At 43.6% G+C, this 72,089-nt stretch overlaps 2 protein-coding genes across 2 annotated transcripts in view; one reads left to right on the top strand and one right to left on the bottom strand.

The window, feature by feature from the left end:
* LOC132818165 (pleckstrin homology domain-containing family G member 3-like) overlaps positions 1 to 18,326 on the top strand; it is a 192,761-nt gene extending 174,435 nt beyond the window's left edge. Inside the window, exons 18-21 of the mRNA XM_060828944.1 lie at positions 3,523 to 3,858; positions 8,470 to 8,586; positions 13,433 to 15,221; positions 16,972 to 18,326. Of these exons, the coding sequence (XP_060684927.1) occupies positions 3,523 to 3,858; positions 8,470 to 8,586; positions 13,433 to 15,221; positions 16,972 to 18,113 (3,384 nt within the window). The 3' untranslated portion in view covers positions 18,114 to 18,326. The remainder of the gene's footprint in view (positions 1 to 3,522; positions 3,859 to 8,469; positions 8,587 to 13,432; positions 15,222 to 16,971) is intronic.
* A 7,235-nt stretch (positions 18,327 to 25,561) lies between these two features.
* On the bottom strand, positions 25,562 to 36,854 carry srp14 (signal recognition particle 14). The gene is made up of 5 exons (XM_060828331.1): positions 36,777 to 36,854; positions 35,803 to 35,875; positions 31,466 to 31,578; positions 30,062 to 30,094; positions 25,562 to 26,563 (listed from the first exon to the last, which is right to left on the bottom strand). The coding sequence occupies exons 1-5, from the start codon at positions 36,798 to 36,800 to the stop codon at positions 26,474 to 26,476; spliced, it is 333 nt and encodes a 110-aa protein (XP_060684314.1). The 5' UTR covers positions 36,801 to 36,854; the 3' UTR covers positions 25,562 to 26,473.
* Positions 36,855 to 72,089: the final 35,235 nt, after the last annotated feature.

Here is a 72,089-nt window from a genome sequence, read left to right as displayed (position 1 = left end):
CCCTTTAGGAAGTCTAGTTATCAGGCCAAAGGCTGACCTGCCGCTGAACAAAATTCAGCTGTTGTATGGACTCTGTGGGGTTGATCTGTACTCTCCTCAACAGGAGTGAACATGGCGTTAAGGATTTTACTGCTTAATTTTGAGACAGGGCTCTGGTCCAGGCGATTAAAACATTTGCCAGTTACAAAGTGTATTAACTGTTGCTTCTGTGTTAATGGACCCACAAGAGAACTGAATAACGAGCCAAGCTGCTCACTTTATGTTTTGGATAGTCTCCCAGCAGGGACTGCCATCCCAAAGTAATGCATTGAGCTGAGCATCACAGCTCCAGTCTCTTCAGAGATCTGATATAATAACGAGGGAAATAAGATGGCATGAATGCTCAGTGGTTAGCACTGCTGCCTCGCAGCACCAGGAGGCTGGGTTTAATACCACCCTCAGGCAACTGTGTGGAGCTGGCACGTTCTCCCTGTGTCTGTATGGGTTTCCTCCCACAGTCCAAAAATGTGCAAGTTAGATGGATTGGCCATACTAAATTGCCCATAAGGATTTGTAGGTTTGGGGGATTAGCCATTAGGAATATAGGGTTACAGGGATAAAGTAGGGGGTTGGGGCTGGGTGGGGTGCTCTTCAGAGGGTTGGCATGGACTCAATGGGCCGAATGGTCTGCTTCCAAACTGCAGGGATTCCACGAAGTAAAGATGTAAAGCACGGAATGTGGGAAGATCCCAGAATAATGATGCTTATTAATTGCTTATGTCATCCTTGGGGCTGTGATATCTTGTATTTCTTCTTGCACATGTTCTCAGGATGTGAATGCTAGCAATGAGTGGATACAACTGAACAATTTGTTGAGCTGTTTCAAAGGGCAGTTGGCAATCAATAGCATTGGTATGGGACTGGAGTCACATTTAGATGAGACTGGGTAAGAGCAACATTGCGTTGCCCATTTCTGGTTACCCATGAAGTGGTGGTCGGTAGTTATTTTTAAAAGGCCTTGCACAATGTCAGGACACAAAGTTCATCAGCACCAGTGAATTATTTTGGAGGTATAAACATGGGTTTGAGATGGGAAATGACCGTTTGGGCACAGCAAGACTTCACAAATGCGATGATGAGAAGACAGAATGTGAGGTTGGTCAGGCATAAGATAGTGCACTTGAATGCATGATCTTCAGGCTCAAGGCAATAATGCTGTCATTAAGCTGTGCCCTTCACACAGGGTGACAGGACTTCAGTTGTCCAGCTTTGATTCTCAGTCTGGCGTACTTCCTAAAATGGAATTAAAGGTGATAGAAAAAAATCAGGAAGCCCAAGTCAAACCGCAGGAGGACGCCAACAGACTGAGCAGACCAGGAATTCAACTTGGAAATGTGTGAGATAATGCATAGATCATGGAGCGTAGAACATTAGAACGTAGTACAAGCCCTTCAGCCCTCGATGATGTGCTGACCTGTGGAACCAATCTGAAACCCATCTAACCAACACAATTCCATTCTTGTCCATTTAAATGCCCTTAAAGTTGGCGAGGCTACTATTGTTGCAGGCAGTTTGTACCATGCCCCAACTACTGAGTAGAGAAACTACCTCTGACATCTGTGCTATATTAATCAACCCTCAATTTAAAGTAATATCCCCTTGTGCTAGCCATTGCCATCCAAGGAAAAAGGCTCTCACTGTCCACCCTATCTAACCCTCGAATTATCTTATGTCTCAATTAAGTCACCTCTCAACCTCCTCTCTAACAAAAACAGCCTCAAGTCTCTCAGCCTTTCCTCATAAGACCTCCCCTCCATACCAGGCAACATATTAGTAAATCTCCTCTGAACCCTTTCCAAAGCTTCCACATCCTTCCTATAATCCCAGAATTGTATGCAATACTCCAAATGTGGCCACACCAGAGTTTAGTACAGCTGCAGCATGATCTCATGGTTCCGAAACTCAATCCCTCTATTAAACAAAAGCTAACACGCCGAATGCCTCCTTAACAACCCTGTCAACCTGGGTGGCAACTTTCAGGAATCTATGTACCTGGACACCAAGATATCTCTGCTCATCTACACTACCAAGAATCTTACCATTAGCCCAGTACTCTGCATTCCTGTTACTCCTTCCAAAGTGAATCACCTCACTTTTCTGCATTAAACCCCATTTGCCACCTCTCAGCCCAGCTCTGCAGCTTATCTATACCTCTCTCTAACCTACTACATCCTTCGTCACTATCCACAACTCTACTGACCTTAGTGTCATCCGCAAATTTAATAACCTATCCTTCCTGCCTTCATCCAGGATATTTATAAAAATGACAAACAACAGTGGGCCCAAAGCAGATCCTTGCAGTATCCCACTAGTAACTGAACTCCAGGATGAATATTTCCCATCAACCACCACCCTCTGTCTTCTTTCCGCTAGCCAGTTTCTGATCCAAACTGCTACATCACCCTCAATCCCATGCCTCAGTATTTTGTACCATAGCCCACAGTGGGGAACCTTATCAAATGCCTTATTGAAATCTGTATACACCACATCAACCACTTTATCCTCATCCACCTGTTTGGTCACCTTCTCAAAGAAGGCAGCTAGGGAGGGCTAATAAGGCAAGGAACTAGACCGGGAATGGCAGGACCCTGGAAAGCACCAGCTTGGAGGGATCTTGGTGTACATATTCACAAATCCCTGAAGGGAGCTGGGCAGGTAGATAAGGTTGTTAAGAAGGTATATAGAATCCTCACCTTTATTACCCAAGGCAAAGATGTCAAGAGAAGCCAATTATGCTGGAACTGTTTACAATGGTGGAGTATTGAGCGCGGCTCTGGTCACCACTTTATTGGAAAGGATGTCATTTGATCTGAGTTTTGAGGAAAAATCAGATGGGCTAGCCTTGTTTCACCTGGTTGCCAAGGTTGAGATGGGGACCTGGTAGAGGTATATAAGATTATGAGAGACATCAGTTGGATAGGGAGGCACTTTTTGCATTAAAGGAGGTGTCAATAACCAGAGGGCCTAGACTTAAGGCAAGAGGTGGAAGGCTAATCGAGGAGTTGAGAAAAAAAAAAGTTCACTTAGAGGGTAGTGGGAGTTGGATCTTATTGCCTGAAATGATGGTTGAGCCAGAAACTTTAGTAAAATTTACACTGTATTTAAGTATTCACCTGCATTGCTATAGCTTCCAAGGCTGTGGTCCAAGAGCTGGGAGCGGGGATGATGGAAGTCAGATCTTTGAGGTGGTCGTAACTCTGTACTGTAAATAACTGAGGTTACGCTGCTTTGAACGTTTGAGATCAAATCCATGCAACCTTCTGTCCAGTAAACCTGCTTTCAACTAATTTTAGGTAGCCACAATTGAACCCAACACAGGTAGGAATTCTTATGATATAACCAGAGCTGAGCTGCATGGGAGGAATTGCTATTAATCTGTGATAGATGGTCATTGTTGGAAGTGGTCAGTGACTGCTTGTAAGTTGTAGAATGCCTTGATGAACCTTTGGCCCAATGACTAAACCATTTGATCCCTTCAAACAGCACGCAGGCAGCGATGGAGAGCTTCTGGGCAATAAGGATTCCTTGAATTCATTGACGGGTGTCAGTTCTCTTGGATCTAGTACGAATGAGCCTGAGGGTGAGAGGGATGACATTGAGGACAACCTGGCTCACAGCAAAGATTCCTTGGAGCTCCAGAATGCAAGTGACTCTGAGGAAACGGCGAGAGGTACAGAGATTGTCCAAGAAGGCGTGGAGCCGGAAGAGGAATTAATGATAGAGGGCGACCAGGTAGCCGACTTTGCCAGTTCACTGCTGGCTGCCATCTCCTGTTGGCACTATAGAGCCAGGGCTTTGCTTTCTGCTAAGTTCTCCATGGTGAGCGCCTCTATTTCTGTCTCTCTTTTTTCTGTCCACCTTCCGCATGGAATGAGCTTGGCCGCTTGCTCTGCTGGTTTGAACCGGCTTGAAGTGGCTGCACCACTAACTGTTTTTTAACACCTGCCTGTTGTATCTGACGCTGCTATCCCAGCATGCTCTGCGGCTCCGATTGCCTTGATGAGGAACACGCTGGATCGTTGAGCAGAATTGCATGTCACTGCCTAGGTACCTTGATCAATACTCAACACTAACATGAAGTCAAGACACCATTAACCAATGAACTACTGATTCAGTTGACTTGGACGTGTGATGTTGCTTCTTTGGGGTTGCTGGCTTATTTTGAGAACGGATTTCTATCCAATCAATCATGTTCACCAGGAAAGGCAAGTCCTCTCACATTTGGCTTTCAACTCAATGTTTCATAAAGGGCTGAGGAGTTACAAAACAACTCTCTTACACCTAGCTTAGAGACCACCTAGACACTTCTCTCTGCTGGCACAAGTGGAATATCCATTTTGGCCAATATTTGGCTATAATTTGGCATTAATGTGAGTCAGAGTCTTAAGTCAGAGAGACCCACCGGGGTGTCCCTAGTGGAGAATAAAAATAGCACCCTATGTAATAAGTGCCCCCTTTGAAGGGTTAAGGAACATTGTTGGCTGTTTTTGCTTTGAATGTATCTTGTGTTGTACCTGACTTAGACAATGCTTGATGGAAGCTCTATCTGTCACTTAACACCTGTTGTGCCAAGGGGTGTTAATGGATCAGCGTAGAAGGAAGTCTACTTTATATTTAGCCTGCCACTGCCCTGAAAGCTTTTGTTAGAAAGTGTTAGAGGGAGCTTTTCTATCAATCTGGACTGGAAGTGAAACGATATGCCAGAGGTTAAAAGCAGGCTGAACTGCCTCTCCCTTAGCAAGAAATGCTGCTTGGAAATACATAGCCCATATAACCTGGACATTCTTAATGTTTACATTGGATATCATAAAACATAGCAGCGGTAGTAGGCCACTCAGCCCATCCCAGTCTGCTCTGCCATTCAATGAGGTCACGGCTGATCTCCTAAACCTCAACTTCACTTTCCTGCTTTTCCCCTAAACCTTTGATTCCCTGACTGATTAAAAGTCTGTCTATCTTATCACTGAATATACATAATTACCCAGCCTCTACAGCCCTCGGTAATAAAGAATTCCACAGATTCACTCCCTTCTGAGAGAAGAAATTCCTCCCTCATCTCTGTCTTAACTGGGCGACCCAAAGTATAACCTTCCATCCCACACAGTGGCATTCCTTAGATTAATAATTCCAGCATCTCATTCTACATTGTTGTGCTGGTTGGAAAATGAATCTTTTTAGATAAAACTGAGAGAAATTCCTTGATGTTGAAAGTTTTGGATTTCAAATCATAACTTTCTGGAACGATGTTCCAGTTATCTGATGGATTGATAAGAGTGTTAAATAACGAAGCTCGAAAGTTGTTTTCGTGTGCTTATCAGTGTGAGGGATGTTAGTGATGAAGAACAGAATATTTGTTTGACTCTGGAAACCTCACATTGGCATCAGGCATAGTCTAGTTGGACTAAAGGTAACAGGTTCCTTCTCATGTCTCAATAGTTTAAATGAACTCTCCCACCCAAAAAAAGCTTCCAATGTATCATTTCCAACTCACTTGACTGGCGTGTTACTGTTTTAGCCTCTAACCTGCAGCTTGACATTCCTAATGTATTGCCAAATTTGTGGATAGGAAGATGAGAGTGGAGTTATGCTGTAGCCCACACCAAGTAGGTTGGTGACTGCCTGATTAGTTTAGGATAGAGCTGGTTTTTCTATCAATCTGGACTGAAGGTGAAACGACATTTCAGAGGTTAGTGCAGACTGTACTGCCTCTCCCTTAGCAAGAAAAGCTATTTGGAAATATACAGAAGTACCATGACCAGAAGTAGGCCATCATTTCATATTAATCATCCTAACCATGTTTACCTACCCTCTTCACACATCATTCCGTCCATATTTGTCCAATCAAATCTTGAATATTAACATAGTTTCTGACTTGATCACAGACACTGAAAGAGAATTCCAGTCATGATTCTCTGCTGTAACAACATTTCTCTTTCCCTTTTTTAAAAACTCTGTTTTGTTTTAAATTCTTGACTACTGAAACTGGTCTATTTCTATCTGGCCTATCCCATTCTTTCATACTTTTAATTCTTTGATCATATCTTTCGTAATGGGATCGTGGCAAAATCCCTTCAAGTCTGTTTTCACTGTATTTCCTCATACCAGGTGGCATTCTAGTTAATGTACGTTGTACCCTCTTTCTGACTATTTAGTATGTTTCCTCTAATGTGGAGCCCAATATTGCAGATCGTATTCTGAGATTTACTATAGTTTCATCTTGCCTATTAAATTCTATACATTTTACGATTTAAAACACAAAACTCCATCAGCATTTTCTGTAGATTTATAAACCTCGTGAAAGGCATTAGTAAGCCAGATGGGTTTTACAACAATCCTGCAGTTTCATGAATGAGAGAGTAATTTATTCCACATTTAATTAATTTATTCTATGCTGATTTATTAGCTGCAGTGTTGAGTTTCTGGAGCAAGAGTTCTAGCCTCTCGATTACTAGTCCAGTAACACTGAGTATATGAAGTACAGGGGCAGGAGCAATATGTTACCCTGTTTGTTTCAAATGACTAATGCTCTAATGACTTCTCATGTGGAGTTTGCTTATTTACTGCCCTTTGCAATATCTACGTAAATGCATCCCACTCGATCCCGAGGTCAATTTCTTCACCTGCCTCACTTCAACTTGTTGATTCTTCACCTTTCTTGGTGTTCTAGTTTTTTCACTGGCCTTTTTACTGTTTTGTTAAATCATAAACCTTGTCATAGCAGGTTTAATTACTAGGTTTCTTTATTTATTGAAAAGTTTTACTTCTTAGGGCTGTTGATTGGTTAATTTTGCATTCTCTCATTTCACCACCACCCCCCCCACCCCAGTATGAAACTTCACCAATCACAGATTTGCTGCAGATCAAAGCAAGGCCATTCAGCCCGTCGATTCTCCAAATGCACATCTTGCCTCCTGCCATTCTCCCATCAGCTCTCCATAGCCTTTCACGTGTTTCCTTTTCAGATAACTGTCTGATTTCCTCTTAGATACTTCTATTGAACCCACCTCCTCCACACTGTCAGGCAGTGCATCCAGATCTTGACCACTCACTGTGTGAAGAGCTTTTCCTATCACCTTTTGCTACTTTCACCAATCGCTTTGAAAACAAGCAGGCATTGATTTAATTGTTTCCTCTGTCAAGACCCCTCTTGGGTTTTGAATATCTCTATTAGATCTCTTTCAGCCTTTCCTTCTCCAAAGAAAATACTCTGAACTGCTATCTTATTCTGAAAATGCAATCGCTGACATTATTCTCCTGAATCTGTTCTGCACGTTCTCTCCAATGCCTTCGTACCATTCCAAAAGGCAGTTCCAAAATTGAATGCAGTGCTCCAGTTGAGGCTGAACTAGTGTCCTGTACAAGTTCAACATAACCTCCTCTCTAATACTCTATGCCCCTATTAATAAAGCCTAAGATACTGTATGCTTCATTATCCATGCTCTCAACTTTTCCTGCTACCTTCAATGGCTAATGCACGTATGCTCCTCTGCTCCTAAAGCAGTCCCTGAGATTGCACCCTTGATATCATCTGTCCATGTTCTCCCTGCCAAACTAAATCCCAAATTCTGTGTTTATCCTATGGCTTTACTCGCTCTATAACCAACTCTCTCCCTCATCAAGGGTGGCACGGTGGCTCAGTGGTTAGCACTGAAGCCTCACAGCACCAGGGTCCCAGGTTCAATTCTAACCTTGGATGACTGTCTGTGTGGAGTTTGCACACTCTCTCCGTGTCTGCGTAGGTTTCCTCCGGGTGCTCCAGTTTCTTCCCACAGTCCAAAGATGTGCAGGTCAGGTGAATTGGCCAAGCTAAATTGTCCATAATGTTAGGTGCATTAGTCATGGGAAATGGGTGGGTTACTCTTCGGAGGGTCGGTGTGGACTGGTTGGGCCAAAGGGCCTGTTTCCACATTGTAGGGAATCTAATCTCTAATCTAAACAGATGTGCAAATCTGATGGCCATTAGAAGGCACTATAAGGGAAACAAAATATGCTTGCTCTCTGACTATGCTTCAGACAGGTGAAACCAGTCCAGGAGGTCATGAAGTCCAAGTGTTATTTATAAAGATGCTTGCCTTCTAAATGATGTTATCCCTAGCCCAGCCGACTTACTGGTAATTCTGCTGGAATCTCATTTAAACAGCATGTGCATGTTTCACGGTGCTAACCCAAAGCTGTCAATCTATAACCTGCTTTTAACAGGACAACCTAATTGTTGGATTTATTTTGGCAATATCAGTTGGGGAACACAACCAATATTACAGGAAGGGGCTCGGGCTAAGACTCACCAGCGATGCAGCTCACCCAGTCTTTGGGGTTCTGGGAGGGGGTGAAGGTGGGAAGGAGGAAAGGGAAGGGGCTAGGCATTTGTAACTGCCTTGGTTTATTACCCACAGTTTCTTGTTTGTCTCATGTGGTGTCCTTCTCCACTAGACTGAAGATCCTGTTGAACTACAGGATGTCAAAGGATGCAAGCGGCAGAACAGTCAGCCCTCTGGAAATCCAGAGAAACGCAGGGGCTGGGACAGTGATTCCAATGTCTCTGAAGAGGTACGTACATTAAAGTTGAGAAAAATCACCGGTGTCCACTGTTCAGAAAGAAAGAACTTGCTAATAGTTGTGTGTCAGTGAGGCATTCAGGTTATTAGATATTAACTGGGAACTAACCTTTGCTGTCACAGATATAAATGGATTGAAAGGAATGTTTTGATTTGATCTGATTTATTAATGTCACATGTAGCTAGGTAGAGTGAAAAGTTTTTCTGATCTGCAGTACTGGCAGATCATACCATACAAAATGCATTAGGTAATAGATCAGAGCGAGGAATACAGTGTTACTGCTGCAGAGAAGGTGCACAAAGATTGAGATAAGTATTAAATTTAAAATTTGAAAGGTCCATTCAGAAGTCTAATAACAGTGGGGAAGAAGCTGTCCTTGAATCTATTGGTATGTGTGTTTAAGCTTTTGCACCCTCTGTCCGATGGAAGAGATGATAACCGGGGTGGGAGGGGTCTTTGATTATGTTGGATGCCTTTGAGGCAATGAATGGAAGGCTGGCTTGTGTGATGGACTGGGCTGATGGAAGGGGTTACACTGTTTTCTCTATAAGTAAAGGCTTGGTGATGTATCAAGGCAAGGGATTCAGTGGTCTGTCCTTCACTACCTAGCTCTCTAGTTTCTAATAAATCCCTTTTCACAACCTCTGCATGCTGATCTCTACGAGACCAGTATTTCTTCCAAGAGTGACCAGCTGGGCAGGTCACTGCAGTGTTTGCTGCCCTTGGATGTAGTGCATGAGGTGACGCCCTCTAGCAAGGATTGGGCATGATTTTGATGAGGAGAACTGAGCACCTTGTCAAAACAAGCCTCTTTCTCACCCTTTTTTAGATTGCACCTTTTCAACAATTTCAGGACTTCTTTGCCAGTCTAACACAATGTAAGAAATGAGATGGCCAATTTGTGCACAGCAAGATTCCACAGTAACAATATGTTGATGAACAATTAATCTGTTTTAGCTATATTAGGGATGAACACCAGCAGGACACCCTTTCTTCAAACAGTGCCAAGGGATGTTTTCCATCTACCTGTGAGGGCTGATGGTTTAACATTTTGCCCAGAAGACAATGCAGCATTCCTTCAGCCTGGAAGAATCAGATGGACTTCTGTCGCAGAGTCATTTATGCTACAGAAGGAAGCCATTTGGCTTGCTGTGTTGATGCCAGTCAGTCCCAATCTCCATCCCCATTACTCTGCAAGTTTACTTCCTTTGAGTGTGGATCCCAGTTTGTTTAGAAATTATTGTTTCTACTTCCACCACCCTCTTCGGAAACAAGCTCCAGATCATTAACACTCACCGGGAGCAACGTTCCCCTGCATCTCTTGCCCAAAACACTAAATCTGCATCTTTCAGCCCTCGTACCATTAGCTGTAACTTTTGTTTTTGTCCACATCCTATAAACACTTCATAATTTTTTACTCTTCTGTCAAATTCCCCTCCACTTCCCTTGGTCCTATGAGAACAACCCTAGTTTTTTTAACCTAATCTTGTAATTAAAATCCCCTACTGAAAATGTGTTGCTGGAAAAGTGCAGCAGGTCAGGCAGCATCCAAGGAGCTCATGCCCGAAACGTCGCCTCTTCTGCTCCTTGGATGCTGCCTGACCTGCTGCGCTTTTCCAGCAACACATTTTCAGCTCTGATCTCCGGCATCTGCAGTCCTCACTTTCTCCATTAAAATCCCCTAACACTGGGATGATTCTGGTAAATCTCCTCTGTACCCTGTTAAGAACCCAGTGATCCTGCATAAAATGTGGTGTGGTGACAAGAGCTAGATGCAATATGCCAAGTGACCACAGCTTTATGTGGTTTTGGCGAAACCTCTCTCTGCTCCTGTACTCAATGCCTTCATTGATTAACTGAGAACATGGTGCTGGAAAAGCACAGCAGGTCAGGCAGCATCCCAGGAGCAGGAGAATCGATATTTCGGGCAAAAGCCCTTCATCAGGAATGAGGCTTGTGAGCCAAGTGGGAAGAGAGATAAATGAGGCGGGGCTGGGGTGGGGGAGGGGAGGTGGCTTCCACCTTCACTGATGAAGCTCACCATCCCAGAGGATTTGCTAACCCCTCTCCCAATGAGTCCTCCTACTTTCAAACAGTCGTGCATTCAAACAGACTCCTCCAGAGTCTTTGTTTTTGCAACTGTTTAGAAGCTGTGCCATTAATTGAATGTTGCCCCTCACTGGCCCTTTTGCCGAGATGCACCACCCACCTTTCCCAGCATTGGATTCCATCTCACTCCTGCCTGCTTACTCTGGTCTATCAATGGCATGTTGCAGGTAATTCATATTGTCCCCGCTGTTTGCCATTTCTGCAAGTTTGACATCATCGGCACACTTTGAAATTCTACCTTGTATTCGAAGTTCCCGATCATTCATGCACAGCAAAATAAGAATCAGTGATTGTTGCACTACTCCATGGGGAACACCTTTGCCTCCCATCCTCCAGCCTGGAAAATAACCATTTGCCATGATTTGCTGCTTTCCATCCTGAAACCAACTGTTTTAGCCAGTTGGATCCTGACTCTCCAATTCCGTGAGTCTTGATTTTAGTTAACTAGCCTTTCATGTGTTTTAGCAAATAATTTCCTAAAATCCATGTAGACTACATTCACTGCATTCCCATTATCCAACTTTTCTGTTACTTCGTGAAACAAAATGCATTCATTTAGTAAAACACAGTCTGTCTTTTACAAATCCTCTTTAATTATCCAAAATTCTCTAAGTGAGTTTGATTTTCACCTGATTATTGTTTCTAAACCTTTGGCTATTGTTGCCACTAAATGAACCAGCCAGTGGTTTCTCAGATTTAGCAGATGACTTATCTATTCTAGACACAACCAACCCATCCAATAATAACAATCTCCATCTTCACCCTGTCCAATGATTCTGCAATCTCCACTATCACTGATATTTTGTGAGATTTCTCTTGCTTATTAAACAGAAATACAAAGAATTATCACCATCTTGGTCCTGATAAATAGAACATTAGAACTGTACAGCATGGGAACAGGCCTTTTGGTCCACGACACTGTGCTGAGTATGACACCAAATTAGACTAATCCCTTTTGCCTGCCCTTGGTCCATATCCCTCCCTTCTTTGCATATTCATGTGCTTATCGGAAAGCCCCTTAAACACCTCCATCTTATCCACCACTCCTGGAAGCACATTCCAGGCTTCTAGCACATTCTGTGTAGAAAAAAAAATGCCCCTCACATCATCTTTGAACTTTCCCCCTCTCACCTTAAATACATGCCTCCTCGTATTGGACATTTCAACTCTGGAGGAAGAAGAATCTGACCGCCATTCTATCTTATTCAGTCAGTCCTGTTTCCCTGCTCTTTCCTCATAGTTCTGAAATGATCCCTCTCCAATTATATATCCAGTTCCCCACTTTGAATCTGTTTCCACCATGTTCAGGCAGGGCAATGTAGATCATTATAACTACCTGGGGTGGTAGACAACTACTTCTCATTTCACCTTTGGTGCTTTTGCCGATTTATCCTAAATCTGTTTCCTCTGGTTAGTGATCAGTATCGCCTCTAAATGTCCTTCATACCGAGTGGGCTACAAACCCCTTTGTGAGCTTCTCCTTTGCCCATGTGGGTCTTACATTTGAAAAATTCACCAGGTTGTGAGCGGCCTGATTATTTCAGCGTGTCGTACCTATGCACCAACTCAGGGAGAAAACTGGTCTTTTCCTATTGGTCCTATTTCACTGCCACCTCTGGTTTCAATCAACCACTGCTGAGCAGTTGATATTACATTTCTATTCGAACATATCCCAACCTACTTATCTTCCTGTTGGTCATATTATCTCGCTGTCACTCGCTCTCTCCACACATTCTAACCTATCACTTCTCAAGCCTCCATTTAGCCTCTCTGTTTGACTTCCACACTCCTATCCTACTCGATTCCTGCGATTACTACTTGCTTTCTATCTCTCCTCACGTTTGTCCCAGCCATTTCTCTTCACACATCCTACGTCTGCACTGTACACTCTCCTTTCCTGATCACTTACATGAGATTAGGTGAAATCCAAAAGCAGTATAGAGGAGGCAGTCAGTCTGATTTGGTGTCATACTCGGCACAGTGTCGTGGGCCAAAGGGCCTGTTCCCATGCTGTACTGTTCTATGTCCTATTTATCAGGACAAAGGTGGTGATAGTTCTTAGTATTTCTGCTTAATAATGAAGAGAAGTCAAAGAAAATATCGGTGCAAGTGGAGATTGTAGAAGCATTGGACAGGGTGAAGATTGTGAGAGTTAGTACAGGATGGATTGGTTGTGTTTAGCGTAGATAGCATCCGGGTTTGGGTCAGAAACAGCCGTAGGCACCTATTCATCTCGCCAAACAGTGAATTAAAACTCTTCCACTCTGCTCACTCTGGTTAATCTAGACAGCTATCAATTAATCTCAGGCTGGTGTATATTGGTTGTGTCCTATGCACCATGACCCTGCCTTCCAGAAGAGGTGCTTGTTGAGACTAACTCCATCTTCACTGCAGATGGTGTGTGTGTGTGTGTTTGTCCATGACAGCCTGTACCCACTGAATTTTGTGACCTTTAGTCAGTGTGTTCTTCCACAGAGTTGCAAAGGCAAAAATGGATGATGACGTAGTGTGCACATAGGGAGTGTGTGGGAGTAGGCGAATTAGTGCTAGTTTTATAGCCTCATCTCCAAGCCATAAACCTTCCTGAGTCCTGTACAGTGAAGGAGGGCTGGGTGAATCTATTTATATCTGCTGGTATCACTCCCTCTCTTAAGAGGGACATTCTCTAATTATTTGTGTGTAGTATTGACAACCTATTCAGCCTCTCCATATTCTATTAACTTCTCAGGTTGCTTCTGACGTGGAACCAATATCCCTCCAACAGATGGTGACCGAAGCGTGCCGTTCTGCCCTAGAGGAAATCCAGTCTGACTCTGAGACGGTGTGCAGTACAGAGGAACCCAAGGGGGCAGATGAATCCACAGAGGATGCTGAAGTGGAAGGCAGTGATTCAGGGAGGGGTGTTGCAGAGTCCACCATGGAATACTCATTCAGCGAGCCGGGCGAGGAGCCGAAGCACCTCAGCAGCGAAGACTCGACCGACGAGGATGAGCAGGAGCGCAGCTCACGCAGCATTCTCCCGCCGTCGGTGCTGGGCCAGGCCAGCCTCATTGCCGGTCATGTCACCAACAGCCGATCGCGCCGCAACAGCTTGGCGGCGGACGACAGCCGCTCCCAAGGTTGCCCGACACCGAAGACAACGAGCAGACAAAGCAGCCTTGAGTGCGGGGACAAACAACCGTGGAACAGCGGCACCTTCAGCCCTAGCGATGACTCCCAAGGGAGCGTCTGTCAAGCCGTTGGCCAGGAGAAGCACCTCGACGAACCTAAACCCAGCAGTCCGGAGGACGCGCCGGTAGAGGCAGACCGCAACATTCCACGGAGAAGGGACTCCACCTTGTCCCGCCAGGACCGCCTGCTCATTGAGAAGATTAAGAGTTACTACGACAACGCGGAGCACGAGGATGCCAACTTCAGCATTAGACGGCGAGAGAGCCTGTCCTACATCCCGGCAGGCTTGGTCAGGAGCTCTGTCTCCAAGTTGAATAGCCAAAACAAGGAAGAGGACTTGCGAGAGGCCACACTGAGGAGACGGTTGGCTGCTTCCAGTGGTGGGCCACTGCCCCACGGTTTGCTGAGCCTTCCAGATCCCAAACCCCAACGAGGTTCCCGCTCCCCTTCCCCGGAATCGGAAGCCCAGCAGCCAGCCCGCGACCATCCTGCAGAAGATGGTCTGCCTTTGGACTTCCTGAGGGAAACCGCCCCCATTTCCCAGGACCCAATCACCGATGGTGAATTCCAGTCATCTGTGGACATGATCAAAGTCTGGGAAGAGATGGAAAGAGTAGCGGACGCTGCAGCAGAGCCTCGCGAGAGGACGGAGCAGAGAGACGAGACAATGCTGAGGCCCGAGGTCTGTGACCGTACCTCTGAGATGAGAGAAGCTGCACACCCTGCACAATGCCAAATAAAACAGCTCAGCAACGGCAGAATTATTTTTGGCCTTGATTTCAGTGAGCCATTGGTTATTGTGGAAGACAGTGACCTAAGTGCCATAAAGGAAGAGTCACCCCTTTCTTCTCCGGGTAGGTTCACTCATGAAAGTGGGTTACAAAGAAGGCCGAGTGGGGAATCACAACGCAGTGACAGTAACCATGCAGGTGAAGTGCTGTCTGTCCAAACGTCTGCTCCATTGGCTCAAGGACCATTGTGCATCCAACCGGCCAAGTGCTCAGAGACTGAGAACAAAACCTCACCACCGCAACCATCTGACACCAGCTCCAACCTAACTGTTAAGAGGCAGGACCATCCAGCGCAAGGCACCAGAGCAACCATAGCCCAGGCAGGCTCGAGGGCTGAGAGTGAAGAGTTACTGAGAGAGGTGACGGAGAAGGTGAAGACCAAGGTCTACCAACTGGCCAGGATATACAGTCAGCGGATTAAGAATAACAAGCCAGTGGTCCGAAAGAGAGTCCAGTGCATAGAGGAGGAACAATTGAGCAACAAAGCAGAAAGGGGGAGTGAACTGACCAAGGTGCCTTATCTCCAGAAGGACAAAAAGGATAAAGTTGTTGGCGGTGGGTGCATTTTCATTATTTTCATGCTTACTGTCTGTAGACATCTCATGTCTATTCATTTGATTAACACTGACAATTACAATAGGATCTCTGCAGTAAATAGCAGTAAAATATGCATTTGCAAACAACAACTTATACAATAGACCGAGGGACCAAAACCTTGGCTAAAAAGAGATATTTTGTAGTTGAATGTTTGAGTGATGGAAATTGGAGGAGGCTTAGAGGATTGCATGGCTGGAATTGTTTAGAGATGGGGTGATTTGTTTTTTATTCATTTATGGGAGGTGGGCATAGCGTTTAGTGCCCAACCCTAATTGACTGGAGGGGAATTGAGAGTCGGCCACATTGCGGTGGGTCTGGAGTCAGATGTAGGCCAGACCATGTAAGGATGGTCCCGAAAGGACATTAGTGAACCCTGATAGGTTTTTCTGACAATTGATGATGGCTTCATGGTGATTACGAGACTCTTAAATCCAGATTTTTGTTTGTGAATTCAGATTTCACCATTTTCCCTGATAGGGTTTGACCCCTGAACGTTACCTGGATTAATGGTCCTGTGATAATACTATGAAGCCAACACCTCCCCATGAGGTTTGAGAACACGGAAGGGATTTGAACACCCTGATGAGGATTTTAAAATTAAGGCACTGCTGAGCCGAGCTGATGTAGACCAGTGAGCACTGGGTGAACAAGACTTGGGAAAGTAGAGTTGTGGCTGAGTAAACTTCAGTCCATCCATCAGTTGAATATGGAATGACCTTTTAAGATCTCTCACTCCATCAGTTCTAGCAGCTGTACCTTCACTAACTTCTCTGGATCACCTCCCTAAGCTATGCCACCTCACTACTACCATCTCCTTCTATTAGACACGCCTTAAAACCTGCCTCTACCAATTGTGTGTGAGCATGCATTGGAACCCATACAATTCAAGGATATCTAAAATCTCGCCAATCTAGCAAGGGTCAGTCATTTGCAGTAGAATAATTTTGTCCACATTATCAACTATACAAAAATGTCAGAAGGTGTGTAACAGTCAGCTGGCTAATCGATCCTACCTGGACTGCTGTTGCTGGACTTGTCAAGGGTGGCTCAGTGTTTAGCACCACTGCCTTATGGCGCCAGGGGCCTGGGTTCAATTCCACCCTGGGCGACTGTCTGTGCAGAGCTAGCACATTCTCTCTGTGTCTGTGTGGGTTTCCTCCAGGCGCTCCGGTTGCCCCTCACAGTCCAAAGGCGTGCCGGTTAGGTGGATTGGCCGTGCTAAATTGCATGTAGTGTGCAAGCTAGGTGGGTTAGCCATGGGAAATGCAGGCTTACAAGGATAAGGTAGGGGAGTGGGTCTGGGTGTGATGCTCTTCAGATGGTCAGTGTTAAGAGCCCAATGGCCTCCTTCCACACTAGAGGGATTCTATGTCCTCCTTTTCTCATCTCGCCTAGACCTTTTCAAGTGTTTGTGTTCAGATTATTAAACCCTTCCTCGAGGAGAAACCGCTTCTACTTATTAATCTATTAAAAACACTTTTATAATTTTGAAACATCTCTATTACAGTTCCCTTCCCCTCTCCCAGGTCCAATCCCATCATCTTGAGCATTTCCACTAATTGAAATCCCACATCATGGTAAATCCCTATTACGCCTTCTCTGAAAACCACTCAGAACATGGAAGCTTAGGATTTTGAAGGAGTCAGTGGTTTGTGAGCAAAAACGTATCCCTTTTACTAACTTGCTTCTCTTTTCACTCCCCCAACAGATCAATCAAAGATGGCAATGTCGCTGCCATTCTATGAACATGTCATTATTCAGGAGCAAGTGCCATTGGCACCGTTGATGGAGGAGCCCAGTGCCCTGCCTCTGAGCAAGGACTCGCAATCACCCCTTCCATCTTCCAGCAGGATCCCATCCCCTCGACGTTCTGTCATCAGCCCGAACTTAACATCCCCCGTGAGGTTCCATTCTAGGAGCCCCCTGAGCCCGACTGAAATGGAAACCTTCCTGTGGCCCGACGTTCGGGAACTCTGCTCCAAGTACACCGCCGTGGACGCTCCGTTTGCGAGAAATTCTATGCAGAGGCCAGCCGGAGCGAGCCCAGTGAGGATGGCTGAGAGTGGCCACCCCAAAATAAGCCGAGTTGCCAAGAGCATGTCCATGCCCAATGGGATGATGGAAGGCAGACTGTCCCACACCGGTTCTTTGGAACGAGAGGACAAGTCCAAAGCTGGCCACTGCCCAGCCGGTGCAAAATCTCAGCCGCTGAGAGCAACCTCCAGTGTGGGGGCCAGGAAACAGTTGCATTCTGACTCTTCCATCCAGTACCTTCTACAGGCGACCCCTGAAGGTTCTTTCAGGAACCACACGGCCCGCTCAAGGACTGCGTCTTCGGACTGCAGGTGCACTGAGCACAGTTCCAGTTCGGACTGCAAGCACTGTCACTTTATGAGAGACGCTGAAGGCTCTCATTACATTTCCTCAGAGTTTACCCTGCAAGACCAGCAGGTCGTCGTCATGGAGAAGTTGTCATGCGATGGGGACGATCTGAGCAGTCATAGGAACGAGCAGACCATGAAAGAGAGGAGAGGCAGCGGAGAGGGCTATGTCCAGATCAGGTCTCCAACGTCGCATGAGAAGATCTCCATCCGAGCAGTGGTGGAAAGATGCAGGGCCTACCAGGAGTCAGAGGAATATAAGATCAGGCAAGAGAGTGAAGCCAAGAGCTGGAGGCCAGGAACTACCAAGACTCGAGCTTCTGTGGGAGCTGAGAAGGAAGTCTCCTCGAACAAACAGACAGAACCCAGGAAGGAGATGAGCCAGCTCCACAGGAGGACAGACCTGGGCCAACATGGCCTGGTGAAGAACCTGAGAGACAAGTTTCAGAGCCTGAGTTCGGCCAGGTAAACTCGCACTGGCTTTGTTCTCAAATGCTTCTTAGATATCAAACCACTGTACCTGGTCAAATGGATGTAAAAAATTATTCAAGGTTGGTATTTTGTTTTTGGAGAAGGGGCCCAGAACCTTCACTGAAATGTCTAGAACCTGAAACTAGTAACTGGTGTCTCAGTGCTTAGCCAGTTTATTTATCAAACCTCAATAAATTTATAATTGAACTGACCTTCATTTTGTGCACACTGATGTTAATTTAAGGCCGTCTCTTTAAATTGCTACGTTCCCTTTCCTGGCAATTTCAGTCCACACAATGACCATCTATTCAAATTTGAGACCCCTTTATGAATATGTGACCCTCCATCTGTATGCTGATTAACTTCTGTTCTTCCAGAAAGGGGTTTTCTATTTTCCCACTTCTCTATGTTTTTAAGAATCCAGTTTCCTCCGTTACCTTATTGTTCCCTACTACTTTAAACTCTCTCGACCTGCAAGTCTCCGCGATGTCTGTTTTCCTTTGCCTGCCTCTTGCGCAACTCCGGAGTTAACCACTTCACAATTGGAAACTGTGCCTTCAACTCTGGAGTTCCTGTCCTAAGCCTTTTTGCCTTTTCCTCTTTTTAAGACACCCATTAAAACCCTAACTCTCTAACCAAGCTTTTGATCTCCTGTCCTAATATATCTTTGTGTACTGTGCCAAATTATGTTTGATAACCCCACTGAGAAAAGTTGAGAGTTGTGGAATGTTTTACAACGTTACAAGTGTTGCATAAATGTATGTTGTTGACTTGTAGTATTCAGTGCCCTGTGAACTCCATTGATTAGGCTGCTTGAGTAGCCCTCCCTGAGGTTGATGTACTGTGCAAAGTGTTCACCTTGGATGCCTCACTCTGTGTTGGCTTAGCTGATCTCAAGCGTGGATGTTTTAACTGGTTTCAGTACGGTCCAAGCTTTGGAGAATACAGGCTGGCTTAGGATTTCTGCCCAGCTTGGACAGCAAAGGCAGGTTATAAACCTGAGGGTAGGGATCACCCCAAATTGTGCTGGCCTCACTGTCAAAACAGCTAGACCTGACTACATTGCTACATCAGTTCAAGCCATCTCTTTCCCATGGTCCCAATATAGCCTTACGGTTGAGGAGAGAAACTGGGCTGGGTTAATAGTTAAGGGATATTGGTCCACGCAACTTAAAGTTGGCGGGGGGGAAAGAAAAGACAGGCCTTGCATTTAAATTGGTGTGTTGACACCTACTGGAGGAGAAAGTGAGGACTGCAGATGCTGGAGATCAGAGCTGAAAATATGTTGCTGGAAAAGCGCAGCAGGTCAGGCAGTATCCAAGGAGCAGGAGAATCGACATTTCGGGCATGAGTCCTGAAGAAGGGCTCATGCCCGAAATGTAGATTCTCCTGCTCCTTGGATGCTGCCTGACCTGCTGCGCTTTTCCAGCAACACATTTTCAGCGCTGACACCTACTAGAGGCTTACAGTCAACCAGTTTTTATTATCATTCCAGTCAGCTGTAATTGTGAGAAATAAAGCAGGATCCCACATCCAGCAACATGATAATGATCAGATAATCATGACGCTGTTTGATTTATATTCACCAAGACACCAGGGAGAGCCCACTTTCCTTGAATAATGCTGTTAGATCTTCCAAGGCCACAGAGGGTAGACTGGAGCACAATATTTCTTAAGGACAACATATCTGACAATGTGCCACTCTCTCAGGTTGCATTGGGAGAGACTGCATTTTGCATTCCAGCCTCTGGAGTGGGATTTGATGCAATGACTAGGGGTAAGAGTGCCACTGAGCCACAGCTGATATCTACAAAGTTTGGAAAGGCCAAGGTTTTTCAGTTCTACATCTGATGTGACTGTAAGCTGGTGGGGCCTGGTGGTCACCCGTTGAGGCTCTCAGGTGTGAGCACTGGAGGTTGCCTGGCACTATATTGTGGCAACATGTGTAGATTGTATGAGACTTCTAGCTTCAATCTCACTGTCAATACTGTGTGCTGGTCTACACTTGGCACTCACTGTCCTCTTACTGTCCTGGAGAACATGTACGAAAGATTCAAATGTTTGGTTGTCACTTGACTCTGCCATGCAGGGACCTCTTAAGATGGTTGTGTTGACCTCTTGCTTGCTCATTATCTAATGAGCCTTGACATAACCACTGTGCTTTTGGCAAAAACTATAACATCTCCACAATGGCCACAATATATATTGACATATTTTTAAATAGAAGTATCAATTCGTATTTAAGTATGACCATTTTGAACTGTGTTGCTTGTAAATAAGCAAAAGAGATTGCAAATGAATTGGTCGCATTGGTTGAATTTGAAAGGGGTGCAGGTAAATCAATTGACACTTAAAGTCCCTTTTTCCCCCCCGAGAGCTGCATAGATGCCACAGTAATCCTTGAGGTGACCAGAAAGTTGGGGAGGACAGAAATCGGACTTGATTGTCACTCCTGAGTAATGAGATGCTGGAAAAGTGAGAGTATTGTGTGCAATTTTGGTCTCCTTCCCATCGGAAAGATGTTGCGAAACTTGAAAGGGTTCAGAAAAGATTTACAAGGATGTTGCCAGGGTTGGAGGATTTGAGCTACGATACATGCCATTACCCTGCACTATCTCCATATCCTTTGGTATAATTAATCTCCTGCAATCTATCAACCTCGCTTGAACATGCCCAATAATTTAACTTCCTTGGCCAATGGGATAGGGAACCCCAAAGATTCACCACCTTTCCAATGAAGAAATTCCTCTTCAGTTTAAAAAGTCCTACCCCTTATTCTGAGACTGTGCCCCTGAATCTAGGTTCGCTATCCAGGGAAACGTTTACTCAGTCACACCCTGTTGAAGAATTTCCTAAGTTTCAATGAGGTCACGTCTCATTCTCTGAAACGCGAGAGAATACAGGCCCAATTTCTTCAGTCTCCCCTACATAAAGCAGTCCTGCCATTCCAGAGATTAGTTTGGTGAACCTTTTTCCCTATGGCAAATATATTCTTCCTTGGATAAGGAGATCAAAACCGGACACAGTACTCAGTCGACGGCTCACCCAGACTATATAGTTTCAACAAAACATCTTTAATTTTGTACTCAAAACCCCTTTGTTGAAGGCTAAAACCTTACTTCCCTTCCTATCTGCACCTGCCTGTTAGCTCTTGGTGATCCTTGAACAAGAACACCTGGATCCATTTGGGTGCATGCACTCTCACCCTCTTATCATTTAAGAAATAATCTGCCCTTTCTATTTCATTTCTACCAAAGTGGATAACTTAACACTTTTAAGATTAGATTAAGTTACCTACATTATGGAAACAGTCCCTTCTGCCCAACTAGTCCACACCGACCCTCCAAACAGTAACCCAGCCTGGCCCATTCCCCTACATTTACACCTAACCCATGCACCTAACACTAATTTTAGCATGGCCAATTCACCTGGCCCACATCTTTGGATTGTGGAAGGAAACCGGAGCACCCAGAGGAAACCCACGCAGACACTGGGAGAATGTGCAAATTCCACACACAGTCCTGTGATACTGGAATTGAACTCAGGTCCCTGGTGCTGTGAGACAGCAGTGCTAACCACTGAGAGGAATTTCACCATATGAAGCCATTCAGCCCATCAAATCCATTTCATGTGATGAAATTTCCAGAAATATGGTGTTCGAAATCCTTAATGGTTGATGGATAATTGGGAAAGAGTTGCAAGTTAATATTTGAAACGTATTAGAGACAAGACGGATATGGTTTGGAAACAGCAGTAGGACAGCAAAGGGGAATTATGAGCAATAAAGCAGTAAGTCAAACATTTCACACCCTTGACCATATGGACTATGTGTTTTCAGATAAGTGATTAAACCAGTGGTGTGCAGGTCCAAGAGTAATTTGCAGAAACAAGTCATGGTTGCTGATTCAGTGTGTTTTCAAACAGAACCTAGATTTGTGTTCTATACTGTACTATACTATATATCAATACCATAGAGACTCTCTGTGACCGTGAGAGTAGTAGATGAACTAATGACAGCATCAGAATTTTGATGGTGACATTGCACAGTCTGAGCAAGTCACAACCCAGTATCTGTCACTAGGGTTAAGTGGAAGTGTAGACCAAATCTGGAGAAGGACAATCTCAATGTAAATATTGGAAGATGATTCAGATTTATGCTGAAGCCTCGATGATTCCAACACTCTGCTTACAACGTCACACCCAATGGCCTGTACAAGCCGGAACTCAGCCAAAACATTACTACCCATGTCCTGAATCACACCAAGCTACATTCAATTTCACCCATGTGCTCACTTGGCTGTATCCTCACACTACAGCAACACCTTAATTTTCAAATTCTTTTGTTGCCTCACACCCATTATTGTAACCGTGGGCGGCACGGTGGCACAGTGGTTAGCACTGCTGCCTCACAGCGCCTGAGACCTGGGATCAATTCCTGACTCAGGCGACTGACTGTGTGGAGTTTGCACGTTCTCCCCGTGTCTGCGTGGGTTTCCTCCGGGTGCTCCGGTTTCCTCCCACAGTCCAAAGATGTGTGGGTCAGGTGAATTGGTCATGCTAAATTGCCCATAGTGTTAGGTAAGGGGTAAATGTAGGGGTATGGGTGGGTTACGCTTCGGTGGGTCGGTGTGGACTTGTTGGGCCGAAGGGCCTGTTTCCACACTGTAATGTAATCTAATCTAACAGTCTGTCCTACAGTCAAAATCTAAACATTCCTCCAATTCTCATCTTGTTGATTTTTTTTTAAATTTTGCTATTGTCAATTGACACCTTCAGCTGGCTAGTTCCTCACAACTCAACTTCCCTCCTTAAACCCTCTGTAGCTCTACACTCCCTCCAAGAAACTCCTCAAAAGCCATGTTTGTCAGCTGATTCATTTTATTGGCTAGCGTCAAATCACATATGTAAATCTTTGTCATGTGGGGCATTTTGCTAAATTTAAAGACCGGCTGTAAATGCAAAATTGTTGATTCACCATTCCCCACTTCAGTGCACCTGTGAGGACAACATTACCTATTCCATGAGATATTTTCGAGAAATGTCTTCATGCAGTGATCAACAGTTTTTAAAAAAAAACTGATTTATGGGATTATTTATAAACAATTAACTTTGGGCTGTGGGAACTTTTATTCACCTGGGAAAAAAATAGGTAATTGTGATGTTTGTAAGTAAGTAAATAATTTTGTTTTTGTAGCTACCTTTTTGTTGAATACGTGGTATTGTCCACAAGTATGACACAATTACTGTACTTTGTCAGGGAGGTGCACTGATACCTGGTTAACCATGAATATGATAAATTTGGATCACAGCAGCATGCTCCATGATAACGTGACAACCCAAAACTCTTTATAGCCTATGAGAGACCTTTTGAAGATCAGTAACTATGGTAAAGTAGGAACTGAAGCAGCTAATTTGCACACACCAAAATTCACTAAACACAATTGGTCAGATCTTTTATATTTTTATTGACATTTTTATTGGATACACACACACACAAGGCAGGACAGAGGGGAAAATTCTCTTGGTCCCTGTTTATTGTACAAGAAGGCACTCTGCCAATGTAGCAGCTCTTTGGATCTGCACCGGAGTGAAAGCCTGGATTTTGATGCACCAGTCTCTGGACTGGTGCTCAAACACACAACCCTTAGACTTGAGGGGTAAATAATTCCACTGAGCTCCTGCTGATGGATTTCAATCGCTCTGCTTTCATCTGGTCTGGAATACCAAATCTAAACATTAATCCCTCTTTTAGGATTGTCCTCAAATACCCACTTCATGTCTGATAATTCACATATCAAGGGAAAGTGCAATAACTGCAATGCTTTTGAGATCTGTTGCCATCCTAGACCACTGTTATGTCCTTCAGTGCAGAGAGTGGATTTGAAGTTGGCTTAAATAGCAGCACATCAGCACACTTAAATGTACATCATCATCTTTGTATACAAGTTAATCTACTCAATTTACCTTCACTATCCCAGATTTTATCAATTTGTAATGTCCTGAGTGTGACTACTCGAGCATGCAGTCCTCAATAAACTAAAACACCAGAAGTACTTTTGTTACAGCCTGGTGAGAATAGGAGATATGGTTCCCCTCTTTCTTTGCCTTGCAGTTTACTGCAATAAAAGGAACTTTGTCAATTTAGCGAATGGCTTTCCTCTAAGCTTTTTAAAAGTAAAGCAAATATTGTTACCACGTGATTAAAAACTCCACCTCTCACATACATCAAACTAGGTTACAAGGGCAGGAAAATCAATTCATCGGAGAGTCTAAATATGGTTCTGTAGGTTGGTGTAATGGATAGTTGCAGGTTGTGTTCAGTGAGCGTGTTGATGTAAAGCATTGGCTGATAATATCTACCTTTTCCCTCGGAGGCCAGCAGCTTTTTGATTAACGTTGAAGATACTGCCTGGTTCATGTTTTGAGATTGACTGGAGAGATACAAAGGCAGAAGTTACATACTGATAGTGAGATTCTGAAAAACTCCCTTGAGCAAAGAATAACTTAGTAACTATCTAGTTTCTAATTGGAGACTCTGGAGATAGTTACTAAATATGGTCACAGCAAACTGGGAACCCTCACTCTAGTTCCTTGGTAATTTTCAAAGCGAGATGATGTGAATGTTTGGCCACTTTGAAAACTGCTTTTTAAGGTAACTTAAAAAGATGACAGCAAGAATGAAATTTTAAAAATAAATAAATTCCTTCAAATTTCACTTTCGATATGAAATGTGGTTTTGCAACACCCTCATTTTGTGAAAAAAGTATATTTTAAAGGAAGCTGGCAAATTTAAAACACATCCAGATGTTAAAAGTACAGATGCAGTGGGCTATTTTTGGACCCATCCAATTTTCTGCTCCATCTCCTGATCACTTATCAGGTAAGAAAACACTTGCATTTCTTCACAGTCTTCGGGTTTAACTTATTTTATACACAAAGTAGGAACACTGACTATCTTATTTCCTCTATTACAACAACTTCCACTTAGCACAATCTCAGTTATAAGGAGCAGGAAATATCTTCTTCCTGAAAGAGTAAACATTACCCTCCCCCCCCCCCCTTCTTTGAACAGTGCTGTAGGGGGCCTCTTGTGGCATGGTGATAGTGTCCCTGCCCCTGGACCAGGAGGGCCAGGTTCAAGTCCAATCTCCTCAAGAGGTTTTAGAATATCTCTAAACAAGACGATTAGAAAATATCTTGAATGGTGCAGTGTCCACTTCAGCAGGTGCAAGACCGTTGTTTAACATGTCAAAGGAAAGACAGCATTTCTCTCTCAGTGCAATCCTCAGTATCATACTGAAGCACCAGTGAGCATAAATCTCTGCATAGTGAATCATAAAACCTCAAATTTCTAAGTGGGGGGGTCAAGATTGCTATTCACTGAGCCACAACTTGAACACACCGTCCAAAAATAATCTCACGGTAATAAAAATGATTCAGAGAGCCTTTTTGTTTTGCAATTTATTGTAGTTTTACACACAGCTCTGCAACAATCAACAAATAATCCACGTTGGAAACAAAAATCAGCTCCAGCTGGTCAGTGATCAGTAAAAGATAGGCCTTGCTGCTGCTTTCATATGTTTGGCCAAAAGATGCATCTTTCTCTGATTTCAGTAAACACTATGTAGAACATCAGTTTTCTTTGTGACGAACTGGGAAAGGAAGAGGATGATCCTGTCTTCACAGATGCCTTGAAATGTAATTGTAGCAGCCTCTGGTAGCTCATTAAAGGCAGTGACACTCCCCCCAGTGATTCATTTCACAAAGGGCTTTGGTTTCATTACGGAATAGGCAGAGATCTCCTCAGCAGCTGCTGGAATGACCAAGATTGCAAAGAGTTCCAGGTTTGTGGCCAGGGACAAGCTGAATGGGCACAAAATTATCAATTGTAATAAGAGTCAAATTATCCAATGAAATCCAGTCCATATCACTGATAGATATTTAAAAATAAAACACTAAGAGATGGGAGAAATATATCCTAAACTTTCAGGACGCACTGATGGAAAACCTGAAAAATCCTAGTAACGGTTGTTTTTGGGTCATGTCCTGCAACACTTTGCAATAAATCAGCCAAAACCTGAAGAAGATGACTTGCTACCACAGATACAGCTATCAGACACTTCTGTGGGCAAGATGCATTTCCACTGAAGTCTCTGCAGAAATGAGTTTCTTTTCCTCTCCTCTCACCGCCATTCCCAGTTCCTCCACATCTCCATGCGATTGATGTCGATTCAAAAACTAAAACAAAGAAACTGAAGTTGATTGCAGCCAACCGGGCCTTAGGTGTGGGAATAGCCAAAGCTGTCTCCTTCAACAGAAGCAGGAAGCTAGCCCACCATTGCCATGACAACAGTTGAGTCACTGGGTGGCCTTGGTCTTCTTACTTTTGCTTCTCTTGTCTTTCTTTTTCAAGCCGTCCATGTGTGCCCGTAGCAGGTTTGAGTATGCCTAAAAGCCCAAGAGAATTCAAACAGAAGCCTTTAATGCGAGTTATGCTGGGCAATATCGACAGAAGGTAAAAGACAGTATCTAACCCTTCTACCTGAACAAAATCATTACGGATGTAGAAAACTAAGCAGTCAGAATGAATCTGGCTTGACCAATGGTTTCCCCAAAACCCAGTGACAACTCTGATTCCCAAGTAAGCTTTATATCTGGAATTCTTTTAAGGGTTGTTTCCAAAAGCTACACCAAATTGATAATAGAATAGAACTGAAGATTGCCATTTACCTACCAACATTTACCATGTTCCAAATTCTTTTAAACATCAGTAGTATCTCATTGGCTGTGGTCTCTGGAGGTAAGCTCTTCCCGATGAAGAGCTTATGCTCGTACTCCTCAGATGCTGCCTGACCTGCTGTGCTTTTCAGTGCCACACCTTTTGACTAGGAAATGCTGCAGAGAAAGCTCCCAAAACCAAATGCAACAATGACCAAATCAGGTGCCTCAGTGATGTTGGTCAAAACATAATGCTTCTTTATGTCCTGGCTGATATTTGAATGGAGGGGTCTCAGTTTAACATTTGATCATGAGATGTTACATTAACAATTCCTCTATAATACTTCAGCAGGAGGGTCAGTGTAGCTTCTGTTATAGAGTCAAAGATGCACAGCACAGAAACAGACCTTTCGGTCCAACTCGTCCATATTGACCAGATATCCTAAATTAATCCAATCCAATTTGCTAGAATTGGCCCATATCCCTCCAAACCTTTCCTATTCAATTACCCCTCCAGATGCCTTGAAATGTAATTGTACCAGCCTCTGGTAGCTCATTGCATATACGCACCACTCTCTGCATGAAAAAGTTGCCCCTAGGGTCTCTTTTAAAACTTTCCCCTCTCACCTTAAAGCTATGCCCTCTAGTTTTGAACTGCCCCATCCCAGGGAGAGGTCCTTGTCTATTCACTCTATCCACGGCCTTCATAATTTTATAAACCTCCAGAAGGTAACCCCTCAGCCTCTAATGCTGCAGGAAAAATATCTCCAGCCTATTTAACCTCTCCCTGTAGCTCAAACCCTCTAATCCTGACAACACCTTTGTAAATCTCTTCTGAACCATTTCAAGTTTAACAACATTCTTCCCATAGCAGGGAGACCACAACTGAATGCAGTATTCCAAAAGTGGTCTAACCAATGTCCTCCCAATGCAACATGACCTCCCACTCTTACATTCAATCTACTTGAACTCTCAACTTTCCAGTGCCTGCAAAAGTGCCACTCGCAGAGTCTAGGCACTACAATCAACACAAATTGTGTTAGCTCCAGTTCCTCATTGCATCAGCAATGGGAAATAGGCAGCAAGTTAACCCTGCGAGAGCATCCCCCAGCAAGGGTGTACATGAAGGTGTTGCTGCTTAACTATTTATCATTTTCAATAATGGGTCAACAGTGCTCCATGAGGTGGCTGTTCCAGCAGTTTATCTGATCTCACTGGCTACATTTAAAACTTCTACATCGTGAATGAGATCAATCAGAGATCGTAATTAATAGATACCCATAGACTCTAAGTTTAAAGTTTGACCTCAACAGGAGCTAGGTCTTTCTTTTACAGTAAAGCATGATGGGGAATAATATGGCCACTGATGTTTCTCTTTGCTTCAAACTTGACCTTTCTAGTGCATTCCTGACAAGCCTCCGTCTTTATTCCTGCTGCCTGTATCCAACCTGGAATCACAGCCTGTTAACCCATCATCCCTGTATTCTCTGAACACTTCAGACACTTGGTCAAGCATCAACCCTACCTTGTCATCAACTCCTCCAGCTCACAAGTATCCAAAACTGAACACAGCTCGTTCTGAAATCCCAAGTTTCTTTATTCAAAGTAGTAGGGGCTAGCTGCACACTGCCTGCAATAGTAGTAGACTCGCCAACTTTGAGGGCATTTTAATGGTCATTGGATAAATATATGGATGAGAATGGAATGGTGTAGGTTAGATGGGCTTCACAGGTCGGTACCACATCGAGGGAAGGGCCTGTACTACACTGTAATGTTCTAAATCTCCTCCCTAAACTTCCTCGCTTCTCCATTGTTCTCCTTCTCTGAAGATGATCCATATTACCTACCTGCCAGCAGACCTTTGGTCACCTGTTTTAACATTTCTGTTTTTATCCCTGACTTTGAAACTTTCTAAATATGCTACGAAATTCAAGTTTGTTTAATGCTGATGTAAATTGACAACATTTCATCTCATATTTGGATGGAAGGTTGCTACTATATTATTCTAAATGAGTATAAAACAAACAGGTAAAGGTTTGTGGTTTCTTTGGCCTTTCTTATTTTTCTATTCACTTCCGCAGTTGTGCCCATCTCTGAGAAGGCACACTGACATCTAGTGGTGTGCAATTGTACTGCACATTGTTCACCTTCCCAAGTAAACCAACATGAAAAATGTGAAGGGAAAATAAATAGCCGGCATACAATCTCGCCCCTGATCAGGCGCCCATGATTACTGCCTGATCAGGAGCAGGCAGACAGCCTATTCACGCACCCCTGCCTGGAGTGAGCCTGACCCTGGGCATCAGCCAGCAAAGGTGAAAAGAAATGAAGATCTTGCTGTGTTTGTCTGCAAATGGTCTGACAAGCCCCAGTGTTGCCAGTTGAGTTGATAGTGAGATACACCACATATGAAGCAGGATGTATTGACCTTTGAGGTGCTGCAGCTCAGATTTACTAGAATTATAGCATGAGCACAGGCTGCATAACCTTACTTCCTTGGGTTTAGATGGCTTATGTGACTAAAACGATTAAGCCGCTCAGCAGAAAAAGGTAGGTACAAACTAGGTGTGGGAACAGATTATTCAGACCCTTGAGCAGATTTGAATGTGGACTCAATTCCACTCTCTACCTACAATTAGATTCTTGACTAACCAGGAATGCAAACTACTTTCGCCTTGAAAATATTCCGTCATCCTACCTCTACTGCTCTGAGGAGGAGGAGTTCCACAGACCCATGACCCTCAGAATAAATTTCTCCTCAGCTCTGTTTTAAATTGGAGGTCCTCTTATTTTTAAAGCCCGTCTTCGAGTTCTAGACTCTCCAACATGGGGGAATATCCTTTCTATATCTACCACATCAAGTGCCCTCAGGATCTGATATTTTAACAAACTGGTGAGCGAGGGGATCCAGAATAAGGGAACCACAGCCTCAAGGTGAAAGTGAGGCCACTCAGAAGTAAAACAGGCAGCACTTCTCACACTCAAGGCAGGAGAAATCAGAAGTGCTCTTTAAAAGACTGTTGTTGCTGGGGCAACAAAGTTTTCAAATCTTTAAAGGAGGAGAGCTCGAGGGGAGACAGAGAACCCTCCACAGCAGTGGCTCCCATCCTTTGTTAGAGCTAGTGCATTAGTTACATTAGTCTGTAAATTTTGCTGTACTCGGGGTTCACACCAATAAAAGTTTCATTGTAATGGCATACATTGCACAGTGTAAGTTTATACACTTACCATCTGAAACCTGTTCACTTCCTTTGAGCTTATCTGAAAGAAGTAAACAGTAATGAGTTAAATACTGAATGTAGAGGGTGTACCTTAACACCACCTAAACGCTGGTTAAGTCTAGTCCATCCACGCACACAAACATTCTCCCGACATTATTCAAAGCAAGCCCGAGAGAATAGACTCAAACTCTCTTCCCTAAAAGTTCATGGATACTGGGAACTAATCTGTATTTTAAATTTAAAAAACATGGACATTAACTGTCACTTGGGAGTACAGAACTTAAACATTGCTGAAAAGACAGACCTTTAGTCCCTTTTGTAAAGGAAACTGTGTAAGAATTCTCCCATTTAAAACAACAGAAGAGGAGAATTTCTGCCAGACGGTCATTAGTCTGTGGAATTCTCTTTCTCAGAGAGCAGTGGAAACGGGGTTATTGAAGGTAGAGTTTGCCAGATCTTTGATTTCCAAAGTAGAAGGGAATGGCAGGGGTAGACTGCAGTAGTACAGGTCAGATATATGAAGATAAATCAGACCAGCCTTGGACTTATCAAACAGTAAAGCAGGCTCAAGGAGCTAAATAACCTACTCCTTCTAATATGTAGAATTCCAAAATTCAGATGATCGCAACAACATACACTATAGGAGAAAGGATTCTGATTAGCTGGCAAGTTGATTTTGACAGGCCAAAGCAGGAACTGTCTGCTCTCCAAGCTCCGAAGTAAATCAAAAAAGAGGCACACACATTGATCATATTCTTTTTGTTTGCACAGAACACGTCCCTGCCAATGAACTCTTCAAGACGACGATTAGATTAGAATACCTACAGTATGGAAACAGGCCCTTTGGCCCCACATGTCCACACCAACCCTCTGAAAAGTAACCCACCCAGCCCATCCCCCAACCTGTAATTACCCCTGACTAATGCACCTAACACTATGGGCAATTTAGCATGGCCGATCCACCTAACCCACTCATCTTTCGATTGTGGGAGAAAACCAAAGCACCCAGAGGAAACCCACGCAGACAAGGGGAGAATGTGCAAACTCCACACAGTCACCTGAGGCTAGAATCAAACCTGGGTCCCTGGTGCTGTGAGACAGCAGTGCTAACCATCGAGCCACTGTGCCACCCAAACTAAGGAATAACTAAGACAATCAAACCAATTAACACCCGCAGAATAAACTGATCAGATTATTTGAAATTTGGCATTCTCGCATTTGTACTGATGACTTCAAGATGAAAAACTTCACTTGTCAGCAAGAGTTAAACTCATCAGGGGATATGATTCAAATGGAGGTACATGGAGCTAAGATATAGATTTGCCACACTCTAGACTAGATGGACTGAATGGCCTCCTTTTCTCATTTAGAAATTAGCTGAAGTCCAGGTTATTCTCCTCCTTTCACTTACCACTGTGCTGATCTTCTTCTTCCCATCAGTTGCCCTCAGTAGACATTTATTGTCAGCAGGTTCAAAGGTGTCAGGGTGTCCTTTCCGTGGGACTGGCTTTGTCCGACCATCATCTACAGAAAGGCGTACATTAACCTCTGCCCAGTCTCTTCAATTCACCTATTCCAATTTATACCTTTCCCTGTCTCTGAAATTGATTCTCTTCCACACCCTTGATTTCATCACTCCATCATTGGTGGCTCTAACTTCAGTTTCTAAGGCGCTGACCCCGAACTCCCATCTTTGAATAGACTCCTTACAATGTGTCTATTTGACCAAATAGTTGGTCATCTGCCCTGATATCTCATGTGACACTCATGTCGTTGACAATATAATATTACTTATGCATCCCCTGTGACATGCTTTGGGCCAGTTTTACTGCATTAATGCTGCTACATAAACAAGGTATTGGTCTTGAGCAGATATATGAAGGTAAATCTTCTCTTTGCACGGTTCTGATTTTTACTCAATCAAATGCTGGATAGGAAGAGAGTACTTAGTTCATCTATCATGCTGACAGACCTCAGACATAATAGTAATGTTCTCTCATCATACCAACCAGTCTGTTACTAGACTGCAACAAATCCAAGCTTAAGTGGACAGCTTTGGCAATCATAGATCTAAAATTGTTTTTCTCTCTCAAGCCTGCTCTACATATGTCAAGTACCAAATTACTCTCAGTATATTACAAAAATTAGAATTTCTAAAACAAGTCAAAATCAGTTACACTTTAATAAAGCATGACAGAGTACTGCAGAGCAACGAGGCTGATTAATTGAGAAGCAGACACAGCTACAGATTCTGATCTTGATCACAGCTTCCATTGTCTCAAGGACAGCAAATAGTAGGGATGGATAAACCGAGCTCTCTAGGAATCGGGGAAATTATCTAGAATTTTCCAGAATAAATAAGCCCCTTAGGCCCAAGTTGTCCTTTGTCTGTATTTATGCACCATACTGGCCTCCTGCCGATCCTTTTCCTTTAATCTTATCATATCCTGCAAATCCTTACTGAGCTTACCTTTAAGTACATTTGTGATTCACCTCAACTACTTCAGTGGGGGCAAGTTTCACATTTTCATTACTAAGTAAACATGTTTCTCCTGAATTTCCTACTGGATTGATCAGTGGCTCTCCAATATGCACAGCTCCTCACCGTGGCCTCTCCAAGTGGAAATATATACATCTACCCTTTGGAAGCCTTACGTAACTTTAAGATTTGATTTAAGTTACCTTTCAGTTTTGTTTTGAAAGAAGAAACAAAACCAAGCTCTACCCCAATACTCCTGTACCACAAACAATGCAGAAAACATGGCAGCCTGGATATTGACAGGAAGTTCTCACAAACATCTGTTTTTAGCAAAGTAGATTGAACAGAGAGAGATGGACCTTTGAATCTCCCACCTCGTGCACACACAATAACCACAAAAGCCTTCTCTGCCCTTGTTCTTCCACTCCAGTATCCTGTCCATAACTAATCATGCAGCATCTTAAGCAGGACTTCTCATACCACTGACCTCCGCCACCCAGAAAGACAAAGACGATATCACAGTAGGTTCCCTAAGAAACTGTTACCAAGTCACTTCCAGAACTGAAAATCTAGTATGCTCCTTCATTGTTGCTGGGTTAAATTCCTTGAAGCAATCACCCTCACAGTCGTATGGATATATTCACATGAATACAGTATATGCTGTCCTCATCCAGAGAATAAATCATCAATAATGTCCAGATACATCTTTTTGTTGCTGTCACTATACCTCTTCTCACTTTATACCATCATCACGTTTTGTCATTTTCTGCTACCCTCCCCATGATCTCAGAGCTAGATATATACATGAAAAGGAAATAATTTCAGTATTATGAGGGGGAAGTTGGACAACATTGGATAGCTCTTTCAGAGAACCAACAGGGTATAACAGGGTAAATGAGGTAAGACATTAGGCAACAACTAATTCAATTGTTATTTGCAGTAGATCAGAAAGGGAGATGAATGGGAGTCAGTCACTTTCAATTAGCAGTGACGCTTAGCTCCCTGTTTCTGAAAAGGTTCCAGTGAATTCTAAATTGCAAGAAAGGAAAGCAAACTCAAAACTATAGGCCAGTCAACCAGACATGAGCGATTAGGAAAACGCAGAAATCCATTATGTAGAAGCTTACAGTACAGAGGAATCTTGCAAACAGGTCAATAAAATTACAGTGCGTAATTGGACTGGAAATGGAACAGATGTAAGTTTGCAGGGCTGAGCTAGAAGGTTTGTTTTCAGACGTTTCGTCACCATATTAGGTCACGTCATCAGTGAAGCACAGGAGCTTCACCGGAGGCTCACTGACGATGTTACCTAGTATGGTGATGAAACATCTGAAAACAAACCTTCCAGCTCAGCGAGCAAACATACATGCAGACCCCTCAATCTGAGCTACAAACCTTTGACAAACTCACTAATGGAAACGGAATGTTGGTCTTTATTCTAAGAGTAACAAAGTGTTAAAATGGGGAGGATTTACCATTACAGCATAGGGCATTGGTATGAGTGCATTCACAATTTGGTCTCCTTAAGGAAGGGTATAATCCAATTGGATGCAATTCTGAGAAGGTTGTCTCAGCTGATTCCTGGGAAGTAGGAGCTGTTCGATGAGGAAAGGTTGAGGAGTAAGGGAGGGGAGAGACACAGACAGACAGAGAGAAAGAATGTCTTAGACAGCCATTACAGTTTAGGATTCTCTATCCTAGTGGAGGCAAGGTCATTGTGTTTTTCCAAAATTGAGCCAGACAGATTTTTCCTCGACAGAGGGATCAACATGTCAGGGAGGAAGGTGGAGTTAGGACAATAATCAGATGAGCTTTCAATCTAACTGAATAGTTGAATAGGCTCAAGCTGCTGAATTCTGCTCCAATTTAGGATCTCATTCACAATGATGTAAGGGCTCGGCTCCAACTTCATGAGTAATGTGCTGCCCTGTGCAGTCACTGAACACCAATCAGAAATCCAGAACAAAGGAGTACAATCCAGAAGGAAGAGCTAGATGGTTCAGAAGAAAAATCAGCAAGCATTTTTACACAAAGGGTAGCGATAGTAACAGTATTGAATATTGAAAGGGAGATGGTTGAATTTCTATGCTCAGAAAATGACCGAGCTTCCAGTTGCTTGCCATTACCAGGAATCACCATGATCCCTGAGAAACATGTCTATCTCAGGCCTGCTGCAGTGCTTCAGTGAGGCTCAGTGTAAGCTGGAAGAACAGTATCTCATTTTCCACTTGGGAACCAGACAGCCTTCAGGACTCAAATCAACAATTTAAAACTTGAAAACCTTGTATGACCTATACTCACCCCCATACCCCAGGTCTGGTCATGACATGAGTTGTTTTCAGCACTGTAGCATTTTCACCTACTTACGGTCTCCATTACAGAGGAACCTTGATTATCGGACATTCAATTATCTGAATTTCGGATTATCCAAACAAGACCACAAGGTCCCGATGCTTGGCTACACTATGTTACCTGCCATTCAGTTAAAATCGAACAAAATAACCCCCGTCCGTGTCCTTTGGATGACGAAGGTTCCTCTGTATTAGATTTTCTTGCTTCCTAGCTTACTATCATTCATTCCTTGGTCTCTGTGTCTGTCGTTCTCTCTCTCAGCTCCATTTCCGTCAATCCGCACCCCTCCACACATCTTTCTTCAGCATATACAGCAGTTTTTCCTAGTTACTATCAATTCTGAAGAGGGATCACTGAACTCAAAACGTTAACTGCTTTCTCTCCACAGATGCTGCCAGACCTGCTGGGTTTCTCTAGTAATTTCTTTCTGTGATTTAGATTTCCAGCATCCACAGTTCTTTGTTTTATTAATTTGGTTATGTTGTCTCTTGTTCAGGATGATGTAGGAATGGCACTTGTGTGATGCAAATATTAATTACATTTGCAGAAATTAATTACACAAATGTATCAAAAGGGAAACAGTGCACGTACTGATCAGCCAGGAGCTCAAGTGAATGGTGGAGTAGGATTGAAGGGCTGAATGATCTATTCCATAGAGCTAATTAAAGGGTATAACTTGCACCAATTTGTAAATACACCCATTAGCATTTATTTACAAAGTTAGACTCTATAAGAAAACATCTCCAAACCCCAGAACCAGATTGGGGGTGTGGTTATTTACAGGGGCACAGGTGAATTCCCAGTTAAAGCCCACCATCTGCAAATTGAACAAACTGAACAAAATTAATATTCAAATTATACTGAATTGTCTCAAACACCCACAATACAAAATAAACCAGGCACGTGCCAAGACTCACATTTCTTCATGGTAAGGTATATACTTCCAGTGGTTCGGCATTTCTGGAAAAGCCGAGTCAACTCAGTCAGGAACTACAAAAAGAAAATGTACACTGTCAGAGCACAACATCAGAATGAAGAGAGAAAATGTAACCTTACCCCCACCGCACCAGTATTGCTCCAATAATTACTTCCCCAACTCACAATGACATGACATTACTCCCCCACCCCAACTACCATCTCTGTCCCAGCATTAGTTCCTTATCACATCCCTTCATCACCCACCTTGGCATCATCTCAACCTCCCAGTGTTATCCCATTCCCATGCAATCAAATCCCCTACCATTACCCATCTCCCACTACCCAAGTGCTGCCAGTCTGTACAATTGCCCAAGTGCCCTATCTCACCTTGTACAGGCCCAGTATTGCAGCCAACACCCCCATTTCACCGTCCCAATATGGCAATGTTACCTATCAGTGCAATGCCCACTGGCATTGTGCCCCCATTTCCACAGGTTCCACTGTTACCACAGACTCTATCAGTCTTTGAACAGTGTTAATCTACCTTCCCCATGCCAAGTTAACATCTCACCAATCCACTGTTATCCACCCTCCGACCTTTCCATCCCCGACCCACCGTCAACATCCCAACCGACCCCTCCCTGACCCACCATCACCCCCTCCAACCTCCCCATCTGACCCCCGTCACTCCCCCACCTTCCCCCATCACTCCCCCCCACCTTCCCCTCTGACCCCCATCACTCCCCCACCTTCCCCCGTCACTCCCCCCCACCTTCCCCCCTGACCCCCGTCACTCCTCCCCCCCACCACCTTCCCCCCTGACCCCCGTCACTCCTCCCCCCACCTTCCCCCCTGACCCCCGTCACTCCTCCCCCCACCTTCCCCCCTGACCCCCGTCACTCCTCCCCCCACCTTCCCCCCTGACCCCCGTCACTCCCCCTCCCCCGCGGTTACCCCTCCCCCCTCCTCTCACAGAGTCACTCTCCAGCAGCACCATCTCTCCCACACGCTCACGCTCCTGGCCGGAAGTTGCGCAGTCACCGGAAATGCGTCCCCCGTCCGATCGACCGAGCAGCGCAGCGCGCCCGAGCCGGCCCGTGTTTTTCGTGGTTGATGTTTAAAGGTGGGTTTTCAGGGCCCGCCCGCACACCTCAATCCCTGCAATTTTGTCATGACTGACGTCAGTGTGTCAGACTCATATCAGCAGCTGCACCCCTTTGTTTCACTCTAGAGTATTTAGTGCAGCTTTAGGGTGACAGAGTTCAGGGTGTTTATTCTTAAAGATGGTTTAGGGTTTGTTGGAATGGTAGAGGGGTATGGGGTTATAGTGTTGAGTGAAGCTGGTAAAGGGGTTTGGGTTAGGTTAGGTTAAAGTTAAGATGTTTAGAATCTGTTCAGGGTTAGACAACACTGCAGAGAACTGTGAATTCACTAATAACGATGATGCTAAACTTAGAATTTATACTTTGAATTGAATTTGAATGATGTATTGCCACTTGCATTTTACATTGATGAAATGGTGATATTCCAGACTTTACTCCAATATCCTATGATAGAATTCACTGGCCAATGAATCATCAATAATAGGAGGATAAAGGAAGGAGTAATGTCATCTTATCAGAAAGGCACTGCAATCATCATTTAAGTATAAACTCAAACAGTTAGAATGTTTTTGTGATAGTTTCATGGAACGGCATGTTCTGGAGCCAACTAGGGGACAGGCTATCCTAGGAGAAAGTGAGGACTGCAGGTGCTGGAGATCAGAGCTGAAAATGTGTTGCTGGAAAAGCGCAGCAGGTCAAGCATTATCCAAGGAGCAGGAGAATCGATGTTGTGTAATGAGAGACGATGAATTAATAGTTTCATGGCAGGGGTGCCCTTAAGTAACAGTGACCGTAATATAACTGAAACTAAAAAAAAAGTTGCTGGAAAAGCTCAGCAGGTCTGGCAGCATCTGTGCAGAGAAATCAGCATTAATGTTTCAGGTCCGGTTTCCACATAATAAAATTGAATTTTCATTTGTACGAGTGAGAAGTGGGTTCAATACTAATATTAAATAAGGGCAATTATAAGGACATTTTTAAAAAACTCATTCATGGGATGCAGACACTGCTGATTAGACCAGCATTTACTGCCCAAAGGCAGTTAAGAGTTGACCACATTGTTGTGCATCTGGAGTCATATGTGGCTGCATTGGCAGTTACCCTCTCCAAAGGATATTGTGAATCAGATGGGTTTGTCATGACCATCATTAGACTCTTAATTCCAGATTTTATTGAATTATTAGATTTTATTCTACCATGGAAGATTTGAACTCAGGTCCCCAGAGCATTGCCTGAGTCTCTGGATTAACAATAATACCACTAGACCATTATCTTCCTTTGCCATTGACACACGGTTGGCAAAAGTGAATTTACAAATTAGGTTAAAGGACATTAGAGATGTAGTAGCAAATACCTAAGATGATATTTCAGAATAGATTCATTCCAAAGAGTAAGAAAACATTCAAGGGTTGGATTCACTATTAACAGTTACCTAGAAATGTTAAAGATAGCATCAAACTTAAAAGAGAAAACAAATAATTGTGCAAAATAAGTGGCAGGTCAGAAGATGGGACAGATATAAAACAGAAAATGTTGAGCAAAGAATAAATAGGGAGAGAAAAATGGAATATGATAGGAAGCCAGCCAGACATATAAAGAAAAGTTATGACAAACATATTAAAAAGGATAAGGGTTATCAAAGGGATTGTTGGTCCTATAGAAAATGAGTTTGGAGAATTAATTATGGAAAATAAAGAGATGTTAGATGAATTGAACAAATATCTTGGTATACTTCACTGTAGAGGATACAGAAGTTGCAATAAATCAGAAAATGGAAGAGCAGAGATGAAGCCAAGAAAGTCACAATCACCAGTGAAGTGGTACTGAGTAACTGTTAAGGCTGTGGGTTGACATATGCCCAAGCCCTCATGGACAATTTATGAGAGTCTTCAAAGAAGTAGCAAATGAGATAGTTAATGCATTAGTTTTAATTTTCTAAAAATCTATTGTTTCAATTAATATTCCATTAAATTGCAAGATAGCAAACATAACTCATTTATTTAAAAAGGGAAACAGAAGCCAGAAACTACAAACCAATTTGCTTAAAATAGGGAAAATATGAGAAGCTACTGTTAATGAAGTTATAACAGAGCACTGAGATAAAGTCAAGGTCATTTGACAAACTCACATGGTGTTCTTAAAAGGAAATCATGTCTGGCCAATCTATTGAAGATCTTTGAGAAAGCAACATGTGCTGTGTAGAAAAGGAAGCCAGTGGATGTACTTTATAGATTTTCAGAAGGCATTTAGCAAAGTGCCACATCAGAGAATGTTGAGGAAAATAAAGCTCATAGTGTAGGGAATGTCATGGATAGAAGATTAATTGGCTAACAGAAAGCAGAGGGTAAGCAAGATGTAACACATGGTGTATCGTAGAGATCATTGCTGGGACCTCAGCTGTTTACAATTTATAGAAATGACTTGCATGAAGGAATGGAGGGTGTAGTTACCAAATTTGCTGACCTTACAAAGATACGTAAGAAAGTATGTTGCGAAAACGACATAAAGAAATTAAAAGAAGATATAGTTAGGTTAAGTGAATGGAAAACCTATCTGCCAAATGGACTGTTATGTAGGAACTAGGAATTCCCTCAGGGAAGGCGATGGTCAACTGACGTTGTTGCTAGATAATTCATCCAGAGACACTGGTAATGTTCTGGGAACCTGGGTTCAAATCCCCTCCATGGCAGATGGTGAAATTTGAATTTAATTAAAAGCCTAATGATGGCCAGGAAACAATTGTCAGGAAAAACCCATTTGGTTGACTAATTGCCTTTAAGGAAGGATATCTGCTGTCCTTATTTGGTCTGGCCTACATGGGATTCCAGACCAATGTAGTTGATTCTCAATTGACCTCTAAGCACTGAATGCTGGCTGAGCCAGTAATGTCCATACCCTATGAATGATTTGAAAATAAATTGTCTACTTTGGCAGGAAAACTAAAAACAGGTATTAATTGTTACTCTCTAGTTAGGATAGAATAGCCTTTATTGTCATGTGCACTCAATGAGCACAGTGAAAAGTTTGTAATGTCGCCTCTCGGTGCCATCTTAGGTACAGAGTACCCAGGTACAGATATTTTAAGTGTTATTACAGAGTAAAAATAATATGGATAAGCATGAGAATAGAGTTTAAAAACTCCAAAATTATAATAAAAAGTGACAATAATATACTTAAGTTTGAGAAGTTCTAGTCCTTTTCCAACATGAGTCTGTGCCTACTGACTTCAGAACACAAGGTACTGCTGTCTCCATGCACTGGTCTCTGTCTAGGACTCACTCTGCTGCCGCTCTGGAGTCAGGCCGACACTTGATCTGCTCCCACTTTGGGTTCAGCCCATGCGCTCTAATTAGTTAATTCAGTGGGCAAGTTTTAAAAAAATTGTTTTGTGTGCGACAGGTTTTGGATCCACTGCCTTTCGTCATTTATACAAATGATTTCGATGTGAACATAAGAGGTATAGTTAGTATGTTTGCAGATGACACCAAGAAGAAGGTACAACAGGATCTTGATCAGATGGGCCAAAGGGCTGAGGAGTGGCAGATGGAGTTTAATTTGGATAAATGTGAGGTGCTGCATTTGGGAAAGGCCTACCAGAGTAGGACTTATACACTTATTGGGGAGTGTTGCTGAGCAAACAAACCTTGGAGTGCAGGCACATAGTCATTTGAAAATGGAGTCTCTGGTAGATAGGATAGTGAAGAAGGAGTTGCTTTCCTTTATTGGTCAGAGAATTGAGTATAGGAGTTGGGAGGTCATGTTTTAGCTGTACAGGACATTGGTTCGGCCACTTTTGGAATATTGCATTCAATTCTGGTTTCCCTTCTACAAAGAGGATGTTGAAAGGATTCAGAAAAGATTTACAGGGATGTTGCCAGTGTTGGAGGATTTGAGCTAAAGGGAGAGTCTGAATAGGCTGGGGCTATTTTCTCTGGAGTGTCAAGAGGCTGAGGGATGACCTTATAGAGGATTAGAAAATCAAGAGGGGAATGGAAGAGTTGGACTGAAGGATCTGGTTCTGTATTGTGCATGTCTATGACTCTATTTAAATGGTGAGAGAAGGCAGAGCTCTGGGATGCTGAGGGATCCAGGCTTCCTACAGCATGAATTGCAAAAAGTTAGTATGCAGGTACTGCAAGTAACTAGGAAGCTAATAGAACACTCTATCACAAGGGGAATTATTGACAAACGTAAGGAGATTATGCTTCAATTATACAGGGCATTGGTGAGACCATATCTTGAGTACATCAGTCACCTTATTTAAGGAAGATGTAACTGCATTGGAGGCAGCTCAGAGAAGATTTGCCAGACCAACACATGAAATACGTGGGTTGGAGGAGATTTTGGACAGGCTAGACACTTATCTGCTGGAGTTTAGAAGAATTGATTGAAACATGGCAGGTCTTGACAGAGGACGTAGAAAGGAGGTTTCCTGTTATGAGGGAGCTAGGAGTCACTGATTAAATATTAGCGGTCACCCATTTAAGACTGAAATGAGGTGATTTTCTTTCTTAAAGATTGTTGAGAATCATTGGAACTTTCTTCTGAAAATGCGAGGAAGCAGGATCCTTACATTTTTTTAAGTCACGGGTAGATTATTATTAAGCAAGAGGGTGAAAGGTTATCAGTGATAGGCTTGGATGTAGATTTGAGGTTTGAATCAAATCGGCCATGACTTTATTCAATGGCAGAGCAGGCTAGAGGGGCTGATAGTCTACTGCTGCTCTTTGTAGCTAGGTTGCAGTTGTAAACATGCAGTCAAACAAATGAAAAACCACTGCAAAAAATAAAATGAAAGCGTTGATGAAACTCCAGTTGAGGTTTCCAAAGCTAATGCCTTTTGTTCACATCGAGACTTCATGCACTGAACCTGTGAATTCAGGAGGGAAATTGAATTCCCCTCTCCCTCTCCCAATCTCACTAAAGCAACAATTGTAGCTATCTTGAAGGAAGGTGATGAATCATGTTCTGGAAACAGGGTACTTCCCTGTTGCCCGTTGCAGGAAACAATCGTCACAATCATTCTCCTGAATCACCCTCTTCCTGTGGCTGAGGTAATCCTACCAGAGACAAAGCAGTTCTAAACCTTCCTGAGGAACTTCTGCCATTTTCTTTGTTGCCAGACAAACTCAATAAAGAAACATCGAGAACAGCCCTTCTCCATTGGGCGGAACTGTGGCTCAGTGGGTAGAACTGCTGTCTTACAGCGCCTGGGACCTAAGCTTGACTCCAGCCTTGGGTCTTTGAGGAGTTTGCATGTTCTCCCTGTATTTGCGTGGGTTTGCTCTGGTTTCCTCCCACAATCCAAAGATGTGCAGGCTAGGTGGGTTACCATTGGAAATGTATGGTTACCAGAATGGGTCTGGATGGGGTGCTCTTTGGAGGGTCAGTATGGATTTGACGGGCCTGCTTCCACACTGTAAAGATTCTATGAACACCAGGATCTTTTCATTGTGTTCATCCAGACCAAAACTTATGCCTAACAAGGGCGGCACGGTGGCTCAGTGGTTAGCACTGCTGCCTCACAGCACCAGGATCCCAGATTTGATTCCAGACTCGGGCGACTGTCTGTGTGAAGTTTGCACATTCTCCCTGTGTCTGTGTGAGTTTCCTCCGGTTTCCTCCCACAGTCCAAAGATGTGCAGGTCAGGTGAATTGGCCATGCTAAATTGCCCATAGGTTAGTGCGTTAGTCAGAGGGAAATGTGTCTGGGAGGGTTACTCTTTGGTGGGTCGGTGTGGACTTGTTGGGCCGAAAGGCCTGTTTCCACAACGTAGGAAATCTAATCTAATCAAGGCTCTGTAAGTCGTTTGGGAAACTTCATCTCAATCTTGCAACTGCTTCCTGTTGATGTAAGTGCAATTGAGTTGAGTCGGAGATCTGAAACAGACATCTGCAAAATCCAGCCTGTGGTCATGTGATAACCTCCACACTATTTGCAATTTACCTAACATTGGTAATTTGGCTTCATAGCATATCAGCTGCTCTAGTCTGTGTGTGTTATACATGACCTTAATGGAGAACTCTTTAACCTCAGTTACCTCTGTGCCGATGTGAGGCTGCCCACTATGGTCAGGCCTGACCTAAGGTATGTGGATGGGTGCAAGGTTATTGCTAATTTTGCACCAGATTCCCAAGCCTCTCTTGATCTCTTAAATTCTCCATAAAAGGTGACTCTCGCTATCTTTGAATATTGTCAAAACAAAACCCATATCAAGCCCAGACTTAGTCAGTCAAATACCCCACCTCCTGGATGAACACTGGAGTATATTGAGCACATCCCATCTCCTGGTGGTCATCATAGACATGGCGATCCATCATTGGATTTGCTGCACTAGCTTCTACAAACTGTGGCAAGTGAGCGTTTGATGCAGAAGACCACATAAATCAACAAAAGTCCTACTGTACAAAGCTGTTGCCACCATGAGCCTACACTGCAAGGTTCCTGGACTGTATCAGTGGCACAAATGTGTACCCAAGAGATTATACCAGCAATGCATTTGCCGTGTTTCCAGATACAACGGGAGAACCATTGAATAAACATTAGAGTCTTTCTTGTAGTCAGCTCTGCCGTGGCAGGAACACGATTCAGAATAGAACTTCAAATCAAGAGACACCGACAAAAAAAGGTTAGGGTTATGATCATGTAGTTTGGAGTTGGATTTAGTACAGTTAGGAGATTAGAGGCTGAGTTTCTGGATTTTGGGTAAATATGGGGATTAGGTTATCTGGGGCTGAGATTATTGGGCCACGATTAGAATTCCTTCTTACCATTGTTTTGTCAGAAGCAGAGCCACTATATTCTGTGTCTGTCCCACAGTGGCTCAATGGATTGCACTGATGCCTCACAGTGCTGGAGACCCAGGTTTGATTCCAGTCTTGGGCGACTATATATGTGGATTTTGCATGTTCTCCCAGTGGGTTTCCTCTGGGTGCTTTTGTTTCCACCCACAGTCCAAAGATGTGCAGGTTAGGTGGATTGAATACGCTAAGTTGCCCACAGTCTTCAGGGATGTGCAGGCTAGGTGGATGAGCCATGAGGAATGCAGGGTTACTGGGATGGAGTGGGTCTGGATGGGACACTCTTCAGAGGGCTGGTCTGGACTGGTTGGGTTTAATGGTCTGTTCCCACACCACAGGGTTTCTATGATTTTTAACAACAACTCGAGGAGTCACCCTTTCTGAATCATGGATGGCATCAATTGTAACAGAAGAACATGTGAAGCATGCCTAAATGCTTTGCAGTGCAAGCTCAGTGCAGTCAGGCACTCTGAAAATTTACCTGTGAGTTCAGACAACATATAAGTGAGATTGTGATGTGCACACAGTGTGATCTAAAGTAGTGCTGGTTGAAAGATGGGTGGTAACCAAGACTCTAGGAGAACTCCCTTGTTCTTCATTGTTATGCATTTTTATCCGAAATTTTCAATGAGGAGCAAGGTTTCTGAACCAAACATTTATTCCCCCCAACCAACATCACCTCAACCATATTATTCAAACATTACCTCATTGCTATTTTGCTGTGGGCAATTTGGCCGATGAATTGCCTACTGTGATGACAGTAGGAACGCGTTATGGTCATCGAAGATGCTTTAACACTATGTTGGCCCCTCCCCTGAACTCAAAGATGCCACTCTTAAAGGAGACCAGCGGCCTTCTCTTGGAGTTCTGGCCTACATTTTGGTCGCTGCCTGGCCGTGGAGTAATGTTACTCTAGAGTGTTGAGCACAGGGGATCTTGAACCATTGTTCCCACTCCCCCATTCTAGCATCCTCATGAGTAAAAAACAAAGGCATTCAAAGCACAACACGCCCATCTTTTTATTGCCCTTGCAATATTTCTTTCCCCCCAGATTTGTTCACTGTGGTACAATAAGAATGCAACAGGAGAACGTGAAAGGGTTCAGAAAAGATTTACAAGGATGTTGCCAAGGTTGGAGGATTTGAGCTATAGGGTGAGGTTGAATAGCTAGGGCTGTTTTTCGGAGGCTGAGGAGTGACTTATACAGGTTTATAAAATCATGAGGGGCATGGATAGGATAAATAGACAAAGTCTTTTTCCCTGGGCTGGGGGAATCCAGAACAAAGGGCATAGGTTTAGGGTGAGAGGGGAAAAGATATAAACGAGACTTAAGAGGCAACGTTTTCACTCAGAGAATGGTACGTGAATGGGATTGCTACCAGAGGAAGTGGTGGAGGCTGGTACAATTGCAACATTTAAGAGGCATTTGGATGGGTATATGAATAGAAAGCATTTGGAGAGATATGGGACGTGTGCTGGCAGGTGGGACTAGATTAGGTTGGGATATCTGGTCGGCATGGACGAGTTGGACCGAAGGGTCTGTTTCCATGCTGTACATCTTAATGACTCTATGATTGGTTACCCTGCACTCATTAGGATTGAAAGTGACCTGAAGGGTACCGTATTTTTTTTAAAAAATAGTGTTTATCTCCACTTAAACAGGATTGCTGGAAGCAGTTAAAAACACCTATCTGGGTGTGGTGCAGTAAAGATTGTTAGCAACTACAGAACCAGGCTGAGTCAGCTCCCTCAGGAGAAGAAGAGGGCAAAATAAAAACAAAAACAAGATTCCCAGTGTGCACATCATGAACTTTAGTAACCTTTCAGACTAGTTTTGCGCAGTAGTCTGCCTCGAATTTCTTGATCCCTATTAAACCATGAAATAGAACAGGCTGCTCTGGCTTTCATTGCAAGGGAGGTCGTCATGTGTGACAGTTCCATAAAGATATGAGAGTGAGTGGACAAAGATCTCACAAGTAGAATTGCAATGTGGGACAATGTGAAGTCATCCTCTTTGGCTGGAAATGAAGCATATCATATAAACAGTGAGGGATGGCAGAGTTTATTATGCAAGTACAGCAAGTAATTAGAAAAGCTATAATTTACCCTGAGGCCAATTGAATACAAAAGTAGGGAAGTTCTGATTCACTTTTACAATGCATTGGTGAGACAGCATCTGGGTTACTGTGGACAGTACTGGTCACCCTATTTAAGGAAGGATGTAAGTGCATTAGAAGCAGTTCAGGGAACGTCTACCAGCCTAATACCTGGAATGGACCAGTTTCAGTATGCGGAATGTTTGAACAGGCTAGGCTTGGAACCATTCGAGTAGGGCAAGCAGAGGCCTGACCAAAACATCTCAGATCCTAACAAGGCCATGATGTGGTAAATGCAGACAGGATGGCTCCTCTTGTGGGGGATTTTAGAAATAGAAGTCACTGGTTGAAAATAAGGGGTTGCCCATTTACGATGCAGTTGAGGAGAATTTTTTTCTCTGTCAGAGGGTTGAATTGAATTGAATTGAATTTATTGTCACATATACCGAGGCACAGTGAAAAGCTTTGTCTTGCGAGCAATACAGGCAGATCATTTACTTAAGTAGCAGAGATAAGTAAATAATAGGTAAACAGCAGCAAAAACAAAAACACAGGTACAGGCAAATGTTAAGGGTTTGTGAGGCCATTCAGTATTCTAACAACAGGAAGGTAGAAACTGTTTCAAAACCGGCTTGTGTGTGTGTGTCTGTGTCTGTGTCTGTGTGTTCAAATGCTGAGTCTTTGGGACTCTCTTCCTCAAAACGTGGTGGAGGCAGACCTTTTAAATATTTTACAGGCAGAGGAAGAGTAAGCAGAGAAAGATAGTCAAAGATAGGTAGGCATGTAGGATAATCAGAACAACTATGATATTATTGAATGGTGGAGCAGGCTTGAGAGGCAGCATGGCCTACTCCTGATCCTAATTCATACATTGACATTATTATTGAAACTTAATGCTATCTGGTTCTCTGCAAACAGGAAATATTTAAAACATACTCTCTGATATAGATTGTTCTTTGGACTCGAAGGATTAAGATGCGATTTGAGGGAAGTGTCCAAAGCCATGAAGGGTTTTAATAGAGGAGATTGGGAGAACCTGTTGCTATTCTAGAGAATGGTTGTCAATAAGAGGGTAACGATGGTTGTCTTTCTTCCCTGGGTGTCATCCCTCATCTAACTGAAGCCTAGTGAACAGGATGCAGTCTCTGAATGAAGAGCGAGTCACTTTGAACTGAGATGAGAAGGAACTTCTTCACTTAAGGGGTGGTGAATCTTTGGAATTCCTTGGCCCAAGGCACTGTAGAACCTCAGTCATTGAGTATATTCAGGGCTGAGTTTGGAAGATATTAAAAATATTCAGGGATATGGGCTAATGCAGGAAAATGGTGCTGAAGTAGAAGCTCATTGAATGACAGAGTGAGCTGCTCCTGTTTCTCATGTTGTTCTTGTGTTAAGAGGATATGGATTTCAGGTGATTGTCAAAGAAAGCAGGAAAGATGAGAAGATACAAGGGATGCTGTAGCAACTCATTAATTCTTCTTAGGCAACCCCTTCCAAGCCCATTAGCTTTCCCATCTAGAAGCGCAAGAGCAGCAAATGCACGGAAACAGAACAACCTGCAAGTCCCCCTGCATTCCACATGCCATCCTGACTTGGAAGTATATCACCATTCTTTTTCTGTCGTTGACTTCACATCCTGGGATTCTGTCTCTCTCTGATCCAAAGACCTGAAGTTCACTACCAGCAATGTAGGTGCATCTAAACCCCAAGGGCTACAGTGGTCCAAAAAGATGACTTACCGCTCTCTTCTCAGGGGCTATTAGAGATGAGCAATACATGCCAGTCCAGTTAGCAACACCATGAATGAACAAATAAAAGGTTATGATCTCACTTGTTGGAAGGGTGCTGAAAGCAGATTCAACTGCTCCATAGAATCGCTACAATGTGGAATCAGGCTATTTAGCCCATCGAATCAATACCAACCCTCTGAAGGGAATCCCAACATGATGCATCCCACCCCCCACACTATCGCTGTAATCCTGCATTTCCCACAGCTAATCCACCTAGCCTGCACATTCCTAGACACTATGGGCAATTTCCTATGGCCAATTCACCTGCACATCTTTGGACTGTGGGAGGAAACCAGAGCACCCAGAGGAAACCCATGCAGACATGGGGAGAATGTGCAAACTCCACACAGACAGTCGTCCGAGGCTGGAATCAAACCTGGGTCCCTGGCAATGTCAGGCAGCGGTGCTAACCACAGAGCCACCATTCCAAAGGAATTTGATACATCATTGAGAAAGAGCACCAAGAATGGAGCAGGTAAACAGCCTGTGGACATGTTAGCACCACACAACAATCTTCTCAAGGGCAATTCGAGGTTGCTTATCATTACTGTTACTGCCAATGATGCTCATGTTATGTGAATGAATCAGTGAATGAATGAATGGACAGATTTAGGTAACTCTTTCACAGAGTTGGTGCAGGCATGATGGGATGAACGGCCTCCTGTGAATTTGTGAGTCTGCATTAGGCTACCACAAACCGCAGTAGACATAGAGAGAATCATATTTTTATTCTCATCCATCTAGTCATTCCATTTAAATCTCCATTTCTCCTGGTGATGGGAAAAAAATTGTCTTCAAGCTGATTTTAAATATTTGTCGTTCTCATATTATCAAGGGTCTGTCAGGGCACAGACCATCAAAATCCACCTGGCTCCATCAGCACTGTAGGAAGAAGGTCACTAGCCTCTCTGCTCAGCCAGCATAAGTGCCACCACCTTCTCTCCCATACCTCATCCTCACTCTACCTCTGCGACTGCACCAAGTTCCCAATAAGACTCCTGCTCTACCACTCTCACTATTGCATACCATGTGTTCTCCCACTCACTCCCACACTCGCCATCAACCCCCATGTTAATCCTGTGCGCCCTCTGCACTGCCTTCTCGCTTCCTCAGAACACCTCACTACCTCATGGGCACCTCCACTTGCACCAACAGTAACCATATTGCCAGCCACGACAAATTCCCTTTCTTTCATCCCGGGAGAAAGCAGCCCACAATAGGGAGGAAGGAGTGATGTTCAGTGAAGGGCTGCCTGACATTTGGCTCCTCAGTCTCTAGGAGAGGAAGATCCTGACTCTATCAGGCCCAGGTGAGCCAACTGACTGTCTCTGGGTCCCTGGACTGGAATCAGAGGCTGTGCTGGCACCCTCTAGCTGAAGGACTGAGGACTGTTGACAATCTCAGCAGGCTTCCTGACATGGTACCTGTGCTAAGGGACAAGGCAGTACAGAGTTACTGTAAACCTGGTTGTTCTGGTTGAGGGGGCGACGTGCAAAAGGGCAAAGCAAGGTGGAGTTGCAGTACGCAGCCAGGCAACAGGAAGAAAACTAGGCCCTTCTGCCTTTTGAGCCGTCTCTACTGTTCAGTGAATGCTAATCTTCTGTCTCAATACTTCCCTCATATTATTCAATTGGCCTACTGATCACAAGTCTACCATTCGCTACCTTGAATATGCTCAGTGTCTGAGTAACATAGGAGACTGAAAGCTCTTTCAGTGAAGAAATCTCTCCTCATCTCAGTCCAAAATGGCTGACCTCATATTCTGAGACTGTGCCTCCAATTCTACATCCTCAAGCCACGGAATCACCTTCCCACCTTTCCACCTTTGTGAAATCTGTATGTTTCAATGAGATATTTCTCTTAACTTGCTGGGGAAGTGTGAATCTGGGCTGAGAGTACCTAACCTTGCTCACAGGACAATCCTTCCATTCCAGGAGCCAATCTACTGAACCTTTGTTGCATTTTAAGAATAGCCCTTTTCTGACATGGTGCCTGTGCTAAGGGACAAGGCAGTATAGAGTTACTGTGAACCTGGTCATTCTGGTAAGGGGGTCAGGACTATATAATATCCTTCACATGCGTCCTCGCATTCCCCTTGCAATTGCAGTAACTCCCATTCCTTTATAATAAAAGTTAGCATATCATTGACCTTCCTGTTATAGGAAGGATATTGTCAAGCTGGAGAGGATTCAGAAAAGATTTAGTAGGATGTTGCTGGATATGGAGGGTTTGAGAGGGAAGGAGAGGCTGGATAGGCTGGGACAGCTTTCACTAGAGCGTAGGAGGCTGAAGGGTGACCTTAAAGCAGTTTATAAGATAATGAAGGGTATAGATAAAGTGAATGGCTGGTGTTTTATTCCGCTAGGATGGGGGATTTCAAGACTAGTTGGCATATTTTTAAGATGAGAGGAGAAAGATTTTTTAAAAATGTGAGGGGCAACAGTTCTACACAGAGAGTGGTTCGTGTGTGGAATGCACTTCGAGGTAATGATGGGTGTGGGTACAGTTACAAAGTTTAAAAGGCATTTGGATAAACACGTGAATAAGAAACGTTTGGTGGGATATGGTCCAGTAGCAGACAGGTGGGGCTAGTTTAGTTTGGGATTATGTTCTGCATGGACCGGTTGGACCGATAGGTCTGTTTCCATGCTGTATGACACTCTGATTCCTAATTGTGTGCAGTCCCTGGAGGTAACTTTTCTGTTCCTAATGTGTAAGGACACCCATGATCCTATGTCCTATTGAATACAAAGATAACTCAGTCTTCCACTGTTGAAAAAATATTCAGCTTTTCTATTTTGTCTGAGGACCTTCTATTTCACTGTATTATATTCCATCCGCTGACTTCTCACCCACTCTCAACCCTTCGCAGTCCCTTTATATCCTACCCACTGCTTCTATTCCCACCTATGTTTCCTACCACAAGAGCACTGGGCCCATCCCAGCCCACAGTGACACAAGCCAAAATTCTGAGAGCGCATGACTCATTCACACACCATTTATTTCCTGGTTCCATCATAGTGTTCCTCCCTCCGTTGTGAAGACACTTGTGCTGCTGGATTACCATTTGGTAAGGCTGCCCAGTTGTTCCAATGCCTTCTCTAGCTGTACAAACAGCACACACAGCCACAAAGAGGAAGCCAACATCATTTTGAAGTTAACAATTTTTGAGAAGATTTGTAGCTCAGGTTATTGATAAGTATGTAAGTTAGCTCGCTGAGCTGGAAGGTTCGTTTTCAGACGTTTCATCATACTAGGTAACATCGTCAGTGAGACACTACATTGGACAAACTAGCAGGAAACTTGACACCAGGATATATAAACACCAACTGGCCACCAAAAGACATGACCCACTATCACTAATTTCTATACATACAGACAAAGAAGGACACCACTTTGACAGGGACAACACACCCATCCTAGGACAGGTGAAACAAAGACACGCACGAGAATTCTTAGAGGCATGGCATTCTAACCAGAACTCCATCTATAAACACATCGATTTAGATCCTATCTACCTTCCCTTGAAAAAAAGGACCAGAAGTCATCCCCCTTAAGAAACCAAGACTTATAAGTAGAGAGCGGGACATACCACCAGCACTTCACCAGGGACTCTCACTGACGTTACTTAGTAACTTACACAAAACGTTTGAAAACTTCAAGCTCAGTGAGCTGACTTACATACTTATCATTTTGAAATGCCCAAAAGCCAATCTGAATGATGGCCTGTGCCATTTAGTGTATAGGATCTTTGTCTTCTGCTGAAGCAGGTATAGAGTGAGAGTTAGGGGCTTCTGTATCTATCAGGACTGGTGGGCTACGTGAGGGAGTGAGATGAATTCCATATCCGTCAGAATAACGAGAATCCAGAGACAGTAAGTTCCTGAGGGCAAGGCTGGTAAGTAGGGAACACGGGATGACTAGAGGAATTGAGGTTTTGGTCAAGAAGAATAAGGAAGCATCTGTCAGATATAGATTGCAGAGATCGAGTGAATCCTTAGAAGAGTATAAAGGCAGTAAAAGTATACTTAAGAGAGAAATCAGGAGGGCAAAAAAGGGACATTAGATAGTTTTGGCAAATAGGGCTAAGGAGAATCCAAAGGGATTCTACAAATACATTAAGGACAACAGGTAACTAGGGAGAAAATAGGGCCCCTCAAAGATCAGCAAGGCAGTCTACATGTGGAACCGCAGGAAATGGGGGAGATAGTAAACAAATATATTGCATCAGTGTTTACTGCGGAGAATAATATGGAAGACAGAGAATGTGGGGAAATAAATAGTGACATCTTGAAAAATGTCCATATTACAGAGGAGGTGGTGCTGGATGCCTTAAAATGCATAAAGGTGGATAAAGATTCTTAAGGGGTAGGGACAGCAGCCATAGCTCAGAAAAGGGCTGAGGACCTGAAAAGAGAATGTAGGGAGTTAGGGTGGAAGGTAAAAGACAGAACAAGCAGAATAGTAATCTCAGGATTGCTATCAGTGTCATGGGCTTGCAGGGCTAGAGACAAAGAGTGAGTGCAGATGAACACATGGCTGCAGGGCTGTTCTTGGGGGGAGGGTTTCAGATATGTGGATCATTGGGATACTTTCTGGGACCCGTACAAGGAGGACGGGTTCCACCTGAACGGGAGGGGCACCAATACCCTGCGTCAGAGGTTTGCTGGAGCTCTTCAGGAGGATTTAAACTAGTTTGGCAAGGGAGTAGGAATCAGAGCTATGGATCAAAGGATGGAGTAGCTGGTGTACATGCAGAGAGACTGTGAGGAAGGATAGACAGTTGATAGAGCAAAGGTGCAGTCAGTGTGATGAGTTAAACTGTGTCTATTTTAATGCAAGAAGTATCAGGAATAAGGGTGATGAACTCAGAGCATGGATCAGTAATTGGAACTATGATGTTGTGGCCATTATGGAGACTTGGATATCACAGGGACAAGGGTGGTTGTTGGATGCTCCAGGGTTTAGATGTTTCAAAAGGAATGGGGAGGGGGGTGTGTGGGTGAGGTAAAAGCAGTGAGGGTGTGGCATTACTAATCAGGGAGAGTATCATAGCTGCAGAAAGGGAGGTCATCGAGGAGAATTTGTCTACAGAGTTAGTATGGGTGTAAGTCAGAAACAGGAAAGGAGCAGTCACTTTATTGGGGGCTTTCTACAGATCTCCTCCCAATAGCAACAGAGACACAGAGTAGCAGATTGGGAGGCAGATTTTCAAAAGGTGCAGAAGTAACAGGGTTGTTGTCATGGGTGACTTCAACTTCCCTAATATTGATTGGAATCTCCTTAGTGCAAATAGTTTAGATGGAGCAGTCTTTGTCAAGTATGTCCAGGAAGGATTCCTGACTCAATATGTAGCTAGGCCGACCAGAGAGGAGGCCATATTAGATTTGGTGCTTGGCAACGAACCAGGTCAGGTGCCAGATCTCTCAGTGGGAGAGCATTTCAGTGATAGTGATCACAACTCCCTGACCTTTACTATAAACATGGAAAGGGACAGCAGCAAATGGTATGAGAAAGTTTTTAGTTGGAAGAGGGGAAATTACAATGCTATTAGGCAGGAACTGGGGGAGCATAAATTGGGAACAGATGTTTTCAGGAAAATGTACGACAGAAGTGTGGAGGTTATTTAAGAAGCACTTGCTGATAGTTCTGGACAGGTTTGTTCCACTGAGGCAAGGAAGGATTGGTAGGGTGAAGAAACCTTGGGTGACAAGGGATGTGGAACATCTAGTTAAGAGGAAGAAGGAAGTTTACTTAAGGTTGAGGAGGAAAGGATCAGACAGGGCTCTAGAGGTTTGCAAAGTAGTCAGGAAGGAACTGAAGAATGGACTTAAGAGAGCTAGAAGGGGGCATGAAAAAGCTTTAGCAGGTAGGATTAGGGAAAACCCTCAGAAATTCTACACTTACGTGAGGAACAGGATGGTCAGAGTGAGGGTAGGGCCGATCAGGGATAGTGGAGGAAACTTGCACCTGGTGTTGAGGAGATAGGGGAGATCCTTAATTAATAAACTGCTTCAGTATTCACTAGTGAAAGGACATTGGCATTTGTCAGGACAGCATGAAACAGAGTGATATGATCAAACAGATTGATGTTAAGAAGGAAAACGTGCTTAAATTTTTGAAAAACATGAGAATAGACATGTCCAGATGGGATTTACCCGAGGTTACAACAGGATGTAGGGAAGAGATTGCTGTGTCTTTGTCAATGATCCTTGCGCACTCACTGTCTACTGGAGTAGTGCCAGATGGCTGGAGGGTAGCAAATGGTATTCCCTTGTTCAAGAAAGGGAATTGGGATAATCCTAGGAATTACAGACCAGTCAGTCTTAAGTCAGTGGTGGGCAAAATATTGAGAGGATTCTGAGAGACAGGATTTAAGATTACTTGGAAAACCATAGTTTGATTAGAGATCATCAACATGGCTTTGTGAGGGGCAGGTCATGCCTCACAAACCTTATTGAATTCTTTGAGGATGCGATAAAACACATTGATGAAGATAGAGCAGTGGATGTGGTGTCCATGCATTTTGCCAAGGTGTTTGATAAAGTTCTCCCTGGTAGGCTCATTCAGAAAGTAAGGAAGTATGGGATACAAGGAAATTTGGTTTTCTAGACACAGAATTGACTGGCCTACAGAAGACAGAGAGTGGTGATAGATGGAAAGTATTCAGTCTGGAGCTCGGTGATTAGTGGTGCTCCGCAGGGATCGGTTCTGGGACCTCTACTTTTTATGATTTTTATAAATAACTTGGACGAGGAAGTGGAAGGGTGGGCCAATACGTTTGCTGATGACACGATGGTTGGTGGAGTGGTTGATATTGTGGAAGGCTGTTGTAGGTTGCAACGGGACATTGACAGGATGCAAAACTGGGCTGATAAGTGACAGATGAAGTTCAATCTGGAAAAGTGTGAAGCGATGCATTTTGGAAGGTTGAATTTGAATGCAGAATATAGGGTTAAAGGCAGGATTCTTTGCAGTGTGGAGGAACAGAGGGATCTTGGGGTCCGTGTCCATAGATCCCTCAAAGTTGCCACCCAAGTTAATAGGGTTGTTAAGAAGGCGTATGGTATGTTGGTTTTCATTAGCAGGAGAGTGAGTTTAAGAATTGTGAGTTATGCTGCAGCTCTATAGAGACTTGGTTAGATTCCACTTGGAATATTGTGTTCAGTTCTGGTTGCCTCATTATAGGAAGGATATAGAAGCTTTAGAGAAGATACAGGGGAGATTTACCAGGATGCTGCCTGGACTGGAGGGCATGTCTTATGAAGAAAGGTTGAGGGAGCTAAGGTTTATCTCATTAGAGTGAAGAAGGGTGAGAGGCGACTTGATAGAAGTGAAGAAGATGATGAGAGGCTTAGATAGAATGAATAGCCAAAGACTTTGTCCCAAGACGGAAATGTCTGTCATGAAGGGGCATAAGTGATTGGAGGAAGATGTAGGGGAGATGTTCGAGGCCGGTTCTTTACACAGAGGGTCATGGGTGTGTGGAATGCACTGCCAGCAGTGGTAGTAGAGTCAGATACATTTGTGACATTTAAGCGACTCTTGGATAGGCACATGGATGATAGTAAAATGTAGGGTATGTAGGTTAGTCTGATCTTAGAGTAGAATAAAAGGTTGGCACATCGAGGGCCGAAGGGCCTGTACTGTGCTGTACTTTTCTATGTTCTATAAATTTCTGGGACCTGATCAGGTGTACCCTAGAATTCTGTGGGAAACAAGGGAAGTGATTGCTGGGCCCCTTGCTGAGATATTTGTATCGTCAATAGCCACAGGTGAGGTGCAGAAAGATTGAAGGTTGGCTAACGTGGTGCCACTATTTAAGAAATGTGGTAAGGAAAAGTCAGGGAACTATAGACCAATGAGTCTGACATTGGTAATGGGCAAGTTGTTGGAGGAATCCTGAGACACAAAATTTACATTTATTTGGAAAGGCACAGACTAATTAGTGGTAGTCAGTGTGGCTTTGTACACAAAACCTCATGTCTCACAAACTTGATTGAGTTTTTTGAAGGAGTAACAAAGAGGATTGATGAAGGCAGAGCAGTAGAGACGATCTTTATGGACTTTAGTAAGGCTTTTGACAAGGTTCCTCTTGGTAGACTTGTTAGTCTGGTTAGATCTCATGGAATACAGGGAGAACTAGTTATTTGGATACATAACTGGCCTTAAGGCAGAGTGAGATGGTGGAGGGTTATTTTTCAGAATGGAGGCCTGTGACCAGTGGTGTGTCACAAGGATTGGTGCTGGGTCCACTGCTTTTTGTCATTCATATAAGTGATTTGAACGTGAACATAAGAGGTATGGTGTGTAAGTTTGCAGATGACACCAAACTTGGAGGTGTAGTGGACAACGAAGAAGTTTATCTCAGAGTACACGGGATCTTGATCAGATGGGCTGAGGAGTGGTAGATGGAGTTTAATTTAGGTAAATGTGAGGTGTTGCATTTCGAAAAAGCAAATCAGGGCAGGATTTATACATTTAATGGTAAGTCCTGGGGAGTTTTCCTGAACAAAGAGACCTTGGTGTGAAGGTTCATAGTTCCATGGAGTCCCAGGTAGACAGGATAGTGAAGAAGGCGCAAAAACTATGTAAAGAGAAATCAGAGTTATTGTTTCGGGTGACCCTTCCACAGAATTGGGATTTCCTTTCCAATCTTTTTTTCTTGTCCACTGACATTAATTTCTCTGTCGCTCCTGGTGTTTGACCAGGTATTTGCTAAAACCCATTTCCACAGCCCCATCACATTCCTCGGTGACTGTCTCTGGCTCAGACTCACCCCATGTGGATTCCAACTGAAGTTTTCTCCCTTGTGCTTTGAATCCACCCAGGATTACAGGGATCTTGGTGATGTTCAATATTCCACAGACTACTGGCCCATCTGATCAAGGTCCCATTGTACTCTAAGACAAGTCCACTACACCTCCAATTTTGGTGTCATCTGCAAATTTACTAAACATACCTCTTACGTTCACATTCAAATCATTTACATAAATGGCAAAAAACAGTGGAACCAGCACCAATCCTTGTGACACATGACTGGTCACAGGCCTCCAGTCTGAAAAACAACCCTGCACCACCACCTCTGCCTTCAAGCCAGTTATGTCTCCAAATGGCTAGTTCTCCCTGTATTCCATGAGATCTAACCAGTCTACCAAGAGGAACCTTGTCAAATGCCTTACTGAAGTCCATATAGATCAAACCTAATGCTCTTGCCACATCCTGAGATCCACAATCAGTGCCACGCGACGTCATACGCACACTCTCGACCTCTCTCTCCAGCAGCATTGCAACAGGCTGGCTCAGGGCTGCACCATTCCGCAGTTCCATTTCGCTGCACTAAGAAACTTTTTCTTTTCCTTTCGGTCATCAAAGCCACACGACAGCACTTCTGAGGAAGGACCACCAGACCTGAAACATTAACTCTGATTTCTCTTCACAGACGCTGCCAGACCTGCTGAGCTTTTCCAGCAACTTCTGTTTTTGTTTCTGATTTATAGCATCTGCAGTTCTTTCGATTTTTATTTAATGAAGAAAGCATTTGGAGTGCTCGTCTTTATTGGTCAGTACATTGAGTGTAGGAGTTGAGTGGTCATGTTGTGGCTATACAGGACATTAGTTAGGCCACTTTTGAATATTGTGTGCACTTCTGGTCTCCCTGTTGCATGAAGGATGTGGTTAAGCTTGAAAGATTCAGAAAAGATTTACAAGGATGTTGTCAAGGTTGGAGGGTTTGAGCTATAGGGAGAGGCTGAACAGGCTGGGGCTGTTTTCCCTGGAGCATCAGAGGCTGAGAGGTGACCTTATAAAGGTTTATAAAATCATGAGGGGCATGGATATGATAAATAAACAAGGTCTTTTCCCTAGGATAGGGGAGTCCAAAAGTAGAGGGCATGGGTTTAAGGTGAGAGAGGAAAGATTTAGATTAGATTACTTACAGTGTGGAAACAGGCCCTTCGGCCCAACAAGTCCACACCGACCCGCCGAAGCGCAATCCACCCATTCCCCTGCATTTACCTCACACTACGGGCAATTTAGCATGGCCAATTCACCTGACCTGCACATCTTTGGACTGTGGGAGGAAACCGGAGCACCCGGAGGAAACCCACGCAGACACGGGGAGAACGTGCAAACTCCACACAGACAGTCGCCTGAGTCGGGAATTGAACCCGGGTCTCTGGCGCTGTGAGGCAACAGTGCTAACCACTGTGCCACCGTGCCACCCACAAAAGGGACCTAAAAGGCAATCTTTTTACACAAAGGGTGGTGTGTGTATGGAATGAGCTGCCAGAGGAAGTGGAGGAGGCTGGTACAATTACAACATTTAAAAGGCGCCTGGATGGGTACATGATTAAGAAGAGTTTAGGCGGATATGAGCCAAATGGGACTTGATCTATTTTGGATATCTGGTCAGCATGGACAAGTTAGACTGAAGGGTCTGCTTCCATGCTGAACATCTCGATAACTCTATGACTCTATGACTGGTGCTCTGTATGTCGGAGTGAGGTTAATTCTATATCTGTCAGGATTAGTGGATTGTGTGAGGGAGTGAAATTAATTCCATATCTGTCAGGGTTGGTGGATTTTATGTGGGAGTGAGGTTAGCTCAGTTCGCTGGACAGCAAGTTTGCAATGTAGAGTGATACTGGCAGTGTAGGTTCAATTCTTTTACTAGCTGAGGACATCATGAAGATCTCACCTTCTCAACCGTGTCTACTGCCTTGTGTTTAAGCTCACCTGCAGTCATTTCTCTCTCTCTCTCTCTCTCTCTCTCTCTCTCTTAAATGAGAATGCAGTCCAACGCTGCTTGTAAAGCTATCATAGTTCATCCAGATCAATGAAGAATATTCTTTTACCTTTACCTACTAAACTCATGATCCAGTTCCTCTCTGCCCCTCTATTTCATTCTTAATTTGGTTAGACTCTGCTCCTATAATGAACAATGAACCTCACACTATTGTATTCCAATCCAGTCAATTTCACATCTGTCTACAAAACAACCAGCCGCACTCTAATAAATGAATTGTTTTGTGTCGTGTATGTCATCTGAACATCCCAACTCATCAAAATTCAGTGTTGTCAGACAGATTGAAAAAACGGCAATAATAGATTAGAAGCCCACTTATATCGATGTGCTCTCTGGAATCCTCTGTGCTCTCAGCCACTGTAACTAATGGGTTGTGATAATATTACAAACTTTTCTTTATTTCTCCCTCTTTCTTTAAAATTCAATTAGACACAAATTTCCTCTCTCAAAGCTAGTGGATTCCCTCCACATTCTCGAAGTTGTAACTGGATGTATTCAGCCAGGAAGTGTGACTGTTATGAGTACATTAATACTTCAGGCACACTTAACCCCCATTAGCCTTTTTATGAAGTCTTTTAATGTTTATGTTACAAATAAAATAAAAGTGAAGGATAATAATATGGAGGTTTAAACTAATAGTCCGGGGAACTTGAATCCAACACGGCCGTTTGAGAACTTGGGTAAATTTAATTATCTAGAAATGTAAAGCTGGTCTCAATAAAAGTGACCACAAAAAAAAGCCAAATTGTTGTTGAAATTTAATTCATTAATTCATAATCTTCTTTACTCAGTCCAATCTGATATGTGAATCCTGCCCTGTGTTCAATGTAACCTGATGGTGCACACAGTTTTATTAAGCTGACAATGATTCATAAAGAAAGGGCTGTAAAGAAAAGCCTGGGAACTATAGACCAGTAAGCCTAAAATCTGTGGTGTGTAAGTTACTTGAGAAGATTCTGAGAAATAAGATATACATGCATTTGGAAAGACAGGGTTTGATTCAGAGCAATCCTGGCTTTGTGCTTGGGAGATCATGCCTCACAAATGTCTTATAGAGTTCTTTGATGAAGTGACCAGGAAAGTTGATGTGAGCAGGGTGGTAGACGTAGTCTCTAAGGATTTCAGTAAGGCCTTTGGTAGGGTTCCACTTGATAGGCTGCTTTGGAAGGTTAGCTTTCATGGAATCCAGGGGGAGCTGGCAAGTTGGATATGCAATTGGCTTGATGGTAGGAAGCAAAGGGTAATAGTGGAAGGATGCTTGTCAGACTGGAGGCCTGTGACTAGTGGAGTACCTCAGGGGTGGTTGCTGGGTCCATTACTGTTTGTTATCTATATCAATGATTTGGATGAGAATGTACAAGGTATGATTAGTAAGTTTGCAGAAGACACTAAAATAGGCAAAATCATGGACAATGAGGAAGCTTATCAGAAACTGCAGCAGAACCTTGATCAGCTGGGAAAGAGGGCTAAGAAATGGCAAATGGAGATTCATGTCGACAAGTGTGAGGTCCTGCATTTTGGAAAGTCAAATTAAGGCAAGTGTGTCATGATGAATGATAGGACCTTAAGGAGTGTAGTGGAACAGAGGAACATTGGAGTTCAGGTGCATGAAAGTGAAGACACAGGTAGAAAAGGCAGTGAAGGCGGCTTTTGGTGCACTGGCCTTCATTAATCAGGACATTGAGAATAGAAGTTGGGAAGTTACGTTGCAGTTGTACAGGACGTTGGTGAGACCACACACGGAGTATTGTGTTCAGTTTTGGGCACCTTGCTGTTGGAAGGATATTATTAAACTGGAAAGAGTACAGAAGAACTTTACAAGGATGTTGCCACGACTCAACAGTCGGAGTTATTTGGAGAAATTGGACTTTTTTCCATAGAGTGTAGGAGATTGAGATCTTAAAGAGGTATATAAGGTCATGAGAGACATGGATAGAGTGAATGCATTTTATATTTTTCCCAGGTGTACAGAATCGAGGACAAGAGATAATCAGTATAAGGTTAAAGGGAACCTGAGGGGCAATTTTTTTACACAGGGAGTGGTATGTTTATGGAATGAGCTGGCAGAGGAAGTGATTGAGGCGGGTACATTAACAACATTTAAAAGGCATTTAGACAAATACATGGATAGGAAAGGATTAGAAGGATACGGGTCAAGTGGAAAATGGGGTTAGCATGGATGGACAGTTTGGTCGGCATGGACCAGTTTGGGCCAAAGGGCCTGTCTCCGTGCTGTAGGACTCAATGACTGCCATCTTCTTAGGCAACAATGGAATGGCAATAAACACAGGCCTTGTCAATGTGTCCCACATCATGAGAACTAAATTCATGGAGAATTTGCTCAATTTGCACCAGAGAAGATAAACTTTGATAGGAATTGTGCCTTAGTCAGGGGTGACCTGGAATTAAATATTCCTGATAATGCAAGGAGAAGAGGGACAAAGGGAAGGAGAAAAAAATGCCTTGGTAATGGAAGACGTAATATAACCTCAGAAAATTTGTATTCCTGTGGACATAGGCCCCAGGTCTGCCTCCTTCATCCTGAATGGATATCAGTCCTGTGTTATGGACCCTTGTACTGAACCACACCCTTGCCCACTGAGCTAATTGGCTTCTTTGTCGATGGTTACTTAAAATTTAAGAAGGTTATTATTCTATTGAGAGGACATTATAGTTCAGCAAAATGTTAGGAAGAAAAAAAGTTGTGGATGAAAGAGGAGTTTGCAGCAGTATTGCAATGATGGGTAACCATCTGCAGGCAAGTAGCTAAGTGACTTAAACTGAGACTGATCCACAGAACACATAGCATGCAACTATAAAACAGAACAGTGTTGGATTTATTTCTGGATAACTACACTTCATACAACATGAAAGGTGCTATGTAAATGTAATTTTTTAAATTTTCAATTGAAATAGATGGGCATTGGGAATTAGTAACCACAGGTCAATGGGGGTTGTGTTTTGGAGAAAGGAAAGGATCAAAATTAACATGATAATCTGAACTTAGACCAATTTCAGTGGAGTCGGTTGATGAAATGGTGAATCAAACAGTGCTTTCATGATTAAAGAAAGGATTTAGAATGCATTTGAAATGGCAGAATGTGTTTGAAACACTGGCATTGATGCGGGGCAAGTGGCATCCTTCATTCTGCCGTTAATTTGTTGGGTTGTGCGTTCACACAGTCATTGCTGGAAGTTGAGATTTACTCGAGATGGAGTTTTAACACTAGATGGAGACATTGCTTTTCATTGACTCTGCTTTCTCCATTAGGCCAAATCCCAAAGCTATGTAAAATCTCTGGGGCGTATCAGTTTCACCTTGGGCAGTTGCGCAAAACAGGCAATATAGCAAATTAGCTGCCTGTTTTAAACTGCATCTGATTTTAATTCCGAGTCAAATCAATACTCCTTTGTGCCTACAATGTTTGTCCCTCAGCTAAATATCACAAAATTACATTGTCATTAACTCATTGTTTGTGGGATCTTGCAGTGCACCACTTGGCTGCCAAAGTGTTTTGCTGACTGCAAAGAGGTTTACAACAGCTTGAGGCTGCAATAGGTACAATTATAAACACGAGCTTTTCCATAAAGCAGCAGAACCAATCCAGAGTCCGAAATCCCACTCTGTCACAGGACTGAGGTAGCCATGATTTGGAGATGCCGGTGTTGGACTGGGATGTACAAAGTTAAAAATCACACAATACCAGGTTCTAGTCCAATAGGTTTGATTGGAAGCACTAGCGCTTCTCCTTCATCAGGTGGTTGTGTACTCCACAATCACCTGTGAAGGAGCAGTGCTCCAAAACTAGTGATTCCAATTAAACCTGTTGGACTATAACCTGGTGTTGTGTGATTTTTAACAGGACTGAGGGCCAGCCTGGTTGTGGGTACAGCTCCCAGCTCTTGGACTGGTCAGAGAGTTGAGCCGATACATCGGCCAATGACTCTCAATTACCCCGACGCTTGGAGGTGTTGTGAGATGGTCACTACATGTGCCCGATACTCCAAACAATCCTCACTAAGAAAGATTTCTGGGTGCCAACAAAATGCCCACAGCCAACTTCTGTTCATTACCAATTCTGTTTGATGTCGATTGTGTTCAATGGGTTTGCAGGAGACCTCTAATTCACTTGGTAATAAGAAGGCAACTGATATCATTATGTTAAAAATCACACAACACCAGGTTATAGTCCAACAGGTTTAATTGGAAGCACACTTGCTTTCGGAGCAACGCTCCATCAGGTGATAGGAGCATCGCTCCGAAAGCTAGTGTGTTTCCAATTAAACCTGTTGGACTATAACCTGGTGTTGTGTGATTTTTAACTTTGTACACCCCAGTCCAACACCGGCATCTCCAAAACATCATTATGAGTTCACAGGCAACTGATTTGTCCCTGGTCAGAATCCTGATGAGGAACCCAGAGTCGATCTATTGCTGCTGGAAGACCATGGTTACAGAAGATTAGATTAGATTAGATTAGGTTAGATTCCCTACAGTGTGGAAACAGGCCCTTCAGCCCAAGTCCACACCAACCCTCCAAAGAGGAACCCACCCAGACCCATTCCCTTCCCCTATATTTACCCCTGACTAATGCACCTAACACTATGGGCAATTTAGCATGGCCAATTCATCTAACCTGCACATCTTTGGATGTTATAATTAGGTGGAAAGCAGACACATTTCAATATTCATTCAGAGTAGTTTTTTTTATTCATTGGATGAGGGCATCACTGGCTGGGTCAGCAATTATTGTCCATCCCTAAGAGTCAACCACGTTGCTATGGGTCTGGAGTCACATGTAGGCCAGACCGGGTAAGGATGGCAGTTTCCTTCCCTAAAGGACATTAATGAACCAGATGGGTTCTTTTCCAACAATTGTCAATGGATTCATGGTCATCATTAGACTCTTAATTCCAGATTTTTATTGACTTCAAATTTCACCATCAGCAGCAGCGGGATTCGAACCTGAGTTCCCAGAACATTACCTGAGTCTCTGGATGAATAGTCTATGCCATCAATAATATCACGAGGCCATAGCCTCATGAGAGTCACTCAGGTTATGCTCCAAATTTACTTTGTGGAACTGAGGAAAGGTGTTATAGAAAAAGGAACGGTTTACATTGATGTAAGACCTTTCACAATTTCAGACTGTCCTGAAGCTCCCTGCTGTCAATGATTGTTTTTGCTTCAATGTACAGCCATTGTGACAATTTACAAAGCTGAAAATGTGTTGCTGGAAAAGCGCAGCAGGTCAGGCAGCATCCAAAGAACAGGAGAATCAACATTTCGGGCACGAGCCCTTCAACGTCGATTCTCCTGCTCTTTGGATGCTACCTGACCTGCTGCGCTTTTCCAGCAACACATTTTCAGCTCTGATCTCCAGCATCTGCAGTCCTCACTTTCTCCTTGACAATTTAAAAAACATGGCAACTCTTTCTTCACATGATGAGATGCCACAAACATCAGTCTGATAAAGGCTGGGGAATCTATGTTTTGGTGATATTAGTTGAAGGATAAATATTGGCTGGGTCAGCAGGGAGAACTCACCGTCCTTGTCTTCGATAGTCAAGTACAGTGGGATCTGTCAGAAAGCCCCTTGGGAGGGCAGGTGGAGCCTCAATTTCATCCAAAAGGTGACACTTCATGACTGGGCAGGATTCGGTCAGTGCTGCATTGGGAATGTCATTCAAGGTTTGGTGCTTTAAGTGGGACTTGAGCCCTTCACATGCTGTCTGCAGGTAAAAGACGGCTGCCCACTTGAGCCACTAACCTCACTAGCAGTGTTACAAAGGGAAGGCTGGCATCTGCTCACGATAGGGAGCTTTTGAAGCTCATTGGGAGTAATTCTAACCTACTACAAGTCTGAGTCAGCTGCCAGTTGCGTACCTCTCCCGATGTGAAGTGGCATTGAGATCAATGGGAGAGCTGTAATATGGATAATTGATCTGCTATGATGCCGCAGTGTCACCACATGACTTCCTTTCTGAATGCTGCCCTGCATTCCCACTATTGGCTTTCCAAAATACCAGTAATTAAAATGCTACACCTTCCAACGCTAAAATCTCTTCTTGGATAATTCTCAACTCCAGTCCAAGAGCCTGTCCTTCCATCTCCAATATTTAGATTATGGTTAATCAGCGAAAGTATTCAAAACAAATGAGAATATGCCACACAACGTTTTCCATCCCCATATAGATTGTCAGCAGGATCTTAGAGCTCTTGTTTATTTTTCATTCATGGGATCTGGGCCACATATGTGAGGCCATCATTTATCGCCCACTCCTATTATCTCAGATGATAATTAAGAGTAATCCACATTGCTGTGGATCTGGAGTCACATGTAGACCAGACCAGGTAAAGAGAGCAAATGACAGAAATAACAATTGTACCACACAAGCGCCTTGCAAAGACCATCTTCAACATGAGTGATCTAACCAATGGCCCTTAACATTAACATCGCTGGCCATCAACACCGACTGACCAGAAACTGATCTGGACCAGACATAATAAATACGGTGGCTACAAGAACACCTAGAGACTAGGAAGGCTACAGTGAGTAACTTACCTCCTGACTCCTCAAAGCCTGCCCACCATCTACAAATGTGATAGAATATTCCCCACTTGCCTGGATGAGTACAACTCCGACAACACTCAAGAAGCTCGACACTATCCAGGACAATGCAGTCCATTTGATTGACATCACATTCCTAAATAATCACTCCCTTCACCACCGGTGCCCAATAGCAACAGCATGTCCCTCAACAAGTGCACTGCAGAAAGCCACCAAGGCTCCGCCATAAGCACCTTCTGGAGCTATAGGGAGAGGCTGGGACTGTTTTCCCTGGAGTGTTGGAGACTGAGGGGTGACTTTATAGAGGTTTATAAAATCACCAAGGGCATGGATAGGGTAAATAGACAAGGTCTTTTCCCCAGGGCAGGGGAGTCCAATACTAGACGACATAGGCTTAAGGTGAGGGGGAAAGACTTAAAAGGGACTTGAGGGATAACCTTTCCATGCAGAGAGTGATGCATATATGAATGAGCTGCCAGAGGAAGTGGTGAAGGCTGGTACAATTACAATGTTTAAAAGGCTTCTACACGAATTAGAAAGGTTTAGAAGGATTGGGCCAAATGCTGGTAAATGGGATTAGATCAGTTTAGGAATGCCTGGTCAGCATGGACTGAATGGTGTGCTTCCATGCTGTATAAATCGATTATTCCATGTCCTCTTCCATCTAGAAGGACAAGGGCAGCACATATATGGGAATACCATTACCTGCAAATTTCCCTCCCAGCTTCTCACTATGCTGATTTGGAAATATATTGCCATTCCTTCACTGTCGCTGGGTCCAAGTCCTGGAATTCCCTCCCTAATGGCCTTGTGGGGTTAGCTATACCATGGCCTTTGTCAGTGGCATCACATCACATGACTGAATGAAGATTTCCAGTATCATTGCCACTGAGTCATCACCTCATCCTTTGAGCCACAGCTCAGTTAGTGACAAACTTTTCTCTGAGTTAGAAGGCTCTGAGTTCATTCTGCAATCAAAAGTGACAATGCAACGTAGTACTGAAAGAGGACTGTGTTGTTGCAGGTATAGTTTATTGGATGGGATGTTTACATCTCAGGTCTTGCCTGCCTTCCCAGCTGAGTACAAAAGATCCCATGGCAATATTTCAGAACAGAGCAGGGGAGATCCCCCTGGTGTCCCAGCCAATCATTATCCCTCAATAAACATCACAAAAACAGATTATCTCATCATCATTGCATTGCTGTTTAGGGGAACTTAGGTGCTACATTCATGACACTACTATAGAGACTTCAAAAGTACTGTATGGTGCTTTGGGACATTGAGCAGTTATGAAAGGTGCTTTATAAATGCAAGTATTTCTCTTTCCCCTGGAGATTCTGGGACAATCCTAAAGGGTTGGAAATCGTAGACACACTACTGCCCAAAGGCAAACTGATTCCCATTCCACTTTGCTGGCAAATACATAGAATCAATTACCCAAGACACCAAGATAAATTCTCTAGAACACATCAGACAGCATTCAGGAGAATCAAGTTGAAATAATGGAAGGAAGCTTCGCAAAACAATGGCAGGAGGTTCAGGCAGCACAGTAGGAGACCATTTGTTCTGTCATGATTTTATAAACCTCTGTAAGATCACCCCTCAGTCTCTGAAACTCCTGAGGATAAAAGCCCCAGCCTAGTCAGCCTCTCCCTATAGCTCCTGGAAGGGGCTTTCAGATTTACTGGCTGAGTGAAAGACCAACCTAATTAGATTCATTCTTCTGGTCCCTCCCCACCATCAGCAAATGTTCCCCCCCCCCCCCCCCCCCCACCACCTTATTTTCACTTTTTAATCCAATTCCCCTTTTGAAAGACACAATTGAACCTACTTCCATTGCCTTGTCTGATAGATCACAACTCACTGCACAAAGTAAAGTCTCCTCTGCTGGTTATTTTGGTTGAAGTGGGCTTTGTTAGCTCCTTTATTAGGAGTTCCATCATATTCAGAGAAGCCTAGTTACAGGTACTTGCTGTTGAGTCTATCACACATGTACTTTTAAAAAAAAACACGCCGATTTGATTAGGCTATTAATTCTCCTGAAGGCTTGCTGCTGCTGCTTTCCAGGATCGCAAGGAATGTTTTTAGCACTGGAGTTTCTTGAGAAAGCTTCCTTATGTAAACAGGTCTTTCTAGGAACAGTCTCCTGGAAGCTATCCGTGTTGGTGTCTGCTTCAAGGTTCTGTTGTTGTGTTGTCTGTTTGTCAGCTTTTTGGTGTATGGGGAGCTGCTTATCGTTTCCTGTTTTTTTCCCACGCAAACAATGGTGGGAAAGGCTTCCTCCTGCAACTAGGCCGGAGGACTCGCCACCTTCTATGGAACAAAGAGAAAAAAAGATCTGCCATTGTTTGCAGACTGGCGACCTTAATTTTTTTTTAAAAAATACTTCCTGTCTATAAAATCCATGATAGCAGAGTTTGTGTCATTGAACATATCAGACATGAATCCGCACTGTCGGCATTCCATTAGGATTCGTAATTCTGTCCAGGACTGTCATGGAATGTCCATGCAGGAATTAAAGAATCATATTGTTTTGTTTTTTTCGTTGTAAGAATAAAGGGCATGGAGTGGATTGTTTGTTTGAACTGAATAGCCAATCATGTCCCAAACAAGCAATGGAAAGGTGGGGTACCTGGGATTGATATGTCAGTCAACTGGTGCCAGGGTAATGGTGTCTGGTCATGTGGTGAATCCTGCAGAAATATGTCCAGCCATTACTGACAATGTGAAGTCCTCTTCTTCCTCAGTTTATACTTTACTACATTGCAAAAGGCACAGTCCATGTTCTTCACTCTTGTTCAGACTTATCGCAACCCAATCCAGGTCTTTCTTGACTTTTGGGTGTGCTTCTGATGCCATTTTGAGACATTGCACCCCTGAGGAATGTTGACAGGAAGTTTCACTGGCAGAAATGCAACTGGTGGGCACTGGAGGTGGAGATGGGGGTGAGAGAGGGGGTGGGGGGGGTGGCAGAGAGGTAGGGGGTTGTGGAGAAGACCAAAGTGGGCAGAGGATCCATGTTGTGTATCTTTGGAGGTAGGAGCACAAACATTCTGGATTTCACCAGTACGTGACTAATGCTAATTTTGAGTTACACACCTCCGTTCTGAACTCCCCAGCCTGCTCACTCTTTCCTTATCTGCCCATCAACTTTAATGGTCTCAAACACCACAGTTAGATCTCTCCTTCATCTTCTGCATGTGACCTTCAGGTGCCATATATTTTAAGCATTAATCTTGGAAATATTCTTGACACTGCGAACTCTCCAGGGCCTAAGCTAATTTGTTGAAAACATAATGGAATGCTCTAGACAGGGTAATGGGGTGGCTCAGTGGTTAGCACTGCTGCCTCACAGTACCAGCAACGTGGGTTCAAATCCACCCTGGAGTGCCTGTCTGTGTGGAGTTTGCACATTCTCCCCGTGTCTGCGTGGGTTTCCTCTGAGTGCTCTGGTTTCCTCCCACAGTCCAAAGATGTGCAGGTGAGGTGGATGGGCCATGCTACATTGCCACGTAGTGTGCAGGCTATGTAGTTTGGCCAGGGTAAATGTGGGGTTACGGGGATAGGGCTGGGTCTGAGTGGGATGCTCTCTGGAGGGTTGGTGCAGGCATGTTGGGCTGAATGGGCTCTTTCCGCACTGTCGCAGATTCTATGGAGATCTGACCAAGGCTTCATTTCTGCAGCTTATTTGTTGAAAGTTTTAATGGAACATGTTCAATGGATTGCAACCCTCGGTGACCTCTTTCAATAGCATTCAATTGACGGGAATGTGGATTCATTTCATCTCCTTTGGCTGGCACTGACTGTGCAACTCCTACTTGCAGAGAGGTGCCAACAAGGATGTTAAGCCCTCTAAATAGATCTTGGCTAGTGTGCTGCAGGCAGGAGCAGTGCTAACTCCTAAGTCAGTTTACTCAAGTTCGATGAGAGAGGCTTCCTGAGGGAAATAGGTTTCAAGTAACTAAAGAAAAGCCATGGCCACTTCTTCAGTTACATGACCGATGAACTAATAACATAAAAAGAAATATTTTTTTCCAAAAGGAAAAAAACAGTCCATCATTCATTTCCAACCCTCTCTGCACCCCTGCAGAGCGTTCTGTATATTCAGCAAGTTTATTAATCAAAGATTACTTTAAATCATTATGAGGCGCTTCAGTTTGACGGGGTTGGATGGGATCCAAGGCAGCAGGTGAAAGCAATGAATTACTGGTGGTTTTGAGAGGCGTTCTTGCCAAGTCAAGATGGGGAGCAGCTGGCTTCTCTGGAACACTGCTGCTGCTGCGAAACTCCCTCTTTAAAATGCCCGAGCTTTTAATGGGATTTATATTGAACATTCAAAAGTGCGTTCCAGTCTGGAATCTAAGGGAGGCCATTAATTGATTTATATGTAGAATGACAGACATCCATGAGTGAGTTGCAGGCTGGAACTTAATCAAGGTGTACAGATCATTGATGTTTGAATGGACATACATTCACAAGTGCGTTACAGGCCGGAATCTACCTCAAATGAGTTATTCATGGAATAATGGTTACCTGACAGTGAGATATAAGCTAACTGAGGGGTTCAGATGGTTTATATGTAGAATAATTGATACTCAGGACTGAGGTACAGACTGAATCTAATTGAGGGGTTCAGATGGTTGATATATAGAATAATTGATACCCAGGACTGAGGTACAGACTGAATCTAATTGAGGGGTTCAGATGGTTTATTTTCAGAATAATGGATACCTGGGTGTGAGTTACAGGCTGGAATCTAATTGCACACACAATAAGGGCTACAAACCCTCCTTGAACACAACTGATCACACTCTCTCATTCTTTCTGAGGGTGCATTTTTGTTTTGTGTCCGCTCACATGATGTGCGGGTCACTGGCCGGGTCAGCATTTTTTGTCCATTAATTTCCCAGAGGACAGTTAAGTGGCAACCACATTGCTGTGTGTCTGGAGTCACATGTAGGTCAGACTAGATAAGATCAGCAGTTTTCTTCCCTAAAGGACATTAGTGAACCAGATGGGCTTTCCCGGCAATGATTTCATGGGCCTCATTAAACTCTTAGTTTCAGGCCATTTTTTTATTGAATTCAAATTTTGCCATCTGCTATGGTTGGATTCGAACCCAGTGTCCCCAGAACATTACTCGGGATTCTAGATTAATAGTCTAATGATAATATGACTAGACCATCACCTCCTCTCTGGGCATTGCCCGAGGATGGACAACCATGCACTAGGAGGCCCATTGAAAAATGTGTTTTCTCAAAAGTGATATGAACTAAATCTTTTTCACACAGTAGTGGTTAGGATCTGGACTACATTTCCTTAGAGTATGCTATAAGAATGTGCTAGTTTACAGGCTGAATGTTGGGGGAATGGCACTAGGTAAATTGCTCATTCAGAGAACCAGGGAAAATACATTTGGTGGAATGGCTTCCTTCTACATTGTAACAATTCTCTTATTCTGAGACAGGTAGTTGGGTTTTCACCCACAGTTCCTAAGCGAGTAAAATTGGTGACAGGAAATGACCATGGAGAGTCCACGTTGGAGGGTGAACTAGTCAAGCCCCGCTCAGCAGGACACTGGCACTGAACTCTGTGACCCATTGATGAGAAGTCAATGTGTAGGGTCGTGACTTTGAGAGTTACTATCAGATGGGGTATACATTATCCTCACAACACTAAAATGGATGGAAGAGGCCAACTATTGGAATGCTGATGCAGGGAATTGTGAAGATGTCTTTTGTGGGTGTTTTCAGCACAGCTCTCTGATGAGTCTAAGAAAGCCGTGCCCTTAACAATGCTGATGATGTCTTAACTAAGCTGAGAGCAGCCTTATCTGTGACTTTCATAAGAAGCAGACAGTGATGGCCAAAGGGCATTTTTTGTGACTGGAAACCTATGTCTGCTGACATACCACAGGGTTTGATGCAGTGTCCTTTGTCATTTGTTTTGTACATTAATGACCTAGACATGAATCAATAAGTTTGCAGATGACCTGAAAATAGGTGGTATGTTAAATAGTGAAGAGGAAAGCCTTCCTTACACTGGAGGACGATTAGATAGGCTGGTCAGATGGTCAAAACAGTGGCAAATGGAATTTAATCCTGAAAAGTGCAAGGTGATGCACTTTTGGAGGACTAACAAAGCAAGGCAGTACAATTTGAATGGTACGATCCTAGAATATAGAAGATCAGAAGGACCTTGGTGTGTAGGTCTGTAGGTCCTTGAAGACAGTGAGACAAGTAGATAATGTAGTTAAAAAGGAACATTGGATACTTGCCTTTATTAATCAGGGCATTGAATAGAGTAGCAACAAGGTTATGGTGGAGCTGGATAAAATGGTAGTTGGGCCTCAGATGGAATACCGTCTGAAGTTCCAGTCACCACACTATCGGAAGGATGTGTGTGTACTAGGGAGGGTGCACAGCACATTCACCAGGATGCTGACTGCGCTGGAGTGATTCAGCTAAGAAGAGTGACAATGTAGGCTGGGGATGATTTCCTTCAAGCAGAAAAGGCTGAGGTGTGGATTTAAGTTAAGGGGCAGGACATTTAGAGGGGATTTGAGGAAAACTTTCTTCACGCAGAGTTTGGCAGGGGATTTGGGTACCTGGAACTCACTGCCTGAATGATGGCTTGGGACGTGAACCCTCATGACATTTTAAAAGTATTTAGATCAACATTGATGCACCAAGGCATACAATTCAATGAACAAAATGAGGGAAAGTCACATTAGGATAGAATGGTGGTTGATGTGGACAAGAGGGTTGAATGGGGTTTGTTAAATGCTGTAAAATAACTCGAACAAGCAATTGGCAAATCAAAGTATTCTTCCCCATTGGTCATCCCCAGCTGACCCGCTGGCTTGCCTGCTGACAAACAGGGCAAGAGTGAGGACTGCAGATGCTGGAGATTAGAGTCAAGAGTGTAGTGCTGGAAAAGCACAGCAGGTTAGGCAGCATCCATGGGGAGAGAACAAGCTAAAATTTGGCCTTGAGATGACTCTTCATCAGAGCTGAGTTGAGCTCTAATGACGGGTCATCTAGACTCCAGATATTAGCTGGGTGAAAGTGAGGACTGCAGATGCTGGAGATTAGAGTCAAGAGTGTGGTGCTGGAA

Source organism: Hemiscyllium ocellatum, chromosome 8 (genome assembly GCF_020745735.1).
Source record: "Hemiscyllium ocellatum isolate sHemOce1 chromosome 8, sHemOce1.pat.X.cur, whole genome shotgun sequence".
NCBI lineage: Eukaryota > Metazoa > Chordata > Chondrichthyes > Orectolobiformes > Hemiscylliidae > Hemiscyllium > Hemiscyllium ocellatum.
This window is presented reverse-complemented; position numbering and strand designations above follow the sequence as displayed.

Coding starts and splice junctions, on each gene's coding strand:
- srp14 (XM_060828331.1), bottom strand. CDS start 36,800: ATGGTGCTGCTGGAGAGTGACTCT. Junction 35,876..36,776: donor TGCTGCTGGAGAGTGACTCT/GTGAGAGGAGGG, acceptor TTCTTTTTGTAG/TTCCTGACTGAGTTGACTCG. Junction 30,095..31,465: donor AGAAGAAGATCAGCACAGTG/GTAAGTGAAAGG, acceptor TACTTCTTTCAG/ATAAGCTCAAAGGAAGTGAA.